This window comes from Xiphophorus hellerii, chromosome 6, assembly GCF_003331165.1.
Source record: "Xiphophorus hellerii strain 12219 chromosome 6, Xiphophorus_hellerii-4.1, whole genome shotgun sequence".
Lineage (NCBI taxonomy): Eukaryota > Metazoa > Chordata > Actinopteri > Cyprinodontiformes > Poeciliidae > Xiphophorus > Xiphophorus hellerii.
This window is the reverse complement of record NC_045677.1, coordinates 1270192-1342280: the sequence shown is the minus strand read 5'-3', so window position 1 is coordinate 1342280 and position 72089 is coordinate 1270192. Positions and strand designations below refer to the sequence as shown.

The window sequence follows — 72089 nt, the reverse complement described above, 5'->3', positions numbered from 1 at the left end:
TAAAAAAAATTATCTTTAACATTTTTAGGACAATGTGCATTTTGACATTCCCAGCTCACAAATCGCCATGGAGATGAACAATTAAATGTGTCCAAATCCCTACAATTTGGACACAGTGAAAAAACTACCAGTTAAACACCTCCCCCACACTCACAATTTAGCACTGTATCACTATCACATAGCAAAATAAATACCACATGACCAACTCCTTCCTTCCCCCTCACAAAAATATGTTTGTTTCTTATCTGACCAATACCAATATAGAACAAAACAACTTTCGTTGGCCAATTCTGATATGAATGCAGATAAAAAAATATGCACCCTAAAGGAAACCACAAAAAAATTAACTTTATAGAATTTTCTGCACATCAACCATTCTTTCTATATGACGTAGTTAATGATGATGAAAGAGAAAAAGGTTTAAGAGTGAATAAAATGGATCCCTGGGGTGCTTGACAGCATAACTCATGGACAGTTTACCTCATAGTCGAGGTCCAGGTGCTCAAACTCTCCATTAGTCCTGAACTGTTGAGTTCGGTGGTCCAATGTAAAATTTATATTTCTACGGTAACGCTCAATGACAACAGAGTGCCAGTGACCATCATCTAATAAGCTTCCACTGGTTACAGAGGTGTGACCCTTAATCAGATTGTACTGACTGCTACCTGGAGAAAAGCAACACAAACAACAGAGGTGATAAACAGCCCACAAGTCATTTCTGAAAGATAATATATACAGTCCTTTCACCTTTTAATGTTCCTACCTAAGTTGATGCTCAGCTCCATTGTTGCCCTGTGAAGCTGCAGCAGGATGTAGTCTCCTTGCTGTCCCTCCCCATAAAGCAGCACACCGTCTCTGGCTGTGGTTTTAAACTTTAGAGAAATAACATCCTTCACAGTTTTCATCTTTTTACTCCTGAAGCGATAAGAGATGATGCTATGGCCATCAAAACTGATTACATCAGCCCCTTAGAGACATAGGAAAAAGAGTCTAATTCAATATTTTGCATAAAGAATTAATCTGGAATCACAAACCAGAAAATGTCTAAGAGTGCTAACCTAAGAGTGTTGGCAGTTATTCATAAATCAGTTCTGTTTTATATGAAAAAATCTCCAGGTACTTTAAGGATTAAAGGGCCTTGTTAATTTTCAGCAATACACAATAACTGTATTATATTCAGTCTATCACATTTCACAATTTTTACATTGTTTGTTCCTTTGTGTATTTCTACTTACAATATGAGCAGCCATAGAGTTCCAAGCGGACTCCAATCCGCCCCTTTTGGCTCCAGTACAGTGGGATGAAGCGGATGTAGCGGGCCACTATGGCATGTTGTAATTCTTCACGTACAACATCGTCACTGTTATTATTCCCCTTAAATGTCTGAAACATGTGATTAATATTAGGCTGTTTTATTTTCTCTCATTTTTCTGCTGCAATAAAATACATTTCCATTGTTGTGTTTTGTTCCTTTTGGATGAAGGATTTCAAGGTCTTAGAAATTTTTACTTAGATGACCTGGAAATACTGTTCTGTTACATGACATCAAGGTCATTAATATCAAGAATCTTGATGTTAAAGGTTCTTCGTAACTATCCACCAGCCTTTTGATGACTTAGAAAAATTTAATTTTTGGGTTGCGACTGCTGAACTAAGTGATAAAAGTCCCTCGTCAGGTCCTTGTAAGTCAGTACAGTAATGTATCAGACTGACAATTATGACCTGCAGTCACATAGAAGATATGTGAGAAAATACTGCTATCAGAGTAAACGGAGAGCTCAAATTTTTGCAATCTCTGGCTGAGGCAAGCTGTCCTCAGCACATTAGACAGTAAAAGGAATTAATTTATTGAGACTAGTTTTAAATCCTCCACAATTAAAGAACTACTGAATATTTTCTTAAGTTTCTGAAATTTGATAGGACCACAGCAAATAAAAGTTGGAATATAGTGAAAAAGCCCAACGCTTTGTCACTAATTTCAAAAATTTAAACTTATGTTTTATATAGATTAATTCCACATAGAGTAAAATATTTTATTCCTGTAGTTTCTGTTGCAATAAATTATATTGTATTTCTATTTCTTGTAATTAGGTGATTGGCGTCTTTTTTGTTTTATTGCAACAGTAGTGCTGACTGGAACTATAAATGAGACCATCTATTTCAAAGTTCTTTATTATTAGATTCTTAAAAAGTAATTTTTTTATGAAAGACTTACCAGTTACCAGTTAGAGTTCTGTTACACATTATCACTTAGTAGTCATTACACGGTGTTCCAAATTATTATGCAAGTGACATTTTCTCAGATTTTCTTAAATGGTCAATGCAAATGATGGCCAGTATAATTGTCAAGTCTTGAACTATTACAGTATACAGTGAACCCTCGCTATAACGCAGTTCACCTTTCACGGTCTCGCTGCTTCGCGGACTTTTTTCTGCAGTTTTTTTTTTTCACAGTGCATTGTGTTCTGCGTCCTGATTGGCTAAACAGTCTCCGCGCTTCTTCTCTACCTGTGTGCCAATAACGTTACGGTATTTAAATATACAGCTTGGCATATTTTGGCAAATATTTTTGCCCAGAAGAAAAAAGAGCGACTACAACTACCGATAACTATGTTCTTCTCTCGAAAAAACACACCTGCACCACAGGCTTCAGAAGAAAAAGACACTAGAGAGCGGAGTCAGGCCGCAGCATCACAGTCAGAGGAACAGTGAAATACGAGAGTCACAATTTGTCCTACTGAATTTCGTATTGATGATTGAAATTATTATTTTACTGTAGTTATTTGTAAGAAAGCGTTCTATTTGTTAAAAAAATGCTTGGTCCTGAAAACAGGTTTTGTTTTTTGGTTTCAATGTAGAGTATTTAATTATGCTGTATAATAATTGTAAAAAATAAAGGTAACTACTTCACGAATTTCGCCTATCACGGGTTCTTTTTGGAACGCAACCCCCGCGAAAAACGAGGGTTCACTGTAAATCAAATTTTACTGAACAAAGCTCCCCATGAGAACAGTATTTTTTTCAAAAATAAAAAACTCAAAATGCAGTTCCAAATTATTATGCACAGCAGATTTTCTAAACATTTTATGGTTTACAAAGAACTGCAAACGGTCATTCTTTGAATGTGCAGCATTAAAATCAAAAGCTATTTCAATAAAAAAACAACTTAAAAGACCAAGTTCCATGTTAACATTGGACCTTCTTTGATATCACAGCACAATTCTTGATCCATTGAACTTGTGAGTTTGTGGAAAGTTTCTGCTTGAATTTCTTTGCAGGATGTCAGAAAACCTTCCCAGAGCTGCTGGTTTGATATGAACTGCATTCCACCCTCAGATCTTCTGCTTGAGGAAACTCCAAAGGTTCTCAATAGGGTTGAGGTCAGAGGTCAGAGGAGGATGGTGACCACACCATGAGTTTCTCCCCTTTTATGCCCATAGCAGCCAATGACACAGTGGTATTCCTTGCAGGATGAGATGGTGCATTGTCATGCATGAGGATGATTTTGCTACGGAAAGTACGGCTCTTCTTTTTGAATCATGACAGAAAGTGATCAGTCAGAAAGTCCATATACTTTGCTGAGGTCATTTTCACACCTTCAGGGACTCTGAAGGGGCCAAATAGCTCTCTCTCTCTCTCCCCATGATTTCTGCCCAAAGTTTGATTCCATCACCTCCTTACTGACGTCACAGCTGTGCTGGGACGTGGTGGCCATCCACCACCAATCCACTACTGCGTCCATCTGGACCATCCAGAGTTGCACAGCAGTCATCAGTGAACAAGTCTGGCCCACTGCCACCATTTCTGCTTGTGAGCTCTGGTTAGGGCTGGCCAAATAGTAATTTCATGCACCGCAAGCCTCTGGAGCAGGGGTCTCAAACTCCAGTCCTCGAGGGCCGCAGTCCTGCAACTTTTAGATGTGCCTCTGCTGCACCACACCTGAATAGAATAATTAGGTCATTAGCAAGGCTGGGAGAACTGATCTACACAAGCAGGAGGTAATTAAGTCATTTCATTCCAGTGTTCTGTACCTGTGGCACATCTAAAAACTGCAGGACTGCGGCCCTCGAGGACTGGAGTTTGAGACCCTGGCTATGGAGGATCCTCCACCTTGAGGTTCCAGAGGCACCAGCAGCTTCAAATAACTGTTTGCTGCTTTGTAAGGGATTTTTAACAGCTGCTCTCTTAATCCGATGAATTTGTCTAACAAAAACCTTCCTGCTTCAGTTTTGGTTAAATATCTAATGTTTTCATACCTTGTCATACGGCACTACACTATCTGATGATTTTCATCAGCATAGAGATCCTTTCTCTTTCCCATATTGCTTGAAACCTGTGGCCTGCTTAATAATGTGGAACATCCTACTTAAGTAGATTTTCTTTAATTGAGCTTCTCAATCAACCAAACTAATCAACCAGCTCTCTGAAAATAATTATAGTGATTCAAAGAGCCCTGACACACAATACCATCTATACATTTAATAGCGCCACAAAAAATTTAATCTTTATGACACTTAAATCCAATTTGCATAATAATTTTGAACACAATGTATTTCAGAACAAAAGACATTGTTTAACAGATCATGCAGCATAATGATTGTGTGGGGTTTAGAGACAGAATGTTAACTCTGCTAGAGGGTTACAGTTACTAAAGTAGCTACGCTTTATTTTGTTTGTTATTATGATTGAACCATATTTCTGATGGCTTTTGATATTTGTTTGTAATGAATTGGAGATATTTTAGGATAATTGGAATTAATATGGATTTTAATTGGGTGCACTTAAATTAAACCTGTTTTTGCTTAAAGAATGAGATGACATTTGCTGTAAATTTGATGTTATATCAATAAAATGAGCTAACTTAATTTAAAATAAAACTGTTCAAACTACATGTGTCTCTGTGCGACAAGACTGTGCTTTTTTCTGCAAATAAAATTTTCATTTTAATCTTACCCAAATGTTTCCATCCTTTAAATATGGCCTCCAGTTGTTGGCTATGTCACTGTAGAGCAGCTGGTACTGACTTGTCCAATCGGAGCTTCTGTAGCGCCCCTGAGTTGCTATGGAAACTACTTGCTTCCTAGAGCCCAAGTCTACCTGCAGCCACTGGTAACGATTTGTATCCAAAGGTGACCAGCCTCCAGCACCTGGTGTTGGGTTGTTCAGAGTGAGAAATGTTAAAAACAGGGGAGGAAGAATTTTTTTTAATAATTTATCCACTTCTACAGTGGACTCAGGTATGACTCAGTTTCCACAAAGATTTTTGGTGTTTTTATCAAATCTATTTGTCTTCCCTTAACTAATGGCTCTAGTCTCATTGCTATGGAGCTCATGAACATTTTATCTCTGCTTTCAACAAATTCACTGTTGCTACAATCAAGGCCAAAAACACAAACTCCTGACAATAGTCTTGGCTGAATCAATCTAACCATTGACCAGTGAGTGGGCTACAATAAACTGAATTGGTAATAGGCAAGCTCCAGATCCATGTGTTTATACATAGCTAAAAAAACCATAATGTCTAGGAAAAAAAATATTTCTAACCATATTTACACTTTCTTTTAGTGGTTTTTCTGACACGAGTGGTCTTTATTTACAGTTTCCATGCAGCAAAGGTCCAAGGGTTGGGAACTGAACTCCAGACAGGGGCGTCCGCTTTACCTATATATCACTTACCACTCTAAGCTCCAGGTCTAGAGATTGGAGGGCTTCTTTATCATCTCTCAGATTTAAGTTGAGACTCTGGTTTATCCTCTCCAAAACAATAATACTTTGAATCAGGAAAAGCTTGTTTGAGAATTTAAAACCAGCCACTGGCAAGCAAAGAACATAAAAAAACAATCTCAATTTGAGTACTTCACTAACATCTCGTTTTGAGATGTGCGTCTTCTTTTAAGCCAAGTCAGAGAAACATGACAATCTCCTGTCAATAGGGAGAAACAGATAATTAAAACTTATTTTGTTGAACTCACTTTACTGTGGATATATACTTCTAATCAACAGTCTACATCTGAGAGAGAAGTCATGGTGGTATGATAAATTATTTAGTAACTGGATCCTGAAATGAATTGTCATCTGTGGTAGATTCTGGCTTTTTTTGTCTTAAGTGAGGCAGACTACTGTCCTGGCCCTAGACCAGTGTTTCTCAATTCCGGTCCTCAGGGACCATTGCCTTGCATATTTTAGGTGTGTTCCTTTTCCAGATTACCTGATTCAAATGATTGCATGCAATCAAGTACTGCAGAAGAATGACTTATTAAAGTTAGGTGTGTGGCAGTAGGGAAATATCTGAAACATGCCGTTCAGTAGTCCCTGAAGACCGGAACTGAGAAACATTGCCCTGGACCGATCAAAGTCATAAACATAGGAAGCAGTTTCAACATCTTCTGAGGTTTTCTCAATAGAAATTTCAAACACAACATTTACTGACATTTATCACAGACTCAACTTCCAGTAGTACAGAAGTACTAAAGATCTAATGCTGCAAGTAGTCAGGTCAAACCTTAGTGGAAAACATTAAAAGCGCAAGGGGGCAGAGAATACAACATCCATTCATGTTTTAGACAGAACATAAGCTCTATCCTGTCCTATGTCCAGTTACATAAGCCTTTATACAGGATTGTCACTTTGGATTATTTCATACCATCCTGTGTTTGGAATGTTTCACAAAACACTGAGGAGTTAAAATTGATCTATCAATGTTGTACCTCCAATTCACCACCAGGGGTAATAATAAATCCACAACCACTATGAACTATAAGGCGTAATGCCATTGCAAAAAAGGTGAGATGTAGAGCAAAGCAGACAACAATAACTGTTCAGTCTGTGAGTGAACTCAGTGCAGAGACATGCAGTATATGTCTGACTTCAGCAATGTGCAAACAATTGATTGTTAAATATTACAGTGAAGATACTAATTATAATGAGCCCCCATTTTACTCAGGTTTCTCTAATGTCCCTGCCACCCGCTTTGAGTATTAGTTGCTGCAGCAGCTGAGGTGCGGGGTATTGCTCCAAGAGGATGCGAGTTCAAACCCTTTGTAAGACAAAATCATTGACATTAGGCATACATGATTGTAAAAATTGTGAACTTCCATTTAACTAGTTAACTAAATGACTTGAGAACAGAATTGAAATGTATAGAGACTACATATTGCAGCCTCCCTTTCCAAGCAGTCCCTCCTGTTGCTGTACTCACATTGAAATCACAATGGTATTTAGAATAATTATGCAGTTTTACATTAAACTGGACTAAATATAGAAGATGTAGGCTAGTGGCATCTGCTCCCTGCGCTACTGTTTTTAATTGTCTCTGCTCTCGGATCCATTAAGAATATTAAAATATCACCCCTACAAACTTAAAGAAAGACACCCTCATCTTAAACCAATTACGTAACAAAAACTTCAATAAAACAGTAGATATAAAGAATGAACATTCTTAGAAAGGGAATCAATGTTCGCACAGCATCAGGAATTGCAAAGTGCTTGACATTACACTGCCATACCTTGTATTCTGTTGAGTTTAGCAAAAGCGGCTGCATATCCTCTGCCATATTCTGATGAGCTGCTGAAGGATTTGATGGGAAGGGGTGTCACCAAGCTGCCATCACACTTCCCTAAACCAGCAAGATAAAAAATAAAGGCAAAGATCACCTTAAACAGTAAGTTATCTATTCTGTAATAGCAGTTGCAAGGTGAAACAGAAATCATCTACACACTAAATAAAGAAAGTAAACAATGACATTTTACCACAAAGACTGGAATTTCAGGTTACTAGAATCAGAATATAAAAGAACTTTCTCACCAACAAAATTACACTTACATTTTTGCTAATAAAAACAGTCTAACTTCTGACATGTTTTCAAAATAGTTTTGAGCAATTAACTTTTTTCAAGCTTGTCTTTTGCTGTTGAAACGGAGGGTTGAAGTTATATCTGAGCTGCTAAGGAGGCTGGTTACAGAGCAAAGGAAAGTTTACTCCACACTACAGGCTCTGGAGCAAATAGAGTGGCTGAACTCTGGAAGGTTATCATTGTTGTTACAGAACAAGGTGAAAAACCTTTCCTATTCACTTTATAAGAATCTAGAAGTGTAAAGGTGATAACAAAAGGCAAAACTGATTGCATTTTTTGTTTCCTGATTTATCCTATTCACACATCAACTAAATAAGTTCAACTCAGTCCATATCCAGGTAGTCTTTCTTCTTTCATAAAATTCAGGAAACCGCAAATAAATATTGTTATGGATTCTGTCTTTTCCTCTGTCTCTTTTAGCCTCTTATCTGCTTACAGGCACACGCTGCAGCTTATATAACCATGTTTATGTGTGACTGCTGGCAGTCATATGTAAACAGACTGAAACTGAGTAGACTACCCTTTAGGGAGGGTACAGATTGCAGAGAAGAATAAATAGCTAACTCACGCTACAATCTTTGCCTCACTTGGTTACATCCATAAGGTGAGCTAACTGTGGCCCCTCGCTGGACGGTGAATGTAACTCTCTATCGGATCCATTTGTATGACATGTATGGCTGGTAACATTTGATCATTTCCTGGCATTAAAGCCTGTTTTTATATATAACTAAAACTCATTATTTCTCAAGGTAATTACACTGAGGGCTTCTGGTCTGGTTCTGAAACTGGTTAATGAACCTTGGTGGTGCACAGAGACAAAAATGAATTAAATCCAACAATATCATGAATAAATTGACTAACCGATAAATGAAGCCTATATGATACATACATATAGGATATAATGTAAACAGCACTGTCGGAGATGTTTATAGCAGGTATGCCAATGATCTAATCTAAGCAGAAATAGAGGGCCCAAAACCAAATTTCGTTAGGGCGCCATGGAGGATTGAGCAGGTGTTCTAACTATCTGTGCTACCCATCAAAATCTGACGAGGTACACCGATATACCGGCCCTGCCTCTGTGTTTTCTACGGGAAGCAGCTTCTGCTTCTCTCGTCCTTGATGAATGAAAGTATCGCGCGGTTGGTGATGCTGGGCCGCTGATCTCGTTCAACGGACCACCCTGCATAGTCCGCTGCTCTGTTCTCAACACACACAAAAAACTGTCTTCATATGTCGCAGGGAAAAGCTCTGTGTGTGTGCGTGTGTGAGAGAGACACACACAGAAGGAGAGAGAGAGAGAGAAATGATCATATACTTACGGGATGTTGACCATGCGCCATTAGATGTGATGATGAGAGACGTAACTAGCAGCATTAACATCCCAGTCAAAGCGGACATCTTCACAGAAAAGGAAACAAAGACGAAAACTGAGTGGTTCCAGGTGTCTCTCCCCGCCCCCCGCTGTGTGTTGATAACACAACAGACTTCGTTTTCTCTCTGCGATGAAACAGAATGGATGTCTGCCTCGCTTAGCTTGGTGCCTATTGCCTTGTTTTTCCACCTAACAAACACCAAAAACCCACGAAAGATTGGTCCACACCGTCCAATCTCCGTCCAGACCGCTGACGGGCTGCGGCTCCATTGTCAGGCAGACAGGCAAAGAGACAGAAGGTGTCCAACGTAAGTAAAGGACACCATCCACCCCTACCTCCTTACGGTATGGTACAGCCCATGATGTATAACAATACTAAAGCTCCTGAAGGGCTCAGATGCAGGACGCGCCGAGATGTTCTCACAATACATAAAAAGAGGGGGTTTAAAGCTCTGCAAGATGTAAGACAAAGAACTGTTAAGATTTAACACATCAAGAACACGAGTCAGAAAAGAACAACTAGACCTGGCTGCAAAGGGTTTCTATAAACATAAGAACGTGAGAACATTAAACTACATAGAGTTGACAGCTACACTTTGAGAGGTCGAACTTGACTTGAGGCTATTTTATACTAACATAAAAAAGAAAGTTGTGATATGTGAAACCGTTATTTTATTTGTAAAAACGTTCCCTGGCATAAGTCGATATAATGGCTTCATGTTGACTACATCACCTATATTCAAAATCAAAATCAAAAATACTTTATTCTAGGGTGACCATATTTTAATTTGGGAAAACCAGGACAACCTGGAGCGGGGGGGCGGAGGGGGGGTGGTCGGAAGACCAGAACACTATGGAGCGCGGGGGGGTGCTCTAAAAGCGGGGAAACTCCATACATTTGCGCTTTGGCATGTTGTTTGCGTAACCGCAGTGAAGTTAGTTTCAAGTTGGATATTCGATATTCGAGCTCCGCGGAGTAAGCGGCGTTTAGCTGAAAGTTGATCCGATTTCGGAACGCTACTCTCGGCCAGCGGTTCTCCACCGCTCCCGGCCGCAGCGCCCGAAGGTTCACTTAGGGACTATCAACAAATTACTGAACCTAACATTCCTGTCAAAGAAATATAATGTTTTCTTCAATAGCTTCCAGGTCATGTGACCTATTGACTCAAAATCACTTTGGAATAATTATACTAGTCTCTTTAGATGAGGCACAGTCATTTGTTTTCCATTTTAAATCATTTTCCATTTTTTAGGAATTTTTTTCTTCAAAATTGAGGGTTTTTCTTCAATAGCTTCCAGGTCATTTGACCTATTGACTCAAAATCACTTTGAAATAATTCTAATAGTCTCTTTAGATGAGGCACAGTCATTTGTTTTCCATTTTAAATCATTTTCAATTTTTAATTAATTTATTTCTTCAAAATTGAGGGTTTTTCTTCAATAGCTTCCAGGTCATGTGACCTATTGAGTCAAAATCACTTTGAAATTGTTCTACCAGTCTGTATAGATGAGGCACAGTCATTTGTTTTCCATTTTAAATCATTTTCAATTTTTAATTAATTTATTTCATCAAAATTGAGTGTTTTTCTTCAATAGCTTCCAGGTCATGTGACCTATTGACTCAAAATCACTTTGAAATAATTCTAATAGTCTCTTTAGATGAGGCACAGTCATTTGTTTTCCATTTTAAATCATTTTCAATTTTTAATTAATTTATTTCATCAAAATTGAGGGTTTTTCTTCAATAGCTTCCAGGTCATGTGACTTATTGACTCAAAATCACTTTGAAATTGTTCTACCAGTCTGTATAGATGAGGCACAGTCATTTGTTTTCCATTTTTAGCCATTTTCCATTTTTTAGGAATTTTTTTCTTCAAAATTGAGGGTTTTTATTCAATAGCTTCCAGGTCATGTGACCTATTGAGTCAAAATCACTTTGAACTTGTTCTAATAGTCTCTTTAGATGAGGCACAGTCATTTGTTTTCCATTTTAAATCATTTTCAATTTTTAATTAATTTATTTCTTCAAAATTGAGGGTTTTTCTTCAATAGCTTCCAGGTCATGTGACCTATTGACTCAAAATCACTTTGGAATAATTCTAATAGTCTCTTTAGATGAGGCACAGTCATTTGTTTTCCATTTTTAGCCATTTTCCATTTTTTAGGAATTTTTTTCTTCAAAATTGAGGGTTTTTATTCAATAGCTTCCAGGTCATGTGACCTATTGACTCAAAATCACTTTGGAATAATTATACTAGTCCCTATAGATGAGGCACAGACATTTATTTATGTTTTATGTTTTTATTTTATAATTTTTAGGAATCTTTTCCTTAAAGTTTAAGATTGTTGCTCAATAGCTTTCAGATAACGTCATAAAATTACTTATCAATTTGAAATGATTCCAGTACACTTTATACATCACACATAGCATCAATGCCACACAAACATATTACATTTTCATTTTCCACAGATATTTTCAAAACGTATTTCGAACAATAATGAACACAGTTTCTAGTTTTCAGATTAACTACACAATACACATTTCCAACTGCCTGTTTTTTTCTTTTGAAATTCTGTGCTCTTCATATTTATGCACAGGGCATGGTACCATCGGTCACAGTTGTCACACTGGATCTGTTCACAAATACAAGAAAATATACATGTTTAGCAGTATTGAACTTACTCATCTCCTGTCACACAGTTTGGTGTTTAATTGCTTGTCATTTATTATATAAAACATTTCATTGCTCCCAAGAGTCATTTCCTGTGTCTAATTCTGAATTTTACATTGACAACTCTTGATTTCTCACCCAGTCTGTCATTCCAGGGCCAGACCCCGGGGCTTTGTATGCAGCGCACATCGCACACCAACAGTGGTCATCAAATACTGTAATCAAGAAGAATATACAGCATATTCAAACAAGATAGATTGATAGATCGATATATATATATATAACAAAATAGCTAATTATTTCAGAAAATTAATTTAAAATTATTAATACTTGGAGATTATATAAAATACATTTGTAAACTAAAGTAAATTTTCTAAATTATCAATGTTGCATATCGTTTAGATATCTTTGTCTGTTTGGATTGGCACTGTTGGTGGTTTATATTTTGTGAAATGGAATTTGCATTTTGTAATTTTTTTTTTTATTGACCTCACGGGCTGCAGGAGCTAATGAGGGCAGACTCTATATAAGTTGAAAGAGTCATTGAAACAGTGAATTAATTGAACTGTCAAGATGTGCTTGTCACAAAGAAATCAAAACTTAGTGTTCCCCAGCGAAAGCAGCGAGGTCTGTTTAGTTTTGTTATCTTTATTGGTTAAGTTCATGTTTTGTATTACAATGTTTGTATATGTTTTAGTTTTCACATTTATTGAGGTTATTGTGGTGACTTTGATGATGGTGGTTGATCTTAATCAAATAAAATAAAAAACCTTAAATTCACCAGTCAAGACTGGTTCAGTAATGTAAGAGCTGGGGAGATTCTGCAATATATATGTGTGTATGTTTATGTATTGTAAGTCGAAATGCACATGGTATACCTGATGCATCAAGGATTTGAAGAGCGAGAGTTCTTCTTTCACTTTTCATTGCCTTTTTTGTTGTGTCAAAATCTACATCTGGCATCAGAGGGAAGGCTTCCATCAGTGCTTTTGCCATCTAAAGAAAAAAAAAGTTTTTAAAGACTTTTTTTATGGCATTATAATGCTTCAGACTTAAAACATTCATGTGGACATATATAGTGTACCCACATATACTAAAACAGGTATGTTTGTTAGTACAGATACCTGTAGTGAAACATCTAAATGTTTCAACATTTAGAAGATGATGAAAGAACTGTAATTACAAATACTGTGTGGCATGTTGCACTGACCCCAGTTATGGGCTACTGTTGGGGGAGTCTGTATTCCTCCAAGTGAATACACACTCTTTCCACAATTCCGAAAGCCCATTTTAACTAACTTCACTGCGGTGTTGGACCGCAGATAGCCACGCCATCTATCTTCTGATTAAGAACAGGGCTGCCCGCACTGACGCGGCTCAGGGAGTACGTCACACGCAGCGCAGTGCCCTAGTGCCTGTAAATTTAATGGTCCAATGAAGGAAATTTAAAAAAACAGGACATTTCCTCACTTTCTAAAAAAAACCCGGGACGCCCGGGACAGGACGTGAAATACGGACATGTCCCGGGAAATACGGACGTTTGGTCACCCTACTTTATTGATTCCAAAGAGAACATAATATTATTTATCCTGTTGCATGTCAGTTTGTTGATCTTCACAGCATTCTGGTTCCATCAATAAAGTGTTCGGTTGGTGCTATCTAGTGGCGGAATTTAGGTATTATATTTAAGCGTCTGCCATTGTTTGATGAAGTCATAAAAATAATTCTTTTAATGACTTCTTAGGACAAGGTAGAAAATACAAAGCATGGTTGTCTCTCAGTAACACTGCAACTTCTTAAAGACTAAGTTGGTCTTTGAAAACACTGTTGCTTTCAAAGACTAGTGATGGCCAAATTTAGCCTCCGTAAGCAATGAATAGTTATGGTGAGATGAAGCCTCATGAGGCATTGAACCACTTGAGCCAACTGGTTCGAGAAAGGGTTCATTTCTTGAGGCTTCATGTGCACACGAAACCACCTACTGGCCAGGTGTATAATCACAGCCAGCTGTATCTTAACACGTGTGATGCATTGAATTTTTGTCTATTATGGCTCTTGGGAATGACTTCACAAAAGGTGTAGGACGAAATCATTTGTCTACATAAATTATGTATACACATATGTGTATAATAAAATATTGTTTGAATGTATTCTCTGTGTGTAATTATTCCCAAAATAGTAGTGTCATGTGATATGGCATGTTGTGTAATAAAGTTTTTCTGTGACTCTAGAAAAATGGCCTGGGCTTAATCAGGCAGAGGACAGTGAAAGTGCTTGTGGAACTAGGGTGGGGGTAGTGAATAGGCTAATGCTTGTGTAACTTGGATGATTTCATGCATTTTTATTAAGAAACAACAATTTCTCCACAGTTTTTGGTTTCAAACGATTTCTCTTTTTTGACACTACATGGATGAGGTGTTATTATTGTACCCCAACTCCTTGGAGCACAATAAACACCTCACCTTTACAGAAAATAAGAAACAGTGAAAAATACAGTTCCTCATAAGCAAACCTAATGCATCTGCAAATGTTCAGTTCACCTTACCTTGTTAGGGCTTATCAAATCAAAATGTTCCCACATAGGGGAAATCCTCCTCTTTCTCGCCGGCTCCATCCTACTCCTATCCTGTCCTCGCGCTCCTAAATCTCCTATCTATCCATCTATCTATCTTTCTCCTAAACTCTCCAAACACCAAACTAACTGTCTCAAACTAAATAACCACTATCCAAACTCTGCTATCCAAACTATCAAAACTCTATCCACTCTCTCAACTGACCGCAACTCGCCTACAACAACCCACATTTTGAATGCAGCCTGTGGGGTTTCTAAAGCTGTCAAACCCCTGAGAGGTCTGGAAGGTTGATACAACAACAGCAGATCTTTAATGTATTGTGGTGCTAAGCCGTTCAGTGATTTATAAACTAACAACAGTATTTTAAAATCTGTTCTTTGAGCTACAGGGAGCCAGTGGAGGGACTTTAAAACTGGTGTTATGTGCTCTATCTTCCTGGTTTTAGTGAGAACGCCAGCAGCAGCGTTCTGGATCAGCTGCAGCTGTTTAATTGATTTGTAGGACAGACCTGTGAAGACGCTGTTGCAGTAATCAATATGACTGAAGATGAACGCATGGATGAGTTTCTCTAGATCTGGCTGAGACATTAGTCCTTTAATCCTGGAAATGTTCTTCAGGTGATAGAAGGTCGACTTTGTAACTGTCTTTATGTGGCTCTGGAGGTTCAGGTCAGAGTCCATCACTACTCCTAGGTTTCGGGCCTGATCGCTGGTTTTTAGTTGTAATAACTGAAGCTGTGCATTGATTCTAGAGCTATAACTCTAGAGCTATAACTCTAGATCGTTCCTCTTTAGGTCCAAAAATAATAACTTCACTTTTGTTTCTGTTCAGCTGGAGAAAGTTTTGGCCCATCCACACATTTATCTGTTCTAAGCATCTGTTCAGTGATTGGATGGGCTCTGAGTCACCTGGTGACTATATAGCACATTTTCAGCAACAAGGCAGTTCAAAGTGCAGTAGTCGAGTTATGTTTTTTTTTTAATGTCATAGACTGATTTGACAATAAAGACATTTGATGTTTTAATGTCTTGTGGTGCTTGTTGGGGCAGACAGTATTGTTTGTGTTTTGACTTGTCTCTTGAAAAACAAAAAATGTTCTAAGTTCTTTTTTTTCATGGATTTTTAATTGGCTCTGATCACTTACATTATATTAAACACACATAATTTTAATCTTGCAACAGCTTTCATTCTATTTCTACTGTGCAAGACTGCTATATCTTTGCTGATCAGACTACAAATAATGGAAATTTCCAGAAGGTGAGAAATTGGAAGGTAGAAGGGTTATTTTTATTTAAGAATTTTATTGAGAGCGATCATCTCAAAGTATTCCCAGATGTCAGAGTCCTCTTGCTTACTCCATTTCAGTCAATCAATCAAGTTTATTTGTGCTGCACATTTCAGCAAAAATGCAGTTCAAAGTGCTTTACATCATAAGAACACAAAAACATAAAGTCATAAAAACAACATCAGCAATTGAGAACAACCAGTAACAAATATTACATTTTGAAGAGTGCCATCATCAAAATCATCAATACACATCAAATATGTTGGTCAATGTTCCTTTTATTTCAGCAACTGCTGATGACTATACTCTCCTAAGATGCTCTACCAAATTACCTACAACCCATGAAGCAGCATGGCTCATAGCGCTTTGTTTTGAAAACCGTCAAGCAAAATTAAGCAGTCACGTGTCCCACTTAGTGCGAGGCATTGTTTTTTGACAGTCACGTGGTTTTCAGCAAACCGACACAAGCGTCGAAGCGAGGCTTCATCTGATAGGCTCCCTTTTTACTCGGTACATGCCTCGAAGCCTGGCTTCAGATCCACCCAGGTGAAAAATAAATATACTAAGCATGTTAAATTTTAGCAAACTTGAAGCCAGACTAATCATCAGTATACTTGAAGTGTGTTATTTTGGAACAACAAATTTTGTACTTTGTGTATTTTAATAGTAATTAAATTGTAGAAAATCACAATTTAAAGTGTTCTATAACGTGCTTTTTTGGAACAACTAAAGTTTGTATACTTCAAGTCTGACTTTTTATGCAATATAACATGCTTGATTAGTATATCTTAAGTGTACTATTTTTATGATTGACTTACATTTAAAATATATTTAGAATGTCTCCTAAAGTATTACATATTTTATGTTAGTAGTGTGATTACAGTATGCCCCAATTACATCTTTGGTTTATTATAATTGCTAACAAAGTACATTTTTTAATTACTTAATGTCTTATTATTCTTCTTTGCCACTTTGTACATTACATGCTTCATCCAAACTACAGTACTGCAAAAAATATCAGGCTACCAGTACACAAAAGGACTTTCCGCACACTTTCCAATTGAAAAAAAATTCCATTGTGTATTCAACATATTCACATTTTTCAAGAGCACATTGCCATTATACTATTACAGAATTGTACAAATTGTCAATATATTAAAAGTTTACAGACAACATGCTTATGAAAATTAGCACAATAAAAGAATTGGTACACTTTAGAGGAAATGTGAAAAATATTTCACCACGGATAGAGGGTGACTTCTTTGCCTGTATATGTTAGAAGCAGAAAGAAATAGTCAACAATATGTCATGACATTGGTTGTTGAAGGTGGACCCAAATGCAGAGAAGCGGCAGCAGCTACTGAGTTCTTAGATGATTTAATGATGAATGTAGAAACGATGATGGGCACTTACAAAAATACAAAATCCGAGGTTGCAACAAAAATAAATCCAAAAGAACATCAAACCAGGAGACACAAGAAGAAAACAGGGAGGCACAGAGGACTGAGGTAAGTGAACATGAGGCTCTGACAAGGAATGGAAGCGAATGAGAGGCTTAAATACTGGGAGGTAGAGAGCTAGACAAAACCAGGGCTGATGAGCTTAATTGACTGCAGGGGAGAGTGGTTGGCACAGTAGCTGGCTGAGGGGCGGGGAGAAGGTGGCACAGGGAAGCTAAGAAGACCTGCTGGGGAAGGCAAAAGGGAGGACGCTATGTTTAGAGCACAGGTGTCAAACTCCAGTCCTGGAGGGCCACTGCCCTGCAACTTTTAGATGTGCCCCTTCTGCACCACACCTGAATAGAATAATTCAAGTCATTAGCAAGGCTCTGGAGAACTGATCTACACAAAGAGGAGGTAATTAAGCCATTTCATTCCAGTGTTTTCTGTGGCACATCTAAAAACTGCAGGACACCGGCCCTTGAGGACTGGAGTTTGACACCTGTGGTTTAGAGCATGAAATCCGAAGAGCACAAGTAAATAAAGAGCGTAGCGGCAGTATTTTTTGATATAGAAAAAGCATATGATATGATGTGGGTTGAGGGATTAATAATTAAATTATACACGTTGGGCATTAAAGGGAAAATATTTAAATGGATTAAAGACTTTTTAACAAATAGGAAAATACAAGTTAGAATTGGTGAGGTGATCTCAGGAAAATATAAAGTAGAAAATGGAACTCCGCAGGGAAGTATTATAAGTAATATAATATTGTTCTCAATTATGATAAATGATGTATTTAAAGATATTGGAAAAGAAATGGGATGTTCACTTTTTGCAGATGATGGAGCTGTTTGGAAAAGAGGGAAAAATGTAGATTTCATTGTAAAAAAATTACAAGAGGTTATTATTGAAATAGAGGAATGGGCGTTGCAATGGGGATTTAAGTTTTCAGTTGAAAAAACAGAAGTAATAATATTTAATCAGAAAAAAAATAAACAAGGAAATAAAATTAAAACTATATAATCAAGAATTAGAGCAAGTAAAGTGTATAAAATTTTTAGGACTATGGTTTGATGAAAAACTAAAATGGAATATACATATTCAAAAAGTTGTTGATAAATGTAAGAAAATATTAAATATTTTGAGATGCTTGGCTGGCAGTGACTGGAGAGCAGATAGGCAATCACTAAAACAGATTAAAACAGGTATGATAAGATCTAACATAGACTTTGGTTGTATAGTTTACGGTTCAGCAGCTAATACACATCTGGTTAAATTAGACATTATCCAACATCAGGCATTAAGATTATGTACCGGAGCATTTAAAACTACATCTACAGCAGCAATAGAAATAGAAATGGGAGAAATGCCGTTAGATTTAAGAAGAACAAAACTAGAAAAAAAATATTGGTTAAATTTACGAGGCAATAATTTTGATCATCCAACTTGGGAAATTTTAAATCCATGTTGGGAAAAAGAAAAGAAAGAAATGAGGAGTTTTGGATGGACAATTGAAAAGAAAAGAAAATAATTTAAAATGACTGATTTAGAAATCAGTCAAACAACACCAATATCAATTATACCACCATGGATTCTACCAGAAGCAACAGTAGATACTGTATGTCAATAATGGAAAAGAAACTAGATAAATCTTACATTGTAGATAGTTATTCAGTACAGTTACCTTTAAACAATTATTATCAATATATTCAAATTTATACAGATGCATCAAAAATAACTGGAAAAATAGGAATAGCTTTTGTAGTACCAGAATTCAATATAAAACTAGGAAACCGAATTACAGACGGATTATCAGTATACACAGGAGAAATGTTGGCAGTATTATTAGCTTTACAATGGGTAGAAGACATAAAACCATTAAAAACAGTAATTTGTTCAGATTCAAGCTTTATTAGAAATATTTAATACATTATTCAGAATACAAAATATGGGTTTGATAGTTATATTTGTGTGGGTTCCAGCACATATTGGAGTAGAAGGAAACAAGAGGGCAGATAAAATGGTCAAGAGGGCAATTCAAAATCCTATTAGTTTTACAGTTAAAACAAGTAAATATGGGGGAAAGAGTATTGTTAAAGTAAAACTGATGGAAAAATGGCAAGAAAAAGATGGGATGAAGAAAAAACAGGAAGATGGTTTTATAAAATTCAGAAGATGGTAGGAGAAAGAAGAAATGAAAGATGAAATAGAAAGGAGGAAAGAGTGATAACAAGGTTAAGATTTGGGCATACAGGACTTAATTATACACTTTTTAAAATTCAAAAGCATACTGGGAAATGTGATTACTGTGGAAAATATGAAACAATAGAACATGTTATATTAGAATGTCATAAATATGAAAGAGAGAGGAGAGAGTTTGAATGTATTAAGGAAAAGGTTAATTTATTAGATATTTTGAGGAAGAATTTGGGGAGTAAACATATACAAATAGTTATTCGATTTTTAAAGAAAACTAAATTATTTCATAGAATTTGATTATAGTAGGTGTGTTTGTGAATGTGTGTATGATATAGATGGGTAGAATATAAATATATATATATAAGTATGTATGCGTGTGTGCATGAGTATAGATATGTATAAATATTTATATGTATAGGTAGGATTTATTTATTTATTATTATTATTATTATTATTATTATTATTATTATTATTATTATTTGTAGGAGTTTATATATAAATGGATAGACCATCACGAACCACACTCCATACCAGTAAGTGGCGGTAATGCTACTAAAAGTTTGTTGCCAACCGCCAATAAATCCAAGAAGAAGAAGACAAAAGGGAGGAAACGGGGAGCTGAAAAATACTTTTGATACAGACACTACGAGTAAAGAAAATCTGATGAAGTAGGAGAGAAAGACGTGAGGGAAACCATAACCGAACCTAAATAGAAACAAGGCTGATCTAACAACAATAAGAACTACGGAATATAGAGCTAGGTAACTAGAATTAATAACCTAACTAGAATCACTAAAGAAAGATAAACATAGATTCAGACAAAAAGACCAACTAAATCTAAATTGACAAAATAAGAAAACTAGAAACACTACGGGGGGAGCAAGGACTTAAGAAATAGCCTAACTAGAATTACTAAAGGAAGATAAGTTATGTCTGTGGATGCAGACATAACAGAACTAAACTTAAGGTAGCTAGATAAGAAAACCAGACACACAATGAGGGAGCTGAAATAAAGAACAACTAGAAGGACTAAAGAAATAACCTAACAAGGACCACTAAAGGAAGGTATACTTACACTCGGACATATAAGAATAACTGAGAAGAGGTGAGTTAGTGTTAGCTGACCATGTCAGAACCAATTCACCACATCAGTTAAGGACAAGATGCGTGTTTCCTGAGTACAATGTAGCCATGTCTGCCGAGTTAGTTCTTCCTCTACTAATAAACCATTATTAGTAGGATTCAGGATGACCGGATTCAGTCTCAGTAATATGGACTATGCAACACTAAAATGTAACAAAAACACATTTATTTAGCAAAAAGAAAAGTAGCATTTTAGACTTAGACCTATTTTATTGTCATTGCACAAAGACACATAAGTGAAATTGGCAATGAAATGCCATCACTTGTCCACCAGAGCATTCACAAAAACACAAATATACAAATAATAAGATATTGCTAACTATGCCTTTTCAAGAAGTCTAAGACAGTCTTAGTGAAGGTGATTGTTGAGCAAAATGATGGCCAGTGGGAGACAACTATTTCTGAGTCTGGCTGTTTTACAGCAGATGCTACTGAATCTTCTGCCAAATGCCAACCGGATGAACAGACCATGGAGAGGATGGGTGGAATCAGAGAGGATCTGGTTTGCTCTGGCTAAGCAGTGTCTGTGTGCAATGTTCTGGATAGGGGGGAATGAAGTCCGAATGATCTTCTCCGCTGTCTTCACCACTCTTCGCAGAGACCTTGCAGCTCCTTGACCAGATGGAGATACTGCTGGTCAGCAGGCTCTCAATGGTTCCTCTGTAGAAGGTGGAGAGGATCATTCATCTCAAAAAGTGAGATGAATGATCACTTCCCTTTTTCACTAGGGAAGTGAAAAAGGGAACCCCCCAGCCAAGGTTGACTGTAATGTGAACCCTCAGGAACTTAGCGCTGCTGACAATCTCCACTGCTCTGTCAATGATGAGGAGTGGTGTGTTTTGGGTCGAGACCTTCTTAAGTCAATAACGATCTCTTTTGTCTTGTCGACGTTCAGGAACAGGTTGGTCTTTTTACACCAGTCCACAAGATGTTGTACCTCTTTTCTGTAATTCACTTCATTGTTATCCTGAATGAGGCCTACAATTGTCATGTCATTTTAAAGCATGCTAACACATCCTGTATTTGTGCTGCTTTACATGATTTGTATACAGATTTTTCACCGGATAAAAACCTCTTGCTTTGGATTAAAATTAATTTTGTTTTTTAAAATTCAACATTTGATTGAACTATTAAAATAATTTCCAGTGTACCACACGACTTAAAGGAATCTAGAGGAAAGTGTTTTTAAATTAATTTTGTCACAGCACTGCAGTGTGACATATGTGTTTTATGTTGACGTGTATTAAACACATGTCCATGGTCCATTACAGAAGAGAAGCTTTATAATTCATATCCACAAAAATAACATTCAATAAGACAAGGTACAGAATATTTTTTCCGTTAAGTTTACATGAAAGAAATTAAATGCAGAAAATAAGCGTTTGACATTTGGAAGATAATTTATATCGTAGTTTTAAATGCTGTTATCTTAATACATGTTCAGAAGCTATTTTTACTGACTATTCTACCTTTTACACAGAGTAATCACAATTAAAAAAGAGAAGATGACAATTTAAAAAGTAAGCTAATGCTATCAATGACTAGTTAGGTAATACTGTAACGATTAAGACAAAAAAAAAAAATCAGATTTCATATACTCTATTAGGGCAATAAAAAATATACTGCTGTATAAGTAATAATGTCAAGAAGGATGCAGCCAGATAAACAAGTGACATGACGATGCTGCAAAGGTATTTCAGCTTGACAAACTGAGAGTGGACCTTCACATATCTCAGCTGTTGTGTTCCTTTTTCTCTGCTACTTCTTGTTCTGATGTGTCATTGCAATATTTCCTCTCTGAACAGTTCAGACCGCTCTCAGTGTGATGTGTTGGCAACAGTTGTCAAATCTTTCATTCACCCAACGGTGTGAGAAAATCATTCATATGAGTTTGTTCCCAGATGACCACAGTTTGAAAACACGTTACATCAAAATTATCATTGTAAACATATCAGTATATTTAAAACCCATTATAAGAAGAAATTCAAAATCATTCAATGTATTTTTTTCACAACAGTAATAATTAAACTGACCAGATTTCAAACATAACTGCTCCTTGTTCACAAAGTTTTAAATCTGGCAGGTCATGGCTGTGGGGCTGAATATAACAAAATATTCCCTTCAAAATGGAAACTAAAGGCTTACAGTCTGGAATGACCTGCAGAGAAAAAGGGAAGTTAAATGTGTAACATATCATAATGGCCAAGCCTTTAGAGAAGACTATTTATTATTGTATCATGTCAGGAGCGTGCATTATGACATTCTGTATCGGTTAAAAGATCAGGACTTCTATGTTTGCTCAGTATTCGTAAACAGAATGAGGTGTTCTCTGTGATGTGCTTCTAGTGCTCTGGCTGTTGAAGCTAATGTGTCTGGACAGGCAGGGAATTTTTTTAATCACCAGTTTGTTGAAGTGACTCTGGAACTTTTTCCCTAGAAATGTGTAAAACATTGGACTAATACAACAATACAAGTATGCAATGTTTCGGGTCAAGTAATATGCATAATCTAGGTTTTGTTTGGTGGAACATGATTCTTCCTCGTCTGTTTCGCCAGCTGAAATATTAATTGCTCGAAGAAGGCATACAATATTGTAGGGTGTCCAGCAGACAAAAAATGTGAAGATGATTACAAATATTAGCTTTATGGCTCGACACTTCTCCTTCATCCGGGTGGAGAGAATCCGCAGCGTGATCCTAAAGTAGCAGTACATGACCATTATCAGAGGTAAGAGGAAGAAAATCATGAACTGTTGATAGGAACTGACCAAACGCCAGACTCTCATACTGCTTGCTGATAACCCTGATTCTTCACACATTTTGCCTTGCATTGAGTTCATAAACACATTTCGAAGGACCAACTCTTTAACACTTGCTGAAATACTGATACACCAAACAATGACAGACGATATTATGGCATACTTTTTCTTCCTGCGCTTGCAAGCTGCAAGTGCATGCACCACAGCTAGATATCGGTCAAATGTCATGAGAGTGAGGAAGAGGATGGAGCTGTAGAAACCGATGAAATAAGCACTGCTGACCATTTTACATAGAGCTTCTCCAAAGATCCATTCAGACAAATGGTAGGTAGCCCAGAAAGGCAAACTGGAGGCAAAAAGGAGATTGGAAAGCACCAAATTCAGCAGAAAGATGTTTGTGACTGTGGTGAGCTTCTCATACTTGAAGATAATGAGGAGGACAAGGCCGTTTCCAAGGTAACTCAGGAAGAAGTTAACAAAGTAGAACACTGGGATCAATTTTGCACCAAACATGTTAACAGTCTTTTTGGCACACAGCTGGACAAGTTCACTGACCACGTGGCTCGGGTCCTCTGTTGTATTCATATTCTGCAGGTAGAGCATGTAATTATAGTCTTCATTATCATCCATGTCTGATGTTTCTCCTGTGGCACATTAAAGAAATATAGAAGTCAGACTAGAGCTAGGATAAAATCAATTTTCCTATAAGTTACACACAGAGGTCTGGGTTGAAACTCTTACACAACTAATACAAGTCTGAACAAAACAGACAAAATGTTGAAAAACTACACTATGCAATTATTTCCCCAAAATTTATAGACAGACATTAGTTATTTTTATCATCTGTACTACCTTATTAAGGTTAGTTGTATGATAACTTGTGCTTCACCATGTCCAAAAGGTTATTGCAGATATGTAACATAACTAAAAAGGCTAACTTACATATATTCATACATTCACTTGCATACATCCAACATAACTGAAAAGGTTTTGGCCAAAATCTGCTTGCACATGCAGCTCAACACATTAAGGGACCTTGGTCAATATATTAACCATCACAATATGTTTCTAACAGAACAAGGCCTTGTACTTAATTTGTACTTAATATTAACATATGAATATAGACTAAAATCTGTATTGAGGAATTTTTCTGACATTTATTTGATTCTATGTGCTAAAAGTTCTTAAGTAAAAAGTGGATTCAACCAGATGCTACAGATAAACAGGCCACTTAAATCCCAATTGGGGTTTTTCTGCATGAAATTTCCATGTTCTCCTCATTCTCTCTTTACTTGCATGAAAAAAATTAAATGCAAAATTCACAAATACGTACATGCACAAGGCTATGTGAATATTTCTGTGTCGTCTAACAAAACTCATTGAACACTGAGTATTGAGAGAAAAATTAATTTTAGTACATCTTTATCAGATAATGTTGTAACAACATTTAAAGAATCAGTCCCCTTTTTAATTTCCTTAATATCCCCAGACAAGAAATAATTATAATAAGTTGCAGTAAGTAAAGACTTTAGTAGAAATACTGTATGTCTTAATCAGAGACATTTAGACCTAAACTTATATCTTTTAAAACTCCCACATTTATTCCATTAGAATTGTTACCTCTTAAATGTTTGAGATTTGTCATCTCCTATCTTCATATTTCTATAATTTTACTCTGATACTTACTCTGATATATTTACATATATCTTATAGAGAAGTATATTTAGAGAAGTATAGTTTTGAAATAGCAAACTTTACCCAGTGATTCATAAACATTTTGTCACACTGATGTTTTTCTTCCCAAAATCAGGAATTGAAACTGCTGATCAGCAAGATTAAAAAGTCATGTCTCCTACGCCTTCGCAACACTGGTATTTGTATATGTTTGTATAAAAAAAAAAGGTGTTGCTTCTTACCAGAAATGATTCATTGCCAGCTTTATTTTTGAAGAACATTGTGTTTTAACTCCTGGCTATATCCGGATGTTGAGATTGCACTGCAGATTTCTCACAAAAAGCTGTGCTAGGGACTGAAATTAACACCGCCATCAGAACAGATGCTTCTCTTGGATCATTGCTTATGTTTCTCCATCTTAGTATTATTTCAGAACAAAGCTTTATGTTCAAACCACCAAACTGTCCAAACATCTGGTCACATTTCCTGATGAGCGGTTGCCACATTCGGTGCTACATCTAAGCAGTTCATGGCTGCTACTTCCTTCCTACAATTCTAAGGAAAAAGCAAGGCTGTAAGAAGTAATCTTTTTTTAAATTTTATTTAAGAAATATTGAAAGTCTTGAATTTGGTGGGTGTTTTGCACAGTTATTAGACTTAAAAATGTTAGAACCTGCTGAAAATCACACCATTGTTATGTCCTGATATATAAAAGCCTACAGTTATAAGTACAGTTCCTATTTGTACAATGACTGTATATGAATAACAGCTTGAAACAGTTTGAGTGGGCAACTTTCATTAAATTAAGTCTATTTTTTTTAATGAACATTAAAGCTTTCTTCATCAGTAGTAAAACTTTAAGTTCCCAAAAAGCTGATTTAGCTAGAAACGTCACTTTTAAAGGAAGTCATTATGGTAAACCTAAAGAATCAGGCCTTCTTGTGAGTTTAAAAAAAAAATCACAACATAAAATAAGTATATAAATAAATAATAAAAAAAGAGCTAGCCCTTAAATAATCTGTGAAACTATATCCTGGTTATAGTTTAGGTTTAGAAAAGTGATGAAAGTAACATCTATATATGTGATTCTCACAATACGACTTTAGCTAAAGTTTTATAAAATAACAACAGCATCGAAAATCAAGCCAACTTGACCTTACCAGTGCAGCTTTGTAGATATCAGCCTGTGGTCAAGACCCAAAATGGAGTCACAGAAAATTTGTTTGCGACTTTGACTTTTGAGAGTAACAAAATCAGAGGGGGCTGTACCTTGGCAAACGGATGTTCTTAAAAGCCTGTGGGTGTGGGTGGGTGTGTTTGTGTCTTTCTGTAGACTATTCAGGAAAGATATGACATATGAAATCGAATAACTTTTTGCCAAAAATGTACTTCTATGAGAAGCTGTTATGCACTGTAGCTTCTCAGGAAGGCAGTGCAATATTACTTGGGTAATATTATTTTGAAGCATCACTACTCGAGTAAAATTCTGTGCTCACTGTGAACATGCAGTTAACAGTGGATATTGTCTCTGCAAGTACTTCGTATTGTTCTAACATGTAAACATTACCTTCTATAAGTAGTGGTTTCAAAAGTCATGTCATGTTATAGAATACTGCAATAATTATAATTTTATATTTTGTCTATATGATTACATCATTTTCACAACTTAAGTCAGACTGCAAAAAAGAAAACTACTCAAGTACTCAATACATAAGGCCTTTTTACTGAATATTTTTTGCTCTTCAGTAGTTTTTCCCAGATGACTATTTTTTACTTCTACTAATGCATCTCAAAAAATAATAATTACAATGTAATAATATAATATTGCGTAAATGTGTAATCTCAAAAAGTAAAGGGGTTATTTTTTAGAAATGTATTACGGAGTCAAATTCTGAAAAATTTGTCCATTTCTACGCACTCAATGCAGTTTGGTGCCTCTTGCACAGGCACGTGCAGAGGGGGGGCGAAGGCTTGACCCCCTGCCCCTTTTATCTTTGATGCCCCTAGTGCCCTTTTCTAGTTTGTTTGTGTTTTTTGTTCAAAAATTTATATTTTTTATTATTATTTTTTTATCTGTATGTCAGGAGGCCTGCTTGTGCCCCTCTGCAATAATATTTAGCTAAATATAATAATTTAGCAAAATAAACTAGTCTGCTGCCCTCAGTCTAATAATAACTCTCAGTTTCTGCCTCCATGTTGTTCAGACACCGGGTCCATGGTAAAGAGGAGGGGGGAGGATCTGGACCCTCTAACTATCAAATTATGGGCATGAATATTTGTTCATACACTGGTTTGTGAATAAAAACGTAGGTCTGATGTTGACATTGGAAAAACTGTTTCTATTTATATTTTCATAATTGTCCTCGCAATAGCGGGACAAAACCCGCCTCGCCTCTAAACACAGAAATGTTTCGGCTGCAGAGAAAAATTCTGACTTTAACTTAATCAGGCTGCTAAATGCCCCTGTTCACTACAAGCAGTCTGAGTCGGTCCCACCGACAGATATAAAGAATGTCTGTTGTGGAGCGAGAAAAATTAACAAAGTCCAAACCTTGTTAAAGAGGAAGAACAAAACACAGCTTTATTTTACATCTGCACAGATGGAGAACTCAGAAGAGATCTAACTAGACAAAGGAATCACCTCTCTACATATACTGTATACTGTCCTTCTCCCGCAGACAGAGTGTCGCCACCAACATTCCCAAGGAGCTAATCAGATTAATACACACACAGAGAAAAATGCAACTTTCAGTTAAAAATGGGTTTCAGACAGAATATTCTGTGTCTAATAATAATCGCTCCGCCGTCGGTCTGGTCTTGTCCCTCCTCAAGGTATGAAAACTATTTACTTATCGCCTGTTGCTAAGCTTCTGACACACTGAGGCAAACTGTGAAGGCTAAAAAGAGAAACAATGACTCTGTAAGACTGGGTGAGACATAATAAACTAATTAAACATTGTAAGATTAATATTAAATAAACTTCTAATAAAAGTAAACACACTGTAAATAATTATTTTATTCCACAATTCCTCCCTTTTGTTTCTCTTGAAACAACTTAAAAATAATTATTTCTATAGTAAGATGAATAAAAATAAAGATGAAAACACATACAATAAAAAGTTTCAAAAGAGTTAGAAACTTCAAATTCCTTCATATTATGATAATACAATATACTTAGAGCAATAAAAACTTGGATTAAGTAATAACTCCTCATTGTCGCTGTCTTTTCTGTCTTCCACCAAAATTACTACATCTGTGATCCAGTGTCGCTGATGATGTCGTCTGGTTCCCTCCATGTTCTTAATGCTGCCTCAGCATCCTCTGATGGATGGCCCCGGTGGGATCACCAGTTTTTCCTCCTAAAATTCCTAATAAACACAAAATCTCCTGGTTGTATATCATGCAGTGGTTTAGTAGCTGGTGCTGGTTGGCCTCCTTGGGCCTGTTGTCTAAAGGTTTTCAGCTGATCTGCTAGAGAAATGCAATAATTAATCATGTTATCATCACATGTGGTTAGATCTTTCCCAGAACTATCTGGGGGTCCCATCCCCATGTTTGGAGGACCTGCAAAGAGAATTTCAAAAGGACTGAGGTTATTTTTCTGACGACGTCTCATTCGCATATACATTAGGGCAATTGGAAGAGTCTGTACCCAGTTCAAACCTGTTTCTTCACATATTTTAGTTAGTTTTAACTTTATTAGATCCAGATTCAATATTTTAGACAGTTCAGTAAGTATTTGATTTGCAAAGTGTCTTCCATTATCACTAGAAATTCTTCTAGGCACTCCCCAGTGGCAAATTACCTCCCTTAAGAGGATCTTTGCTACTGCGGAGGCATCTGCTGTTTGAACTGGGAACGCTTCAACCCATTTTGAAAACATGTCAACCATCACTAAACAATATTTTTTCTTTTCACATGGGGTGAGCTCAATAAAATCAATCATTACATGTTGAAAAGGTGTGTGTGTCTGGGGGTGTGCTCCTGTTCCTTGCATTTTGTGACCTTTTGCAATGTTGTTTTGAGCACAGATAATGCAGTTTTCACAAAAAATGTGAGCTGATTTTGAAAAATTTACTGTAAACCATAATTTGTCCATTTCCCTCAACATTCCTCCCTTCGACACATGGTCAACACCATGTGACGTCACGCAGAAGGGTCTGAAAAATTTTTCAGGGAGGCAGGGATTGTCATTTGGACCAATCCAGACACCATCTTTAAGCTCAGCCCCGTGAGACTTCCAGACAGACTTTTCTTTGGGATTTGCATGGGATTGAAAATCATGTAAAGTAAGAGGCAAAGGTGTCAGTGCTCTTACTTTTAGTAGTGAATGGTTGTTGGGTAGAGACCTTCTGGCTGCAGATTTTGCAGCAGCATCAGCTGCCTCGTCTCCTAAAGAAATGGGGTCTTTTGAAGTGGTGAAAGATGGCGCCAGAGTGCGGATCTCTGGATGCACTTCCATCAACAAACAATGTGAGTTCTGAATCTGAGAGCGGTTCTTGCTTCAGATCAGGTCGGGGAAAACACAGGACGTCCCATTCAGCAACACAGTCATGTGGTTGGCCTTCCACAGGTGCTGGCAAAAGAGTAGCTGGATTAAAAACTGTACAGCGTTTAATGGTTATGTTTGACATATCTAAAAGAACACAGTGGTAGCGCAGCTATCTGGCAGTTGACAGATGCGCCGTCCTCTGCTCATTTAGAATGAGTGTGACAGAGTGGGGAACGAGTAGGGTCAGATCAGAATAACCCACAATGTCTCTGGATGCTAAAACAGCTTCTTATACGACTGCCACTCGCGCAAACAGTGTGGGAGCCCAGCTGCGATAACATCCAATTTGGAGGAGAAGTAGGCGACTGGTTTCAATCGGTCACCATGTTTTTGGAGCAAAACTGACGTCATACAGCCACCCCGCTCATCCACCGTCTGTGTAAACGGACGAGTTGGATCAGGAATGCCTAGAGTGGGTGCTTTTTGCAATTGTTTTTTCAGCGCTTCAAATGATGTTAATGCTTCAGATGTCCATGTAACCTTCGAGCTCATCAATAACCCTTTTTCATGACATATGTCTCTTAATGGTTTCTCAACCTCAGCGTAATTTGGGATAAAATGCCTACAGTAACCACACAGTCCTAGAAAGGACATTAACTGCTTCTTTGTTTGTGGGAGGGGCAGCTGAACTATTGCTGAAATGCGTTTTTCAGAAATAGTTCTGCCTTGTTCTGAAATCACGTGTCCCAGGAATGTCACACAAGGTTGCACAAACTGCAATTTGGTTTTGCTAACTTTGTGTCCATTATCAGCAAGAAAATGGAGTAATTTCAAACTCTCATTTTTACAGAGTTCAGCATCAGGTGCTGCCAATAGGAGATCGTCAACATACTGCAACAGAGCACATTTCGGATGTAATGTTAGAGCTGCTAAGTTGTCATTCAGAGCTTGATGGAAAATGGTTGGTGATTCACAATAACCTTGACACAATCTAGTGAATGTGTAGGAACGCCCACTAAACAGTGAACAGCCCAAAGATGATCAGGTAATGTGTCAAGTGCTGGATGAGGGCTGCAGAACTGAGCAAGTGTCAGTCATGAGCTGTCATCAATCACTTCCTTTGAGGGGCGGACAGACAAATCAGCAATTAACTGCTCTCTGTACATTTGTAGAGAGGGGGAGTATTTTATTCCAGGAGAATGGAACATCCAATCAGTTGCTTCATGAGTAGATTTAGCCAGAGGTCCTAGTGACTTCCACTTATCAGCTGGATCTTTAGCCAGAGAGATATGTGGAAATGACTCAGGGACTTGGAAAAAATGTTGTTGGGCAGGGCTTAGACAAACCAGTAAGAACGTTGTGTTGTGCTGCCAACACATGTGTGTCACATGCAATGATGTGGGTGGAGAGCAGATGAACTCATCGCCGAGCTCATCAGCTGGGTCTGTGGTTGCCAGTGTCGTGCAATGCAAACGTTGTTGGGGCATCACATCAGCTGTTGGAGGCACACGGTTACGTGCTAACCTCAGAATGGTTTCAGTTTGTTGATCAGCAATAGACCATTCAAAAATGTAGAGAAGTTTTGGTAATTTAGAGAATGTGGTTGTTTCCGTTTGTTTAACCACTTGGATGCCCTCTGGTGTACATTTTAGACACAGAGACATTTTTAACATTAAATCTCGAGCCAATAGATTAATTGGGCAGACAGGTGACAACAAAAATTGATGTGTCAGTTCCTGTCCCGTGAAAGGATCAATGAGATTCAATGGTTTTGTGACTGGTTCAGGTGTTACTTGACCAGAAGCTCCCGTGGAATGAACTGTTTTTCCAGATAATGGAGCTCTAGGGAGACATTCATGTTTTATTAGAGACTGGGTGGCCCCAGAATCTACTAAAAAATGTATGTCAACACCTTTAACTTGCACTGTCAACATTGGCAACTTCTGATATGCATTTTGATGATATATCATATATGTGTGTGTGCTGGTACTTGCAGTTTGCTGAACCATGGGTTGATCCAACGGCACCGGGCTAGCTGCTGGCTCTAGTCAGGTGGAATAATGTCCTCTTTGATTGTTGAAACCACCCCGAGTTAGGAACCCTCGGCCGCGTGGGCCAAAGCCGCCACGTGGGTTTGGACGTCCTTGATGGTGGTGGAAACCTCTGCCTCTGCTTCTGTCTCGCTTTTTCTGAGGGCATTCTCGAGCCCAATGTCCAATCTGGCCACAATTGAAACATGGATCTTGTGAGGGACCTCCATATTGATCAACTGCAGGTGGGCGGTGGTTGGAGTTCTGAGCAGTGATGTGTTGAATCAGGGTGAGCTGAGCATCTTCCATGCACTTTTCTTTGCGGTCTTTGTTCTTCTTCTGGCGATCGTTGCAGAGTTTCTCATTGTGTTGGGCATGAAGCAGAAGTTCTTTAATTCTTGGTGTGATGTCCCATCCAATGTAGGACATTTTGATTCCATCTCTGATGTCAAGCCTCAGTCCTTCCAGGAACTTTTGACAGAGAAGCAGTTCAAAGGGACCAGCCGGATCATTTCCCATCCAGTCATTTTTGGGGACTTCTAGACCAGAGTGAGCTGAGAAAATGTCAAACAGGCGTCTGTAAAAGTCATTTGAACCTTCAATTGGACCTTGGATGCAGGCTGAGATGACATTGTAGCTGGGGCGGACTGGAAACTGCTCTATGAAGGCTTCGCCGATTTTTCGTAGAGCCTTGTTGTAGTCAGCATTGAGTGGATTGTCGGTTCCGTCAGGGTTATCCATTCCTCTTAGACGGAGATCTTGTGAGAAGACTGGACCAAGTTTGGAGACCACAGTTGGACCATAAACATGGAGCAAAACAGTCTTAAGTTCATAGGTCGTTGGTCTCATGGTTTTGCTGAGATACTCTAGGGCTTCAGCGATGGCTCTGCCTCCTTTCTCAATAGGGGGAAGGTGCTGTTTAGCTACAGCAATGAGGTCATCTGGTCCCCAAGCTCTGTAGAGAAGGTCAGGGCCTTTGAGGCCAGGGACTTCAACCATGGGATAGGTTTCAACCTTCTGTCCTCTGTACCGGTTTCCAGAGATGCCAGGTGATGGTGGGGTCAGGGGTTGGTCTTTAGAGCGAAGGTGACGACCATGTTCAGTTGTAGGGGGTCGTGGAGGCGGGCCTTTCATGCCTCGTGAGGGAACTCTGTCCTGGTCCTGTTGTTGCTCAAGGTCAACAGGATGGGGTTTCTGCTCAGTCTTTGATTGGTGGAGGATAGCCAGAGGCAGGGAGTCGTCTGAGGGGTCCCAGAATGGATTCTTCGGTCCTGGACCATCAGTCTTTGGACGGTACGGTGGTGGAGTTCCAAGGACTTGGAGCGCTGGGTAGAGTGGAGCCACAGATGGGTTTGCTGAAGGGTCAGTTGGTGCCGTTGGACTCAAGCCAGGTACAGCCAGTGATGTACATGCGTGAGAAGAAACACATTTTGTTTTATTAGATTTTTCCTGTTCTTTTTTAGTCTTATATTTTTCATTCCCCTTGTGTGCAAATTTCTGAACCATCTGTAGTTTACTCTGGTGTTTTTGATCCCTGCAAAAGGCTTCTCTTTTCCAGAGATTGAATGCTTCTTCGTGTGATTGTAGTGCTTGCAGGTGTGTCTTTGAAATCTTTGTGTGTTGCATCAGTTTGGCACGTTGTGCTAAGAGTTTCTGCTCTAAGTCTCTGATGTGGTCTACCTCTAAGCTGCCATTCTTAGGAAAACCAAACTCTGTGTGCCACTGTGGAACATGTTGACAACAAACTCTGCCATGAATTCTAACCATATGATCTATTTCTGGGCCACATGGAACGTATTCTTCAGTATTTTGACCTTTATTAAAAGTTCCTCCCATTTTCCCTTTTTTTTTTTTTTTTTTTTTTATTTATTTATTTTTTTTTTATTTAATTTATTTTTCCTCTGATTTTTCTAAATCAGCAAAACCTTTTTAATTACCCTCTGATTTTTCTAAACCAGTAAAACCTTTGGGATCACCCTCTGATTTTTCTAAACCAGTAAAACCTTTATAAATACCCTCTGATTTTTCTAAACCAGTAAAACCTTTATAAATACCCTCTGATTTTTCTAAACCAGAAAAACCTTTTTAAATACCCTCTGATTTTTCTAAATCAGGAAAACCTTTTTATAGATTGTCTAAGCCTAGAACAATCTACAAAAATCCTCAGTTATTTTAAGCCTAAAATAACCTACTAAAATTCCTTCAGAGCTAAGCCTAGACTCTGAATACTGTTTTGGATTTCCTACGCCCAGGAGAATCCTTCAAAAAACCTTTTACTTTAGACTTTAGATTTCCTACGCCCAGGAAAATCTAACTCTGAGGTGTTTTAAGCCTAAAACCCTCTAAATTTCTTACATATATTTGGAAACAGCCTTTTTACCTTAAACATGCTGGTTTGTTCTCCCCCAGACCAGGTTGTCGGATTCTGTCTCGATCGATCCATCCGGTGGAGTTCCAGAAAAGCCCTCGCTCTCTGACAGGCCTGCTATGGAGATGAGGGTCTTGGTGATCAGCCCTCTCCTGGCTGTCCACCGGAAGGACGAACCGGGAAGAATCCTGTTCGTGACGCCAAATTGTGGAGCGAGAAAAATTAACAAAGTCCAAACCTTGTTAAAGAGGAAGAACAAAACACAGCTTTATTTTACATCTGCACAGATGGAGAACTCAGAAGAGATCTAACTAGACAAAGGAATCACCTCTCTACATATACTGTATACTGTCCTTCTCCCGCAGACAGAGTGTCGCCACCAACATTCCCAAGGAGCTAATCAGATTAATACACACACAGAGAAAAATGCAACTTTCAGTTAAAAATGGGTTTCAGACAGAATATTCTGTGTCTAATAATAATCGCTCCGCCGTCGGTCTGGTCTTGTCCCTCCTCAAGGTATGAAAACTATTTACTTATCGCCTGTTGCTAAGCTTCTGACACACTGAGGCAAACTGTGAAGGCTAAAAAGAGAAACAATGACTCTGTAAGACTGGGTGAGACATAATAAACTAATTAAACATTGTAAGATTAATATTAAATAAACTTCTAATAAAAGTAAACACACTGTAAATAATTATTTTATTCCACACTGTCTTTATATCAGACATCCTGATATAAAACACGGTACTGCGACTGTCACCATGAGTTGTGACGCACCTCAAAGCCCTGGTACCACTTGGTACCACCTGGTACCACCTGCTGACTGTTCTCTGCTTCTCCTTAACGTTTCTACCAGCCGGGTTAAAGCCACTGATGACGGGATCTTTACGGTGGCCCTGAGGTGCAAACCACTTCAGCAAATTGAAAGCACAATTACAAATTACAAAAGCACTACAATATTAAGGAAAGCACTACCTAAGAAATCGCTGATTGGACAATAGGCATGAATACGTATACGCAGAGTCCTATTACGTCACCGCCATCATGACAGCAGCAGAGGAGAAAACGTGCTGCATGGACTAGTTTCAACGGTTTTACTGTACAAAGAGGACCCACTGCCTTTATGTTACGTTTTTTAATTCATATCTTGAAATATCAAATGCACATTGAATTATGGAATTGTGTTAATATGTTCATGAATACATCACTGTAAAGGTATGTGTGTGTGTTCATCAATAAAACCGATTTATCAGAATCAGCTGTATCAAACCGGTAAATCGAAAGTGAAGCTCTCGATTTACCGGTCGATCTACGTTCCCACCCTCATCTATGGTCATGAGCTTTGGGTCATGACCGAAAGAACGAGATCGCGGATACAAGCGGCCGAAATGGGTTTTCTCCGTAGGGTGGCTGGGCTCTCCCTTAGAGATAGGGTGAGAAGCTCAGTCATCCGGGAGGGACTCAGAGTAGAGCCGCTGCTTCTTCACATCGAGAGGAGCCAGTTGAGGTGACTCGGGCATCTGGTCAGGATGCCTCCTGGACGCCTCCCTGGTGAGGTGTTCCGGGCACGTCCCACCGGGAGGAGGCCCCGGGGAAGACCCAGGACACGCTGGAGGGACTATGTCTCTCGGCTGGCCTGGGAATGCCTCGGGATTCCTCCGGAAGAGCTAGAAGAAGTGGCCGGGGAGAGGGAAGTCTGGGCCTCCCTTCTGAAGCTGCTACCCCCGCGACCCGACCTCGGATAAGCGGAAGAAGATGGATGGATGGATGGATGGATGGATGGATGGATGGATGGATGGATGGAGCTGTATCAAATGTAATTGTTGTGCCCCAAAACAATTAAATAATCACATCAAAAAGTTCGAAACGCTGTCCTTAGTTTTTTTCATTCCTACATATAATAATGTGTGAGAGATTATGTTAGCGGTTGAAATTTCAAAGTTGAAATACTTTGCAGAACGGCACTTTATGAAGTTCGGTCCATTTACTTGTATTAGCTTGCTGGTAGATAAGCCACTTTCAATATGGCGGACGCCATAACGTATCGCAACAACGGGCCGACCCGCTCAAGCGATAACTTTCGGTTCAAAAGCACTGTCGTCCAATCAGCGATTTCTCAGGTCTCCAACTGGGACATACCCTTTCCGTTTTGTTAATGTTGTGTTTTTGCAATTTGCTTTCAATTTGCTGAAGTGGTTTTCACCTCAGAGCCACCGTAGATCTTGACTGGAGGTGAGCAGCTGTAAATAGAAGTTATTGCAGAACCTCAAGTGTTAAAGGAAGATTTGGCCCATAGCAACTGGAGTTCACAAAATAAACATCAGCGAAAATACTGTAGCAATAATTAGAACCGCAGCATAAAGCCAAACATGCCAAAACGGAATGAATCAAAATGTCCCCAAAGCATCAGCGGACTGGCATAGGGTTCACCGGGGGATACCAGGTAGATTCCAGAGATGCGGATCGCAGCGGCTCTTCGTGCAGGGCCGGCCCAAGGTAATATGGGGCCTTAGACAGATGTTCCTCGACCCCCGAAACCCTTCCTACTAAAATCAATCACTAATTATTCTTTATTTGCTGTGATGTATTTGTGAACAAACCCAACTCAAACACAAAGATTACTTCATATTGTAGCCATGGTAACACAACAATCAAACTATCAAGATAATTCTTTAAACTTTTACAAAGTAAACTTTCTAAATAAATCCTAAATGTAATTTTTTTTTCTCAGCTGAATGCATTAAATAAAATTTAATAACATTATCATTCTCTAACAATGAATGCTACAGGTTTAGCTCTATGGTCTGTGTTACAATTAAACCATTTTTAGGGGCCCCTGAATGTCTGGAGGCCCCTGCCAGCAGCTACTGAGTTTTCTTTGTCTTGATATCCCAGGCTTATAATTCTAAATCTCAGAGGTGCTCTATATGGTCAAACAATTATATAGAGTTAACCCCTTTGAGCTTTTTTGATCTATAAAGCAGTCTGCAGCCAAGTTGTTGTAGAGGTTAAGTAGATATTATTAGGGCTTATTTCATAACCAGAGACCTTCTCTTCGATGGTCTGTTTAACAGCTACAATCTCAGATCAGCTCAGATCTCCAGGACTGTCAGCAGCAGAAACAGCAACTTTATACCTGTTGGGGAAAATATATTACATTTGCTTTGCGTTGTCCCTGCATGATGGCAATGATACAGTAGGATCCAATTAAATTTTTGATTAATATGGGTTGTTGCTATGTTGTTGTACGGTGTTTAAAGATCTTGTTCAATGTGCCCTTTTTTAACTTTGGGCCCCTGCCCCTCCAAAGGTTTCTGCACGGCCCTGTTCCTGCATGAATTACTGCAGCAGTGCACCATGGGATGGAGGAGATCAGCCTGTACTGTTGTGTAGGTGCAATGCAGGGTTGAGAGGTCTCAAACTCCAGTCTTCAAAGGACAGTCTTCTTCAGCACACCTGGCTCTGATATTAGCTCATTAGCAGAACTCTGTGGAGTTTAATGGCATGATATTGAAGCAGTTTAGACATTTAATTCTAGTGTACAGGAAAAGGGACACGCTTAAGGGTAGCAGGACTCTGGTTTTCAACAACTGGAGTTTGAGACAACTGCTGGAATGGAAGCCCATCTCCATTCTGCTTTCCCTCAGGCTTCCCTCAGCTGAAGGAAGCATGAATTGCTCTAGAATTCCCTGGTAGATGCTGAATTGACTGTGGACTTCAAAAAACACAGTGGACCAGAACAAGCACATGACATGTTGACCCAAACCCTCCCTGACTGGGAACTCTGGAATGTGGATTCTATTCCTCTCCACTCTTCCAGATCCTGGGATCTTGATTTCCAAATTAAATGTAGAATTTACTTTATTCTGAAAACAGAACTCTGGATCATTGCATAAGAGTCTGGTTTCTTTTCTCCTTTTTGCCTCTGATATTGTCTTTGGTTCAGCATCGCTTGGCTTCGAGGAATGCAACATTTGTCACCCATGTCTAGTATTTGTCTGTGTGTGGTGTGTCTTAAAAACCTCCAGTGTCTTCAGTCAGCGGGTTCTTCAAAATAACTGTAGTACAGACCGCTATAGGAGATCTTTCCTGCCCACAGCCATCACTATCTGCAATAACTCTGAAGAATGTTGAACTAAAACATTTAATTTCCCTTTGGGATCAATAAAGCATCTATTAATTGAATTCCATTGAACTGAGTAGATTTTGCTTGACAATCCTTTGCAGGTACGTTGACTTAATTATCTGATTAGGGTAATTAATCAGATAATTACCAATATAATTATCCAATTTACCAATAATTAACTTTTTCACAGCATTCTAATTTTCAAAGACATTTGAGATTTTCATGTTCCGTAAGCCATGATCTTCAAAATAATAATAAAAAAGGCTTGGATTGTCTGTTATAGGTGTTTTGCTTGTCAGTTATTGTAGGATGAAATGACTGGCAAGAAATATTGCATACATTATTCTAATTTTTTTGAGTTGTGCTAGTAAAACTAGTCATCCAAAAAACTTCTGAAGAGGAAAAATATTCATTGAAAACATGCTATGTATTGAGATAAAGACATAGAAGTATAACAGTAGTGCTACTCTTGATTACTATTTTTCTGCTCTACCTATGGAGGAATTTTTCTGCCATAATCCAATAGCACACATTTTCAATGTGAAAGCAGGATTTCATATATTTTGTTCTCAAAACTTTTAATACTTTTACTTACATTTTTATTTTGAAAGCAGGACTTCAGGTCTTTCTTCTCCAAACTTGTAATGATTGTTCTTAAAACTTCTCCTCGTGCTCAGACTCGTGCTAGTGCCAATCTTCACTTGCAAAACTCTCTGCTTGCTTGGTGGAATTTTCCTGCCATAATCCAAGAGCACATGAAGATGTGGTGAACAAGAAGGATTGCTGCTGCTGCCAGGAGTTGATGAGCAGTAACTGGGTTCACCTGTGTGGCAGAGGATAAAAGGGAACAGGAGTGGAGACAAGAGAAACTCATTTCTTGTTGTTATGCTGTTTGGCTGACCACCAGGTGGGAGAGTGCCGTTCACAGTAACTAGCACTAGTGAAAGGTCGATGAGGCCTAACTGGGTGTGTGGCACATTTCCCAAACTGTGTCGACTCTTTGCTGAGACTGCGTTGCTTTGTCACTTACAGTGACATCTTCTGGATTTTTCCTGCAAAAGTAATTGCAGGAAAATTCAATAAAGACGGGAGTGTGAACCCGTTCATCCCCCTCATGCCGGGCATGTTGATGCCTCAGCATTGTGGAAGTGCTCTGGTTACAGTAAGACAAAACTTGTGAGCAAATCCTACATTTTTCATATAATAAAAGTAAATCCATGCAAACTAACTCAAATATCACATGGAAAGAAATTTGAATAATCCGAAAGAAAAATGATCAAAAGTGGAAATGAGAACGGAATAATTATTTTTCGTTATAAGATCAAAATGATCCCGCACGGAAGAAAACGTCCTGTTCCTTGGTTGATCCATGCCGGTTTTCAAATACGAGTCAAAAACCACCGGAAAGCAAAGAACACAAAGTATCTCCATCTAACAAAACCCACAAACGTGTGGACACAGTTTCTCCCTCATCGGGACAATTTGGCGCGGTCACATCCAAAAGTCTGGCCCATCACTAGCTCCAACTCTGTCATCTTCCTCTGTTGGGTCCTCCTCATTCTCATATATTGTGTTTTCTGCATTCTCATCGATTTCTTGTTTCGACTTCTCGTTTCTTTGTCACTCCTCTTTCTCTCACACACAAACAAATTTAACAAAAAACTTTAGTGATATGAATTTATTATGATTTGTCACATGTTCATGGAAATCGATCACAAAAATATTAAAGCAGACCTCTTAAATTTCTTATTTCAAGAAACTCACATATCAAAATTTTGACTGAATGCACTAAAGTACGCTACATTCTTTTCATTATCATTTAGCTAACTGGAATTGAAAACAGAGAGGGGTTGTTATTTGAATTCTCCAGAAGGGAGCAATACATAATTAATTTACCCATAAATTAATTGTGTGTATCTGGTGTAAGCCACCTGACAAACATGCACGCCGATCGCTTGCGGAGGAGAACGGTCTGACTGCTGACACTATATGAGTGAACGAGCGGTGGAGCTCCGTGGAGAACAAGTTTCATCGCGTGATTCCGGCATTTAGAAGAGCGCTGGCGGAACTCCGCTAGTCTGCAGGCGGCGGGCTGAGATGGTGCGCACCCAAAAAGATAGTTCCGACAGGGTATGTAACAAACCACGCCCCCATTATCTAACGCCAACCGGTATTTTCAGCACGCCTAAATTCGACTAGCTACTTTAGTGTGGCTGAAGACAACAAAGAGGCGAAATCTTTATATTTTTTATTTGACGACCTCTATAAACATAAGCAGGTAAGAAAACTACTATAAGTTATTTATGTACTGGCAGGGAGTGCAGCCACAAAGGGTGGTGTTTTGTGTCTTTTTGTGCAGGTCTTGTGCGAAATTCTGTTCCCCTGTGAAAATCTGTTCCCCCTGTGTAGGGAGCGCGCACTGCAGCCAGGGAGGCGGATCCGTTTCATTTTCACGGCGCTTCTGATCGACGTCACGGTAAAAACAACTCATATAATCGTGTTAAGGTCGTAACCTTAACACGTTTAACAGTTTAATCGGCTGCTAACAAAATTGTAATATAAATAAATAAACGAGGTCTCACATGGAGGTCTTCTTACACCGTTTTGTGTTGTTTTTTAATCGCCAAGAGAATCGGTCTTTCTCCAACTTTTGTCACTTAAGCCTGACAAATAAAAGTAAGTCACCAAACATGGATATCCATCACATTGTGTGTGTTTGTAATTTTTCATTGCTGATATAAGAGGATGAACGCTGGCTGATAGCAGGGCACAAAGATTAGACTTCCTGAAAAGATCAGAGTGTAGTCTTTCTGGTAATTTTTTAGCTGCCTGAAGTACTCGGTCTCCCCTCCCTAACATGGGAATAAATTAATTTACCAGTAAGTCTTTAACCGTGTTTATTCATCATCATCAACAATAAATCCTATGATTTTAGTAACATTTGCTCATTATTTGCCAGTTACTTGGGGTCAACCAATTATTTCAGAAGCCTGAAATAGTCTGTGTTCCCCTCCGTAACATGAGAACAAATTGATTTACCAGCATGTCTTTAACTGTGTTTATTCCTCTCATCATCAACAATAAATCCTGTGATGTTGGTAACATTTGCTCTCTATTTGCCAAAGTTATGAGGGGGGAAACCAAATATTTCAGCTGCCTGAAATAACCTGTTCCCCTGTTCAACACTCTTTGGAAGGGGAACAGATTCCCCCCTCATAACTTTTGCAAATAGAGAGCAAATGTTTTCAAAATGTATGATTGAGGCACCAACTAGAAACAACTACAAATTTCTTTTATCCAGAAAACTGTCATATTTTACATTAGAACGGTACTTTTCAGAAAGCCTACACTCATTTTTTAAAGAAAATCTTAATTTTTCGTGCCCTGCTACCAGCTTCCATCCTCTTATGTCCGCAATGAAAAATTATAAATGCACACAATGTGTTGGAACGTGTCTGGTAACTAACTTTTAATTGTCAGGCTTAAGTGACAAAAGTTGGAGAAAGACCGATTCTCTTAGTGATTAAAAAAACAACACAAAACGATAACAAGACCTCCACACAAGACCTTGTATATTTATTTATATTACAATTTTGTTAGCTGCCGATTGAACTGAAAGTTACAAGCTTGACATGATTATATGAGTTGTTTTACCGAGACCAACAAAAGACTGGGAAAGATGAGAAATGCTAAAAAAAAACACTTATTTGGAACATTCTATTGATGAACAGGTTAATTGGAAACTGGTTAGTGTCATGATTAGGTATAAAGAGAACGTCCCCAAAAGGCTCAGTCGTTCACAAGAAAGGATGGGTGAGGTTCACCACTTTGTGAACAAGTGCATGAGCAGATAGTTCCACAGTTTAGGAACAGTGTTTTTCAACATACATTGAAAAATGTATGTTCCTAAATAGGAATGTAAATTCCTAAATTTAATTCCTAAATAATTAAATTTAGGAATTTAATTATCTACAGTCTACAATGTCAAGAGATTCAGAGAACCTCTGCAAGTAAGCAGCGAGACAAAAAACAACATTGAATGCCCATGTCGTTTGAAGTGTTTTTTTGATGGACTCATCTGAGATGGACTGACAGAAAGTGCCCTATGGTCTGTTGAGTCCACATTTCAAATTGTTTTGATGGATGTTTGACCTCCAGGCCAAAGAGGAAAAGGATCTTCTGGATTGTTATCAGTATAAATTGTAGCTTTATGGAAGAACCGGAAAATAAATTTAGCACCATCCTAATCATAACAAATGGGTGGCAGAGCGCATTGTGGCGGTACAGCTGTCATTCGTGTTCTTATGTATGACGAAGGAGCCAAATCCTGTCACTAACATGGACAAAAAAAGCTGTTAATGGCAGGGCAAAGTAAGAATTTATTTATTAAATTGACTGAAGATGAATACATAAACTATAAACTGGTTTTTATACATTTTTTATAAGTGTCTTTGTAAGACCGCTGCTTTACAAATAAATTTAATATGATTTCATATTTTTATATCATTTTTGTCCAGGTTAACTTAAAAATGTACCCATTGTTGTATGGAACTATTAAGTTAATTTTCTATGCAGAATAGTAATTGTTAGAGATGCTCAAATATGAAAAATTGGGCTGGACCTGTCTGCCATTGAAAATGTGTGGTGCATTATGAAGCACAAAATATGACAATGAGATCTAGACTGCTGAACAACTTAAGTTCTACATGAAGCAAGACTGGAAAAGAATTCCACTTACAAAACTTCAGCAATGAGTGTCTTAAGTTCCAAACTCAGTGTTGTTAAAAGAAAGGTGATTTAACACAACTGTAAACATGCCCCTGTCCCAACTTATTTGGAATGTGTCGTAGGCATCAAAATCCAACTGAGTGAATGTTTTTAAAAAATTAAGTTCAGCCATTTGAACATTAAATATGTTGTCTTTCTAGTGAAATCAATTGAATATAAGTTGAAAAGGATTTGCAAATTTTCATATTCTGTTTTTATGTTTCACACAACGTTCCAACTTCACTGGAATGGGAGTAAAGGACTGGATAAAAATGCTTCCGTGCTCACCTACACATCTTCACAAAGTGACGATGCTTTTATAGCGGTACATGTGCAGATGATTGCTTTGTTACATCAGAATAATGTTTTTTGACCCTAAGCCTGACTTCTCATACAGTCATCAGCCTGTCAATTCGCACTCAATGCCCCTTTATTTGGGACCCCGAGTGGGGTCTTCAGCTGAGTAGATACAGGAAGCTCACAGCTCCTCTTGCTGTGCTCCAGGATGGCTAATGTGGCTGATGAGCTTGACTTAATCTGGGAACAGAAAATCCTCTTAAGTTTGACTTTGCATTCCCTCTAATAATAAATTATTAATAATATGTAACAATAATAGTTGTGGATGACACTTCCCTCCATGGGCCATATTTTCTATGGGATAGACATGCTTGAATCCTACAGCTGATCATTTCCACCACCTCACTTCCCATTGATCTTTATCAAAGCAGGTATAAGAACTCTGTCTCATTGCATATTTACAACATGTGGTAATTAAAGTCGAGTTCAGATGGTTCTTGGTTTAAATTTTTCTCATCAGTTAAAATCAAAAAATGTCCTTTTAAATAAGATCAAGAACAGTCTATTAGAAGTAGTGGTGTGACGTGAGCTGTAAACAGCTATACACAGTGTAACAACAAAGTTTTTAAATTAAATAGAATTAAACTACAAGAAGTTGTGCCCCCCTAAACTCCCATCCAGGTTCATCATCAGAGTGTCTCTCTGACAGAATGCTAGGGGCCGTGGTGGTTGGTGTCGGTACAGCTGGTGCGGTACGGATCAGAGACATGTTGACCCCGCTAGCTGGCAATGCTGCAGAGAAGCTGACTGTCCAAGGGTTCATATCCAGGTAAGACATATATGATGTGAGCTTACATAAACCAGGCATAAAATTATGATGATGACAGGCGATGTCTCGTCATCATGCCACCTAATATTGAGTGTAATATTCTAGTAGGTCAAGGCTGGATCATCTAGTCAGCATTCTGGGCATGGGGCCGGAGACCCACATGGGGCCAACGGGGCCCAGGCCTTACCTATTCTACAGCATCCTGGACAAAGAAAAAAACTGATAGAATGAGAAAAACACAAAGTAATAAGAACTCAATATGCACATTCAGTTATTAAGTGCAAGTAATTGATATTCATTTTAATTGTATTTTTTTAGTTTGTTGTTTTTATGATAAGTTGTGGATTTAAATGGCATTTCACTGGAGATGTAACATACAATTACCCGGTAGTATTTTTACATTTCCTGTCAATTTAAAATCTTTTAATACAAAAACACAGTGGACCGCCTCGGCACCCCAACCACCGGCCTTAGCAAGTTTTCTGGGGGAAACTGACATGTGTACTGAATTTCATGATTGTTGGTCAAAGCACGGCTTGGGGCTGATTTATTAAATATTCTAGGGGGCGCTGTGGAGGAATTAGGCCACGTCCACCAAATATTAGGCTGCATTCCTGCCATAGGGTGGACTAGAATCGATCACAGTGAGTTTGGTGCATCTTGGCTGAAACATAGAATTTAGTACGGCAACGGCGTGACCAGTGACTTTGCCACACTGCCATGGCCATGCCCTCCACCGAAAACTCCTTGTGCTTTAAAGTAAATGAGACCAACTATTTATCTGTCATCTGTCACAAGATCATTTTGATTAGCTCTAGGGGGTCAGAGACGGAGCTTTCCAAGTAAAAAAATAGCTTCCTGTTCTGAGGAGACTGGCTTAGATGATGTGAGATTAGGACGACATAGGATCGTCAGGCATCCAACCGGGATCACTCATGCCATGTTTGGTGGCAGTTTACCTTTTTATATCACAGTTACAGCTCTTCGTTTGCTTTGGCGAGTACGCCAAGTTCGCCGCTTGGTCATGCCCCCTAAACATATATGAAAACTAAGTTTTTATATAACATTTAAAGCATCATCCCTTAACTCCATCCTGACCGAAAATGAAGCTGATTGGTTGACAGCTGATAGGAGTTTGTTAAAGTTCAAGGTGTGTAAAAGTAAACAATAGCCAAAATTTGCCCTTTGACCCAAAAAGGCCTTCTTGTACATTTTAGGGGGTACCTCCAAGAGACTTTTTTTTTTTTATTATTATTGGGGAGGTGCCAAACTCCAGTCCTCTAGGGCCGCAGTCCTACAGTTTTTAGATGTGCCACAGGTACAAAACGCTGGAATGAAATGGCTTAATTACCTCCTTCTTGTGTAGATCAGTTCTCCAGAGTCTTGCTAATGACCTAATTATTGTATTCAGCTGTAGTGCAGCAGAGGCACATCTAAAAGGTGCAGGACACCGGCCCTTGAGGACTGGAGTTTGACACCCCTGAAGGGGGAGCACTGAATTTCAAAATATGCAGCATTCGAACAACTATGAGAAGATTTTGTATCACTGTCAATGGGGAAAAACAATGGAAAGAACTGAATATGGAACTAAATCGTTGTCCAAGCATCAACTTGGACAAGTTGAAAAATAAACTTTAAAAATAAATGCAAAGTTATGTTACTCATATTGTACGGGGAAGAAGGGAATTAACACAAATATTTCTTTCCTTTCTTCTGTGTTACTATAACCACTATTGGTAACTTATTATTGTTTTCTTGGTATCATTATTATCATTAGTATTTTTTATTTATTTTTTTACATTTTGTTTATTGTTATGTAATGCAGATTAAAAATAATTTATAGGTGTACATTTGCAAGGAGTTAATTATTCTGAGGCTGGATGTCCGATTTGTTATTTATTGCAATTGTCATTATTACTTATTATTAATAATGTCCTGTTGACTGCTTGCTTTCTTGTTTTGGTCAGAAGTGGTGCTCCCGACATCAGACAGCAATAAAAGCTCATGGAGGAGGTGGAGGAGCTTGATCTTTTCACAGATAATCCGTCTCATATTACACTGTCATGACATGTCATTAACAAATATGTAAAAACATTTTTGATGAAAGTTACATATTGTCAGTTAAGCTGTAACTGACCTCTGCAAAGCATGACTAATTAAAGAAGCATATTCAACTTCGGAAGAGCTGTTGACATTAGAGTTTTATTATGAGTTCTTTGACGATAGTAAAATAGCAATGGTGCATATTAGCGACTGTCCAACAAAGTTGCCCAGCGGGAATCCTTGTTGATGCGCCAGCTAATCAAAAACGCCAATCCAGGATGCAGTTTAAGATGCTTTTATTTTGTCTATGTTGTCAATATCCAAAACAGAACAGTGTCCAAAGAAGCATTAAAACCGGATCCGCAGGTTTAAACAGTGATCAAAGACAAAAACATACGCGCTTACGGCGGTCAGCAAAAAGTAAACCTCCCCCATCACCCACTCACTAAAGTCAAAAGGTGAGCAACAGCTGATCTACAATCACTAATAACACCACGTGATCCCACGATACACCTATCCACAACAGTGCATGTTAATTTTTTTTAAAGGGTTTGTAGGTTGCTTTGAGCCCAACTGTTACAAAAACAGTGGCCCTGGACTCGCACAAGTCACAAAATCTTACCTGGTTCAGAGTCAAGTTCACGTTGCAAAATAGAGGATGGCTGCTGGGCTACTCAGTCTGACTAATTCATGGAGGGAAGTGGGGTGAGTCACTCAGATGTGAGTCGTTAGAACTCACATTGGCATTCACAGCGACTGAAGGGAGAAAAAAAGTTTGTATAAACATTTATATTATATGTGCAGGGGCACATTGAGCTGACGTAGGAAATAAAATGCATGTTTTAGCTCATATTGTCTGTTTAACCAACAGGAGAAAACTCGATGCTCACCAGGACGTGAAACAGATCTCAGCAGAGGAGGCTGTGAGCAGAGAGGACATCCATGCTGCATTCATCTGTACTGAGAATGACTCTCATGAAGACTTTGTCAGGTAACCTAAAATCTGGTATTTACACGTGCAAAACTGTCCTTAACTAATTCTTTTGCCATCAATGTCACATCCTGGCTCAGAGATTCTGGCAGAAAAGAGGAAGAACACACAAGACAATAATTTATAGATATTTTATAGAAAATAACAAAAACTAACCATTTAATTTGATGAACTAGTAAAATCAGTCATGTAAAGCAGTCGTCCCCAACCCCGGACTGGTACCGGGCTGCACAAGAAATAAGGGTTAGGGTCAGGATTATGGTTAGGGTTATTTCTGTTTTATGCATTGTCTGAGTCCGAAGAATCTTTCATTTTGAAAATCTTTTAACAGGATTCTCTCGGTTACGTCTTGCTCGCCAACATTGAGGCCACAAGCAGCAAAATGAGTAAGAAACAGATCAGATGTCTTTGGAAAGTTTCTTTGCTAAGGGGAAAAGGCCCAGAGAAGAGACAGGAGAATGGATTTATCCCGGACCGATAGGTGGTTCCCACATTCCAAGCCCTTTATGCATGATATATGACTATCAACTTGCTAATGAGGCAATGAAGCCTTCAAACTGCTTTGCCACGTAGAGACCAAGCACCCTGTGCATAAGCAACACTTTGGGTGTCATTGTCTCTCATCACTCCCGGATGAGACCATTTTGTTGCAGAGAAACAAGCTCAGGGCTTCCATTGATTTGTTATTATCGTGAGTTAAAATTTTCATGAAAATAAAATGTTCGTTTTTGTGGTGCTTCTGTATCTTATTTTGAAGGTGTAAACGTTACCATAGCAACCAGAGTCAGAGTGCTTTGGGGCATTGGTTGAGACGAGAGGAGAGGAGTAGAGCTTGTGAGTCTTAAGTCTGGTTCACATGGCACAATTTAAGAATTGTCCCAAACCTCTGTGAGCGCATACAAGCCGATAAAAGTACAACAGGTTTGATCGGTTCTTGTGTCCAACCACACGGCTGGAGCAACACACCACACACAAACTGATGCCACTCATGAACATCCTGATTCCATAAGAAAATCCCGTAAAGACCCAACATACCATACGTGAATTTAGAATAAACAAACACGGATGACGATGTAGAAACAACAATGATAGTTTGTGGACTAATTTTAAGCGATAAAAGACAACAAAAAAAAGGCGTTGGATAAAAGTGAATTATGTTTCTTCATAGTTAACATTTTTTCTTATTCTGTGTTTAGATTGTTTTCTGTTCTGTCATTTCATCTAGTGCTGCTTAAGTATATGATTATGTGTTTACTGTTTTGATATTTACATAAAAAACAATGGCCACTAAATGATGGATAATCCAGTAGGTTAACTAATTTTAAAATCTTGCTGTGTGAACCAGGCTGTAGTACAAAATAATGTTGTGTTTTACTAATCAAAAATACAATCTACAGTACCTACAATGCATGTGGCCAGTGTCAGCATCAAGCCTTCTTCGTTTTATTTCCGATTCTGGTCTCCATTCCCAGTATCTGTTAAGCCAGCGTTGACAATGTCAGTTAAATTTTTGATAGCAATTGTTGGATATAATCTGTCTTCATATGCCCAGTAAGCTCTTTTTTGATTCACTTATAGCCTTCATCAGGGATTTCAGTGTTGATTTAACTTAATCAGCCACCACCTCCCCACATGTGAGGACTCTCCCTTGAGCAGACGAAAAACTTCCAAAAACGGATAGATTTCAGCACCAATTAGTCAGGTTCTAGTAGTAAGTATTTGTCCACTGTTGTTTCAGGAATAAATTCTATATCTGGAGCAATGTAGTCATTAGTATAAATTTATCACAGTGGAGGCCAACCTGGAGCTCACAGACACACGTCTGTCCGCAGTGGCTCCATCACGTGACTCCACAGATTGACATTTTTATTAATACTGTTAACATTCGCTGTTTAACACTTGTGTGATCCTAACATTCTGTTTACTCCCCTTGTCCTACGGGTCAAAGGTTTGGGTTTGGGTAACAAAAGCCCCCAAATCAAGCAGATTAATTGAATTTTAAATCCAAAATCTATTTTGCATGATGAAGCAGTCTGATATTTATCAGTTCAACTAAATTTAATTAATTTCTTTTTATCATGTATTTTTGTTATTCTTGTTGTGAAAACTGGTGTAAGGAGGTGAGATCATTCCAGGCTAATGCAGACAAAAAATCATGAAGGCCTGAGAGAAATAAGTGAATCTTGTATTTTGATTTATTGATGATTATAAGACAAGTTATTTTGAATTTACTCATGTACTCATGTGAATTAATAATGATTATGAAACTGGTGATTTTGTATTTTTGATTCATTGATAATTAAAGATGAAAGCTGATTGTGTAACGGGATGAAATAAAAAAGATAAAATCAAAATCAAACGATTATTAAGAAGAAATAATGAAGGAAGGAATGCTTTAAAAGATGTTGTGTTTACTGGTTTAATGTTTATGATGATCCTACACTGTATAAGACTGTAATTGAAATAATCAAACAATGTGTTAAGCAAAGAGACAAGGGAAAGGCAAGTCTGAACATGATTATTCATGTTCAGACTAGGCCAGGGGTCGGCAACCCTCCAGAGCCGCATGCGGCTCTTTAGCGCTGCCCTACTGGCTCTCTGGACCTTTTTCAAAAATGTTTGAAAATGGAAAAAGATGGGGGTGGGAAATATATATTTTTGTTTTAATATGGTTTCTGTAGGAGGACAAACATGACACAATCATTCTTAACTTTTTCCAATGCTATAAAAATGTGTAGAATAAATATTAAATTTCAACATTTCTGTCAACGAAGATTTGCGTTATAGCCTGTGACACGTTTCTTTCAGATGGGCGAGGTGCGAGGCAGGTGGCTGTTGTAAACAAACCTACGGGTGTGTGGTGGGCCATGGATAGCAAAGGGGAAAAGAGAGAAATAGCTGAGGAGAGATTCTACAATTCTTGGACCGAATCATTTGCATTCATTGCCAATGTGGAAGGATTACCTGAATGTTTGCTCTGTAGCGAGAAGTTGTCAAATAACAAAAAGAGTACCGTACTTTGCGGACTATAGAGCGCACCTTACTATAAGCCTCACCTACAATTTTTTTTAAAATAACTGGAAACGTACATTCATAAATCTCACCGGGCTATAAGTTGCATGGTTCAATGTGTGGGGACAAAGTAGCGGCTTATAGTCTGAAAAATACGGTAATGTGGAAAGACATTTTCAGGGAAGGCGCTACATTAGCTGCCGCGTCAAGATTAAAGTTGCATCTTACAAGGCCGATGTTGAGAAGCTGTCCAGTGATGTAAACAGAAGTCACATTAAACACGTAAGAACACAATCCTGCCATGGGCAAATATATTTAGTAACAAAGTTGTTGTTTTTATAAATTGATTAATGATTTTTGTCAGTATTTAAAATGACACTTAGCGATATTATTGTGTTTTGTTGCTCAAGTCCGAGGATGGTTGAGTGTCAAAAGAGAAGAGGATGCTGCTATGTCTTACCATTGCACTGACTTGCTTGGCATTTGCACAGAAATCAAACTTAAACTGTATTAATTTAATTTTATATACTTTACCTTTTCAAAAGGCTGCTGTTTAATTTTATAACTGCAGGTTGCGTTTTATTGCACGCCGTTTGTTGCCCAGATAAGGGGCACATTATGCACGTTCCGTTTAGTTGTTTTTTTGGTCACACACTTTACAGTGATTATTTACAAAGAGTGATCGTCGTTATGCAAACTGCATTTTGGAGCAGATTTTCCGAGTTCCAAAAGGAAAAAAATGACCCTTTCCCTGTCGATCTTCATAATAAAAATGACATCAAAAGTCAGATTTCTTTATTGCATTTCTTTAATTTTATCAATGCAACGAAACACAATACATTAATATTGTAACAGAAGGTAAACTTAAAGCACCATTGTACAACAGAGTAGTCACGTGATGCATCATTCTGTCCAGGACGCACAGCAGGGAAAATAAACATTTAATCATGAATGCTAATTCTGTATACACTTCGTCATTTTGATTGTTCTTTTACATAGTAAAGGTTTATTATTACTTCTGAATTAATTAAAATGGAAAAAAAGTCAACAATTTGGAACTTTTTTGTCAACGGTTCATTCCTTTATATTTTTTTAGGAAGTGAATTATAAAAATGCCTCTCGTAACACAACAAAACAAAATGTAACTTGATTTTGTGAACAATTTAACATCGGCTCTTACTTGTTAGTTGTTTGACATCAACATATGAAATCAACATATATGAAATGTTCAACACAATATGAAGAACCTCTTGTGCTGAACATAAGGTGTTGAACACAAGATGAAGAACATCTTCAGGAGATTATGTTCATCTCCTAAAAATGTTCTTATGCTGAGCATCCTCAACACAACATGAAGAACATCTTCTGTTCAACGTAATGTGTTGAACTTATAAGATGTTCTTATGTTGAACATAAGAACATCATCCTATCTTTCCCATCCCACGTTGAACTTAAGATGAAGAACATCCCACGTTGAACACAAAATGTTCAACACAAGATGTTCAAGAAAATCTTCATAGAATGAACGTTTTTTTCACCTTATGAAGACGCTCCTATGTTGAACATCTTCAGCACAAGAATTTGTTCAACATAAGATGTTCAACTTCTTATGCTGAAGATCACATGTAGGACAGTATGCGTGAATGAACAACGTAGGACCTGTGAAACGTCTACTATTGGCGTCAGCAAGAAACCACCTAGCAGTACTCAGATTCAGCGTACCTTCATATCCTCTATACCTGTTTTGTTTTTATTATGTCTGAGATTGTTTTTTGTTGTGTTTGGGAACTGATGTGAGGGGTTAGTTGCAGATTGAGAGTGCAGGTACAGGTCAAATGTAAGTTCAATTTGTTCATCTTTTATAGAAGGGTTAGGGTTAGAAACTGGATTGACTTGCCTACTGATCTGCGTATTAGCGTATAAATGTAAATGGTATATAGCGCTTTTCCAGTGATTTTGACCACTCAAAGAGCTTTACACTAGAGTCACATTCACCCAGTCGCGCTCACAAACACACACATTTATTCACTGATACGCAGATCGATAGGCAATTTGGGGTTAAGTGCCTTGCCCAGAGGCACATCGACATGTGGCAGGAGGAATCGAACCTACAACCTTCCGATCGCAAGACGACTACTCTACCAAAGAGCCACAGTCGCCCTATGTGTGCGCGGGTTTGTGAGTGTGAATGGGTGAATGTGACTCTAGTGTAAAGCGCTTTGAGTGGTCAAAATGACTGGAAAAGCGCTATATAAGTTCAGTCCATTTACCATTTTACCATATGGGGGTGTGCTTGTGAGTGTGGGGGTTGGGGGAGATGGTGGGAGGTTCAAGTTTGTGTGGGGTGTGTGTGTATGTATTAAGAGAGAGTTTGTATGGCCTTTGAACTCTTTTTCTGGTGTTTAAATGCTTTTATAATTCACAGGTCAAAAATGAGCCATAAGACAATCTTTGTACCCTAGTGGTGTACAGCCCACATGGAAATATAAACAAAAAAATGTATCACTTTTTCTAATGATGGGATCAATTTAGGAAAAGTCATAAAATTTCAAGTCAGAAAAAGATAGTTCAGGGTATTTTTTCTACAGCCAAACATGGTTGGCTTGTGTTGTCTTGCGGGTCGCTTTGGACCCGCAAGACAACACTAGGGTTAACTCACTCTTCTGTCCAGGATGTTTCTGCAAGCAGGGAAGCACGTCTGTGTGGAGTATCCCATGGCCCTGTCTTACCAGGCTGCTGTTCAACTGTGGGACTTGGCCCAGAAAAAAGGTGAACTCCATTACTTTTATAATTAACCTGTTTGTTCAAGGTTTTAAAATGTATCACCTCTACCCAAAGTGCAGTAGATAATCTGCAAACATTGTTTTTGAAATATTATTAACACCATTTGTTTTTGGCCTACATAAGAAAACTGTAATAGCAACTTCTGATATTTGTAAATGACAAAAATATTTCCAGAACAGTACAGACTACTGTTCACCTCCTGTTCACTTCTGGACTGGAGGTGAACAGGAAGTGAACCTGTTCACCTCTCGCCCGGGGAAGTGAACGGGTTGAGAAGTTTTTCTGTTTGTCTACAGGTGTAGTTCTACATGAGGAGCACATTGAGCTGCTGACAGAAGATTACAAACAGCTGAAGAAAGAAGTAGAAGGGAAAACCCTGCTAGAAGGTTCTCTTCATTTTGCTGGTAAGAAGCAAGAGCTTTATCTGCACTTCAGACTTGACAGAATCATTATAAAGCACAAGTATACTTGTCTTTTTTTCTCAGTGATTGACATTCGCAGTATAATATTGTGACTATATACACTGTATATGTCTTTTAAAATTTGCTTCCTTGAGAATCAATGAAGATAAAATAAAAATGAATAAACTAGAAAAATACTGCTATATTTTGAGGAATAGAAGAAATGAAGGGTGCCACAGATATTTTTGAACTTTACATAAAGGAACTGCCCCTGTTTGCATGCTCACCATGTATGTACAGGTGGTTAAAGATCATGTTTAAAATGAAACCTTTACAACTATAAAATTCAAATTGGAAAGGCAAAAGAAAAAAAGAGCCTTTGGGAGCTTTTAGAATTGATATGTTTTTTTTTTTTGTTTTTTTTATAAAAGTACCATTAATTGATTTTTGAAGTAGGTCTTACTCTTTCTCAGGTGGAGCACTGAAGCCTGGATTTGGTTTTCTTGCATTCAGTGGAATTGCTCGCCTTTCCTGGCTGGTTGATTTGTTTGGGGAGCTTTCAGTAAGCGCAGCAACTTTTGAAGAAGACGCTGAACAAGGCTACAGCAAGATGACAGCACAGCTGCTAACGTCTGACAGCAAGTTAGATATGATCTTTTTTCTTACTGCATTTTTGACAACAGATCCTTTAACGTAAAAATTATAAAGTTTCCTGGCTAATTTGGACATCAGAAGACAGTTTTGAGTAAACTGGGTTGGCAGAATCCCCGTGTTCTACTGCTTCTGTGGTTCCACTTCATTTCCTTGCAACATCAACTGTATATTAAAATTGCACTATAAATGTTCACTCCATGATTTCAAAATGCAAAGCTAAAATAAGTTGCTTTTGGTAGGTTTTAGCTTACTAGCTAAAATTCGCCTGGACAAAGAATGTCCAGTGTGTTTAAAAGCAACAGAAAAGGTCATTTTCTATGTTGGTGAATCAGTTATGCAGACCATGTGCTGACCTCAGCATCTACAGCATTAGTGGTGAGGTATGCAGTAGTTCCACAGAACCCAACAGGAAATATGTTTTTAACAGAATTAATCAACTAGTGAGAAGTTTTATAACAACCTGGTTAAACATTTTTGCTTTAAGTGTTTAATTATTACCATTTAGGACTGCCTTTTCTATAGGCCTGTGATTTTATCTGAAATTTTAACATTACTGAGAATTTCAAGTAATGTAACGATGTAAATGAAGAAAAAACTTGCAAATTTTCTGTAAATGTAATAAAATAGAAATTTGTGTGAGGAGTAAGTAGGGACATTCCTACATTTATGAAAACTATAAATGGCTAAAATCCTAAAGGTTTATTACGTCAGGTCAATGAGCTGGGCTTGCTTTGACAGAAACTGGCCTGATTAGTTGCAGTGTTATCATTAGAATCATATTAGATTGTACATAATTGATTTTGAATATAGTTGTATAATTAGCTTAATAATGAATAATCTCATCAGATGTTTTTGTCTTGTAAGCGTACCTTGAGATTACGTTTGTTGTGAATCAGCAATACATAAACCCACAAAAATTGCATGGACATTTAGGCAGGTTTGATCCCAACTGTTAAAGTGAGAGTTACAGCCATGTTGATCATGGAGCTGTCTGAGGTCATCAAGATGACCTCGGGCAAGTATGTTTGTAAATGTCTCTGCAGACAATTAACTGAAAAAGTGGACAAAACTTTGGTTTGAACAGCTTCAAAGACTTCAAATTACTGGAAGTTCATGGAGAAGAAGGACAGTGAGAAATGTCCAAGCAGACACAAAAGCGATCTTTAAAACAAATGGAGATCAATCACGAGGAAGAAATAAAGGATGCTTCTTCAGTTAAAGCAACAGATATGGCTGAAAGAACAAAGATAATGTTAAACAAAACTACCAACAATAGATAGTTTTGGATCTTTAAAGGCAGAGTCGCATGTTCTTTGTGCTGATTTCACAAGTGTTAAAAATAGAATGGATGAAGCTGAAAAGAGAATTGCTGTGTAAAGTTTATGAAATGGAAGCTGCTGACTTAATTTGGATTAAAAAGAAGTGCAAATATTCATTTTAATTGTATTTTTTCATTTCTTGTTTTTAAGACTCTATAGTTGTGGGTTGAAATAGCATTTCACTGGTGATGCCTTCCCGTAACATATAACTACCCAGTAATATATTTACATTTCCTGTCTACATAACATCTTTTAATACAAAAACACGGTGTACCGCCTCGGCGCTCCGATCGCCGGGCTGAGCAGGTCAGGTCGGTCGGGAAACCCTCCATTGAATGTGTTACTGCTGAAACTGAGATGGATAAAACAAGTAACATCTTTGTAGTTTGTATATATAGAACACTAGGCTCTACTGTAGAATATTTTAGAGATATGAATATTTTCTGAATGGATTAAATCAGTGGTTCCCAAAGTGTGGGGGAAAAAGGAATTAGATTAGTCACTCTTTAGCTTTTTTTTTTTTTTTTTTAGAAAATATAGAGTACTCACTAATTAGACCAATATTATACTTCTTAAATTAATTTTTATATTATTATGCAACGAGACTCCTTTTACTGCAACCCAGAATTAGAATAAACTTAGAATCCATAAAAAAATATTCCAGAACAAGAACATTTAGTTTTTGTTATTACTTAGAAACTGTGGAGTACTCATACTCTTACAAATTTAGAGCACACTTAGAAAGTCCATAGAATACTTATACTTATCTACTGTAGCAACCCAGAAGTCCAGAGGATAAGTACTTACTTACTTACACTTATTTAGCAACCCAGAATAGGGATTAGAACAAACTTAGAATCCAGAAAAACTACCTTAGCAACTACTTTTTAGACTCCTATGCTTCCAAACCAGAAATGGAATTAGACCAGAGGATACTTATCTAGCAACCCTGAACAGGAGCACCTAGTTTACATACGCAGCATATTTTTAGCATATTTTTCTTCTTTTGCCCTATCCTTTGGTTTGTCATTTTTGTTTCCATTTCGTTTTAATTCCTATAAAGGACTTTGTATTGCCTTGCTACTGAAAATGTGCTATATAAATAAAATTGCCTTTACCTTTACAGCAATAATTTATATTGAATTTTCTGAGACAGACACAAACATGAAACTATCAACAGAACCTAAAGTAAAGTTTCTATTTTTTCAGACCTTTGACATGGATTGAGGAACGGCAAGCAGGTCTCCCAAGGACTAAGAAGATCAACTTTGTGTTTGATGGCTTCACTTTGACCCAGATTCCTCCAGCACCTAGAGGTACTGTTGGTCTTTTTATGCAAGACCTGATCCACTTCTCTGCCAAGTTGTCAGGCCAAGTGAGTACTGAAGAACTTGACAGAGAGAGAGTGAGAATCTTACACTGCTTGGGACTGGCCCAGAAGATTCAGGAACTTTGCAAAGTTAAATAAGGATTCTCTGGTTTGTCATCAGCTTGTATTGATCCTGTTTGAATTAAACATTATTTCTCCTTTAATGCTTGTTCTTTAAAGACTTTATGTAGTTCTAACTGCTAAAGAGAAATTTTAGTTTTTTCTTGACACATTATAGCTGAGATGGATTTCTGTTACTAAGGTTCAATCCCATGGTTTTCTATAACTCCATCCCACCATCCTTCATCTGTCGCTTGGTACTTAATTCCAGCAAACATCCTCTTTAAGAAAGGACAATTTAGAATGAGGAATTATAATTATCCTTATACATAAACATAACAAGTTTGTGTCTTGTAAACTTATCAATCCTGTGGCAGACACCAGTATTTATGGTTTTTGGATGGCTGTAGAAACATATATATATCCGATTATGATCGGCCACCGATCATAATCGGATATATATATATCCCTAACCCCGGCCGATTTCCTTGAAAAAGTATGTGATCGGTGCTCACCAAAACCAATCACCTGCATCTTACTTCACAGCTTGCATGTGCAGCTTATCTCCTCTCCGCTGTGCAAGCGTGCGGCAACAAATCCTAAAAAAAGTAGTGAAGAACTTCAACGCTCAAAAAGCGAATGGAGAAATTTGCATGTTGCGATGGAAAAATACCTCAGAGGTGCAGGATGTCAAAATGCATCAACACAGCAAGTCCAATATAACATTTAAAAAACAAGCACTTGACGGAGTATGGCTATATCGAGGCTCACTGCAGAAAAAAAACACATCCAGAGCTGCGGTAAAGCAGCGCACAACTACTAACATTCACTCATATTAGCATAACAGTCAGAAAGCTAAGCAAATAATCTGAAAAATCTTTTAAATCTTCGAGCTAGATAACCAGCGGTATAAGATCCTGGGTTCTGCTCCCGCTGTTGTACCGCCGCTACGGGTAGTAATATTTCACATACTGAATGCCATATCTGCTCCACCAGACAGTGAACTCTTACACTGAACAGCTGTTTGAAGCTGCAGCATGTAACTTAAACAAAAAAGAGATTTTTTTTTTTACTTTAAAACTTTCTAAATAAGACATGAACATAAGACTATGTTCTAAATAAGACAAATAATCTCTAAAAATAATTGATCTCCTCTGCCTCCTTACCGTGTTCCAAGTACTCCTCGCTGCAGCAAACAGGAAGGGGCGGGGGCGGACCACTGTCAGTCTCATTCATTTATATGTCAATAAAATCTTTTAATCACTGTTTTGTTTCTGTGAGTCTCTCCAAGTTGAAATAGAGATGCTCAAATCTCTAATATTAGAGAAAAGCTGTGAAATAAAAATGTTTACAAGTTTGAAGTTTGGCATTTTGTAACATTGTTGACTTGTTTAGTGAGTATGAAAGAATAATCTCACCCCCAGCCGCAGTGTATAGGTCTGGTACTTTACTGGTACTACCAGACCTAACCCTAACCCAACTGCTGCCATTGCCAGCAGTTGTAGTGTGATCTAAATTATAAGTGTGAATCCTTGATTGTTATTTACTAAGGATTCTGTGAAGCCCAACACAGATGATCTTACCATTTGTCTATTGTTAAGGAAAGGGGATTGTTCTTTGGTGCTACAGAGGGCAGATAAGGTCTGGGTTGGGGAAGTAACACTTTGTCTCCAGGATTAAGGACCTGGAGACAAAGAAGCAGACAGGTGAGAAGCACATTATAAAATTTTCCATTACAGTTTGAAGAGTCTATATATTGTAGTTTTTTTTAACTAGAGTTGATAAAAAATGCTGAAGATGTTGAAAAATTAGGTGGAATCGTCCTTTATTCAAGCTTTAAAAATCAGTTAAAAGTTTCACACATTAGAATTTAAATATTCTGATGTTAGAGGAAAATAATCTAGTCCAGGTTTCATCTACTAGAGTATATGAAATGTGCTGAAGGTCGTGGAAAATTAGGTGGAATTGCCCTCAAGCCATTTCCCAAACCAGAAGTTGCAATTTGAAGCTAACTTCAGCTTCATCTACTGACATGAGAATCTGGCCTTGTGAGTGAGTCATGTGCGAACGCAGTAGTTAGATCAGCAGGAGTTTTCTTTAATAAGTTTGAGCAGTTTGCTTTTATTGATATAATTTTTAGATATTTGGGTAGATATTGGTGGTAGGTTGTGGTTAACTGCCGCTGACATAGATGCTAGCTACCAGTACGGTAACTTGCATGCTGTTGGGATGAATGTTAACTGTCTTAAAAGTTTAGGCTGTAACTACAACTAATAATTAGTCACCTTTAACATGCCATTGCTAGTTAACAAGTTTGGGCAGTTTTCAGTTTCTTTTCCCTTTTTTTAGTTTAACAAGCAGTTGGGCATTATATATCATAATTATTCAATCATTGGTCCATTGTACATATGAGTTAAGATATAGTTGTATTAGTAATATTGGTAGGGTCATAATTGTTTATTTTCTCTATAAGATGTAACAGACTGTTTCTACAATTACCAGATGTTTAGTCATCTGGTAAGGGCAGATGACTAAACATCTGAAAGTAAGTTGGGCCTAACTTTCTTTGTTAGACCCAACAAAGAAGTTGGGTCTAAATAGAATCGGATGCTATCCGACCAGCTGTATCGTTATTGGCTGTAGGTCAATAATGTAGGTCAGGTAGTGCCACAGCAAAGTCACGACATCAGAATTTCTATCTTTGCAGAATTAAAGATTTATAAAATTGACAAGCATCGTCATCAAGTGTGTAACACATACAAAATGATTACTTTTTTAAAAAAGATAAGATAAAGTTAAGATTATGATGGCATGGCTTTGGGAACTCCTGATAGATTAACTGGCACATTTGCAATAATTGGAGGCTCATCTGTGAATGTATTCCTCAATGTTTGCCTACAGTTGAAAACAATTCCAAAATTCAGCTCATTCTCCCGACACAAGATGCCGCCCTGGGCAGTTGCCCATGTTGCTCATCTCAGAAACTGCCTCTGTAAGTCTCTGCTTGTCAAGATTTTCAGTGGGACATTTTTGTGGCTAGTTGGGGCAGTTGGGTTGTAGAGTGACCATCAATATATATTACTGGAGAGGACAAAGCCTATTACACGCTACAGCAAGTGACACGCACCTGCGGATGCCATTACATTTTAGTCATGTCCACAAAACCATGTTTGGTTCCAATGATACAAAAGCACTTCCTGCTTTTGGAGTGGTCTCTAGTCGGGTTGAATTCACATATTATTTCAACTGTGCAAGAATTAACTTTGACTGAACTGAGACCTAGGTTTTTAGGCAAATCAGAGTTTGCTTTTGTAGTCTGCGTTAGAGTTTGCATTTTAGTTTACACCTCCCCAAACGAACCGGACTTTCTAGACAAATGAACTAGAGTTCAATTAAAGCAAACTAAATAGGGGTGGTGTGAATGCACCCTCAGTGGAGTTTGTGCAAGTTTTCTGGTGGTTTCTTCAGATTCTAATCGTAAGCAGGCTCTTCTCCTGTGAAAGCTTCCTGTTATAGTCCAGGAGGCAGACATTCTGTCGACGTTCAAAGTTGTTTTTGCCACCCAAATACTGACCACTTTCCCTCACTCTGCGACATTCTCTTCAGGATTGAGGTGTTCATGTAGATTCTTGCAGATGATGTTCCCATAGTCCAACACATTCAGGAAAGTTGTATCTTTTTCCTTACATCAGGCTTCCTGATTGGTGTTGTTATAGGAAGCCAATGACAGCTTTAAGCCTTTTTAAGAAATCTTCCACACTTTATTGTGATTTATAGATGTATAATAAATAATCCTACACTTAGTCTTTTATGGTTTTTAGAGCAATTTGAGGTGCTGATGTAACCCTTCTCGCTTTTCACAGCGCCAATATAGCCTTGGTTGGTTGTTGTCACCTAGTGTGATATAAAATGAAACTCTCACAATGTGATTGACTGCATGCAAGTGGTCCAACAGCTCCACCAGTGCTCCTCAGAATTCTTTATTTTTCTTTTTTTTAGATGTGATCGTATAGTTTAAACAATTCCTCAAAAACAAAACAAAACATTCTTATTCCATAAATCAAACAGTAAAATAACAAACAGACACAGCAGTTAACAGTTACATTGACAAAACAATTTTTTTTTCCTCTAAATATATATACATTCATAAATTTACACTTTGAAACCACCTAGTGCGATATAAAATGAAACTCTCACAATGTGATTGACTGCATGCAAGTGGTCCAACAGCTGAAAAACAAAAGACACAGTTAGCGTCGTGACTGAGCGGTCAGCCACAAACACCAACTGGCGCAGCTCCCACTCATAGGGTCATATTTTTGTAGCCCAACCACAAGAAAACTTTATAAATTATATTTGTAATTGTTAAATGATCTTACAGTATTTCGTTAATCGTTGAACTAGAAAAATATAGCGAAGAGCTGCCTCTCTCGCACCTACCTCCACCAGCGCTCCTCAGAATTCTGGTGGGGGAAGCCACGAGAGCGCCTGAAGGACCCGTTGCATGCAGTCACTCATCACACCACTAGGTGGCTCTAAACACATGGATACAAAAATCTCATTACAAACACACACTATTATTATTATTTTGGGCAAAATTCACATTCATACGCACCTTTCTCTCTGTTACACTTACAGAATGGAGTCTGAAGCTTAACCAGAGCAGGTTTTTTTTTTTTTTTCACTTGTACTGTTTCAGTATATCAGGGAATGTTGATAGGGCAGTTGAATCCTAATTGATCTATCATCAAAGTATAAAGACCATACTGCTTTGGTAGTCTCCCATGTGTTTATTACCTTAACCAATTGGATTATGTGTGTGTTTGTGTAGATGAGTGTATGTCTAGAGATAAGAGGGGTTTGTGTTCAGTTATGTGAATGAGCTTGTCACCTGGAGGTGGACAGCTGTTAGAGTGGCAAGGACAACAGATAATAAACCCGGTGGACATGGCTCCACAAGACTGCAGTGGCCCCAGGCAGACAGACACAGGGCATCACCCAAGGGCAGCTACACACCCCGCACCAAAGCATGTCATCAGGAAAGAACAGGATAAGTAACACCTAGGTCAAAGAGAGTTGAGCCCCCCTAAAAATCTGCTCTGTAAATAAATTCATTAATAATGTGCTCATACCCATACATTTCACTTTTAAAATAAGTAACAGAAGAAAAATAACTAAAAAACAGTTCATAGTTAGTCCTTTTCATGTAGAAAACCTTTCACATTTGTTTGTTTTATTGGAACTAATGGATATAGTAACCAATACCCCTCACCCTATATTCCTGCAAAGCAAGTGAGTATCGATAACGATTGGATGAAAGCTGCCTTATCGTTGAACTACCTCACATTAGTTTTTTATTTTTTAGAATCTCTTACTTTATTTGAAAAAGTTAAACCAATTTGTGTTTGGCTGATATCTTTCTTAATGACATCAATCATGGAACAAACATGTTCTCGGCAGGAAGTTAATTACGCACTGCAGTCAGGGTCTAATAAAAAGGTAGACTGATAAGGTGTTAAACCTGAAGACATTACTCACACACACACACACACACACGCGTGCGCGCACCCCCACAGCAAATTGACACAAGTATATCCTGAAGCACTGGATAAATAAAAACTCATTGTGTTTAGTCACTGTCCAGAAGGTCTCATTAACCTCCACTGTAACACTACTCCATGGGTGTCAACTGACTTAATTAAAAAGTCTATTCACATAAGGTCTTACGTACACACAGAGACACATTTAATTAGACTTACTTATCAACACATTAAAACACACATTTTATACAGGTGGCTTTAATGTTCCAGGCATATAGGGATATTACCATCTCAAACCCAGCAGAGAAAGAATGTGTACAGGTTTGCTTTATGTATTCATGTGGTTTGAACATTAGGATTGTGATAAACTTATTGGAAACTAACGGCTCTTGTCAGTGCTATTCACTGCTAAAAATAAAGCAGTGAATAGCAGATTTTTCAAGCTAACATTGTTCTGCATGCAAATGTATGTATTTTAAATAATTACTTTATCCAGTAGTAGTATAAAGCACTTCTTGTATGATCAATTTGATCCTTAAGAATCCTGATTTTAAACAGGTTAAAATCAGAAGGTGCGAGGTGGTAAATCTCAGTCTACATTCCTAAGAAGGAGTAATAAGAAACAAGATCTACAGTTTCTCATCAAGCACATTGAGAAAAATTACTGAAATGTTTAATAATGTTCCTGAAATTGTGTTAGTAAGAAATTATTTAGCTAATACCTCCACCACTGCTTACTGTGTTAATGTTTCTGATTTTCTAGTTTCATAGACTCTCCCTACAGTTTGTAGAGTGCATAAAGAAATTTCATGTTGACACTTTATAAAGACAAAGTCAACTTTTCTTGAATTAACTACTAATTCAATATCACAAAGAATCACTATAGTGGGGATTTTTGCGCATTGATAATAATGTTCTACTTTAGTAGGAGTGACGTTTTGCCTATGAATAATTATAATAATTGGTTAAGATGATTATTGATAAAACTAATTCCAATAAAACAAGATCAAAATGAACAAATAGTGGCACCTCTCTTAAGAAAATAGCCTATTATTAATAAATACTTGTCTGAGAATGTCTAGGTTTTAAAATAATAGATGAAGGCATCAGTCTACCACTGGTATTACCTGTACAGCAAGATGCTACACGTGTATGGAATCAACACAACTTCTCTCCAATATACAAGTTTTAACAAACGTTAATACATTTTACAACAATAAAACATTCTAATCTACAAACTCACTATGCTGGAAATGTACAACTAAACTAAAACTACTATACATGTACATCTATCTCTATCTAATGCTGAACACAGATCAGGACTGATAAGCTAACGGTTGCAGGTGTGAGAGGAGAAAGCAGAAAGCAAGCTGAGGAGAGAGAGGGAAAAAAATGAAGTGACACAGGGGGTGAGGGAGAGCACACTGCAGACTAGGAAATTAATCTAACAAAATAACTAGACATAAGAACCGTAATAAAAACTAGAACTGCAAGCAGTTGTAATGGGTTCCTCGCCCTACCCAGCAGGTCACCCCCCCGCAGGCCTACCCCGCTCTGTAGCCCTCCCTTGAAATAAATCATCTAAATACAATAGAACTTGATCATTAGTCATTTTAAATGTCAAATAATAAAAACCACTTTAATGTTATTTAATGCAGCTGCACACACACACAAAGCTATCTTGAGCAGCTTTAAGCCACCTGAAACTACTAAAAAGTCTGCTTTACTTGCTCACAGTCCTGCTGCACTTAATTTCTGTCCTATCGTGCTACTCTGGAAAGTCCCAAATTATTGCAACTTTGGTTAGTTGCTGTTGATTATGATTGGCCAGCCAATGATGGTCCAGATTAGCCTTAATGTCATGAACCGGTTTGTAGATGAGGGTAGAGATGGCGATCAGACCCAGGACAATGTGAAGTAATGTGTTTAATAAAGTTCTTCAGCAAACAAAACGCCAAGAACAGCAGGTAACTGAATAGAATAGAATTCAACTTTATTGTCATTGCACTGTCACAAGTACAAGCAACGAGATGTAGTTTGCATCTATCCAGAAGTGCTCTACGAGATATAAATATTTATTTACAGATGTACAAGACTATGTATGTATGGACTATAAGGGGTTATAGCAAGATATATAGATATTGTGTATAAATATAAATATGGGAACTATATGCACAGATTATACAGAATATACAAGAATGTTAGGGAATGGATTATAGATAAATAATGGCAGATAAAATTTACAGGTTGTACAGTCATGGCCAAAAGTATTGAGAATGACACAAATATTATATTTTCACATGATCTGCTGCCCTCTGGTTTTCATGTGGTATAGCAGATGTTGTCATCACATACAGAAATACAATTGCAATCATATTATCAGTAACAAAAGCTTTTAATGACAGTTAGAATGAGTTAATGCAGCAAGTCAATATTTGCAGTGTTGACCCCTCTTCTTCAGGACCTCTGCAATTCTCCCTGGCATGCTCTCAATCAATTTTTGGACCAAATCCTGACTGATAGCAGTCCATTCTTGCACAATCAATGCTTGCATTTTGTCAGAATTCCTAGGTTTTCGTTTGTCCACCCGTCTCTTGATGATTGACCACAAGTTTTCAATGGGATTAAGATCAGGGGAGTTTCCAGGCCATGGACCCAAAATCTCTATGTTTTGTTCCCTGAGCCAGTTAGATATCACCTTTGCTTTATGGCAAGGTGCTCCATCATGCTGTAAAAGGCATTGTTCATCACCAAACTGCTCTTGGACGGTTGGGAGAAGTTGCTCTCGGAGGACATTCTGGTACCATTCTTTATTCATGGCTGTGTTTTTAGGTAAGACTGTGAGAGAGCCGACTCCCTTGGCTGAGAAGCAACCCCACACATTAATGGTTTCAGGATGCTGTACAGTTGGCATGAGACAAGACTGGTGGTAGCGCTCACCTCGTCTTCTCCGAACAAGCTGTTTTCCAGATGTCCCAAACAATCGGAAAGGGGATTCATCAGAGAAAATGACTTTACCCCAGTCCTCAGCAGTCCACTCCCTGTACCTTTTGCAGAATATCAGTCTGTCCCTGATGTTTTTCCTGGAGAGAAGTGGCTTCTTTGCTGCCCTCCTTGAGACCAGGCCTTGCTCCAAAAGTCTCCGCCTCACAGTGCGTGCAGATGCACTCCCACCAGCCTGCTGCCATTCCTGAGCAAGCTCTGCACTGCTGGTAGCCCGATCCCGCAGCTGAAACACTTTTAAGAGACGGTCCTGGTGCTTGCTGGTCTTTCTTGGGCGCCCTGGAGCCTTTTTGGCAACAATGGAACCTCTCTCCTTGAAGTTCTTGATGATGCGATAGATTGTTGACTGAGGTGCAATCTTTCTAGCTGCGATTCTCTTTCCTGTTAGGCCATTTTTGTGCAGTGCAATGATGACTGCACGTGTTTCTTTCGAGATAACCATGGTTCACAGAAGAGAAACAATGATGCCAAACACCAGCCTCTTTTTAAAGTGTCCAGTGGTGTCATTCTTACTTAATCATGACAGATTGATCTCCAGCCCTGTCCTCATCACCACCCACAGCTGTGTTAATGGAGCAATCACTGAAACGATGTTAGCTGGTCCTTTTGAGGCAGGGCTGCAATGAAGTTGAAATGTGTTTTGGGGGATAAAGTTCATTTTCTAGGCAAATATTGACTTTGCAATTAATTGCTGTTACGCTGATCACTCTTTATAACATTCTGGAGTATATGCAAATTGCCGTTATAAAAACTGAAGCAGTAGACTTTGTAAATATTAACATTTGAATCATTCTCAAAACATTTGGCCATGACTGTATGTGTGTGTGAAGAAAACAGTCCGTGATGTGTGTGTGTGAGGATAGTCCATGTGTTATTGTTGTATGAGAGGATAGGGGAGTACAGTCCTTATAGTTTATGTTTTATGTCAGGAGGCGTTCAAAAGCGCGACAGCTGTGGGAAAGAAGCTGTTCCGGTGCCTGGTGGTTCTGGTCCGTAGGCTTCTGTAACGCCTCCCAGAGGGCAGGAGGGAAAAGAGTGTGTGTGCTGGGTGAGTGGAGTCCTTTGTGATTTTCCCGGCCCTTTTCAAACACCGCTTCCTGTAGATGTCCTTGATGGCAGGGAGCGGTGCCCCGGCGATATACTGGGCAGTTTTCACCACCCCCTGCAGCGCCTGCCGGTCGGAGACAGAGCAGTTCCCGTACCAAGCTGTAATACAGTTGGTGAGGATGCTCTCAATGGTGCAGCGGTAGAAGTTCGTGAGGATCTCTGGCCACAGTTCTCATGGTTCTTCCCTGCTGGACAAGAATCCAGCAGGGAAACACAGACACAGGTGAGTATAAATACACATCAGAAATAATCAAGGGAACAAGAGACAGGTGAGACTGATCAGGGACTCGACAAGACAATATAGGGACTACATTAACTAATAATCACACAAAAACCCAGATCCTTAAACCCTTACCTCCCCTGCTTGTAACTGCTTTTCACATAAATATTGAAAATGTCCCTAAAATGTACCAGTTTGAGCTGAAAATTACACCAAACAAAACTTGCTTCTCCTTTATAATGTATTTTTTTCATGCTGTTCTGTTGAAGTGTAAATGGAAAAAAAACATTAAACATTGTGTTTAAACACTTAGTGTGGAATCTTGATTTGTTGTTATTCAAACAAAGAAGCTCTGATTCTCATCAAACTTTGAAGAACGACTGAGGCTGATGTGTGAGCAGTTTAGTTAGGATTGGCAAAGGACTGTGGAGATTTTTGTGTTGAAGTCAAACTTTAGAAAAGACAGAGTGAGGCATATGAAGACAGGTCCATATATAGAGTGGATGAAATGTTCAAAAAAATTCAGAGAAGGCATCCTGAAAATTTGAGCTCATTTGGATGAACATGTGATTTTTTTTTAGAATTTTTTTTAAAGTTTGGAGGTCAGATGAAGCACTTTTCACGTTTTTGTTAATAACCCCTTCCATACTTCAACCAACCATATTCAAAATACAATCTAAGGCCAAGGGCATGGAGGTATGTGTAAAGTTTGGCGAAAATCCAATCAGCGGTTTTTGTGTAGCAAATTTCGCAATTTTACAGCTCCTCTTAGTGACGGGCGTTGACGAAAACTAGTTAGACATGACTGATATTGTGTTTGTAGTTGGTGGTGCAAAGGAAATTGTGAAAGTTTTTACAGTTCCAAAGTTATGGGCAATTGAAATTTGCAGCTACGTATGTAGCAATGTTTAGTTAGCTATTATGTTGTAATTGGGCAAAAAATCAAAAATCTGCCATGATAACTTTTTTTGTTTCTTCTCTAGCTTATATTGTGCCAAGTTTTTATTGGGGTCAGATTAATCTTAGGGGGAAAGGTTGGTTTTGTTTGGCTGGTACATTCTTAATGGCTCTCTGCTGGAAAACAATCCACTACAATTTTTTTGCATAGTGACTGTTCTTTTGGAGAGTTTTTCAAGGAAACATTCCCCATATCAATTTTGTTAATGGGACATGCCATTTTTGAGTTAGAAACATAAAAGTGTATTTTCTACCATAGCGCCACCTACAGGTGCACATGCCTGAATATGTGTACATTGAACCCTCGTTTTTCACGGGGCTTACGTTCCAAAAAGAACCTGTGATAGGCGAAATCTGTGAAGTAGTAACCTTTATTTTTTTTTTACAATTATTATACAATGAAATACTCCATAATACATTGAAACCAAAAGACAAAACCTTTTACAGGCCCAATCATTTGTTTAACAAAACGTATAAACGTTTTTTTTTTTTTACAAATAACTGTAAAATAATAATTTTAATCATCAATACGAACTGAAGGCTTCAAATTGCGGAGATCAGCACCGCCCCACAGCGACCCGAGTCATTGGATTAGAACGGGAGAAAATGAAAAATTTTTATGAAAAAAAATACAAAGTAGCCTACAGTAGGACAAAACTGCTCTTCTGACCGAGTCGCTGCATCCTGACTCCGCTCCGTAGCGATTTTTTCTTCTAAAGCCTGCCTCGCAGGTGTGTTTTTTCGAGGGAAGAACATAGTTATCGGTACTTGTTGTCGCTCTTTTTTCTTCTGAGCAAAAAGATTCTTGAAATTGGCAAGCTGTTTTACGTACGTGTATATATTAAACCGCAACGTTATTGACACACAGGTACAGAAGAAGCGGAGAGACTGTTTAGCCAATCAGAAAGCAGAACACAATGCACGATGCAAATCCGTGAAGCAGCAAGACCGTGAAAGGTGAACCGCGAAATAGCGAGGTTTCACTGTGTCTGAGTAGCGGTGTGGGTCCAGAAGCCGGATACCAAATAAAAGTTGTAATCAGTTCCAGATTGTGAGCTGTAGTATGAGTTTCAGCGGAGAAATAAGCTGAATAATAAGAATTAAAGCTGCAAGCGGCCTCGAATGGCCCTCGCAGCTCAGCGCCGCTCTGGCCTCATGGAGACCTCGAGTGTTCCAGCAATGCCGCCTGTTCGCCACCGTACACGCTCTCACACAGTTCCCACACATGTCCGCTAGGCGATACGCATCAATGTGTTCCACAGCGCTTCCAGATGACACACCAAAAATCTGGTGCAGATTGGCTGCTGTAGTGAGGAGAGATAGCTAATGGAATGTCCTAAGGGGTGCAGTGGAGTCAAATTACAATTGAATGATATTGGGCTCTTTAAAGGTTCACAGAAGTCAATCATAAAAAGTTTGTGCAAATCCGATGACGCATGTATGATTTAGAGACGACTGTATGCATACGGTGAGACATTGAAATTCACCATTCAGCCATGACCACATGGTTTAGCCAGCAGCCAGCATTGGCAGAATTCATCATTGTATCATTTTATGTCACTTGGCACAGGATTAAATCAAAGAGTATAAGTAAGACATCCAGCAGAAAAATAGGGGACTTCCTGTTGAAAGTGGGTGGGGCTAAGGTGATGTCATCAATTAATCATGTGAATGAGATGGGGGCTGGTCTGTAGTGAGACATAGAAAGTCTGATGCAGCTCTAACTGTGTATGTGGAAGTTATTGCACCTTGATATTTCACGGCGAATAGTCAGATTTTGACACTTAGCCATGCCCATATGCTTTGATGTACAAAATTTTGTAGGATAGCTTTTGACCTTCAATGCCTCAAGACTTTGCTGAGTGATTCTGAAGTCTGTATGTCAAACGCTGTCAGATGAGTTCAATCTGATATAACGTCAATAAAAAGGACATGATGGCGGCTTTGATCCAAAATGGCTGACTTCCTGTTAGGTTTGGACCATGGCTCCAGGAGACTTTTTTGTAGTTCCTGACAAGACACACGTGTACCAAGTTTCATAACTCTGGGTTAAAGCATGGCTTGGGGCTGATTTTAAAAAATATTCTAGGGGGCGCTGTAGAGAAATTAGACAATGCCCACAAACAATTGCTGTGCATTTTTGTTGGGGGTTGGACAAGAATCGATCCCAGTCAGTTTTGTGAAGCTCAGCTGAAGAATGTGTTGTTTAGAGCCAAAAGTATGGCAACGGCGTCGACTGTAACTTCGCCACGCCCACCCCCTCCGCCGAAATCTTTTTGCGCTGTAAAGCAATTGAGACCAACTAGCTATCTGACTTCTGACAGAAGACAATGTTGATTATTTCAAGGAGGACAGAGATGGAGGTTTTCAAGAACAAAAAGTCACTTCCTGTTCTGAGGGGGCGGGGCTTAGATGGCGTCAGACTATGATGACATAGGATCATCAGGCATTCAACCAAGATCACTCATGCCAAGTTTGGTGCCAATTCACCTTTTTATGTGAAAGTTATAGTGTTTTGTTTTTTTGGTGAGCACGACAACTTCGGTGCCCTGCCATGCACCCTCAACATACACGAAAACAACTTTTTTTTTGATAAAGCCCCATCCCTTAACTGCGTCCTGACCAAAAATAAAGCCGACAGGTCGAAACCCTATGAGTTTGTTAAATTCGACGTGAGTAAAATTGAAAAATGGACAAAATTTTACCTTTGACCCAAGATGGTGCTTCAGTGTGAATTTAGGGGGTACCTAAAACAAGACTTTTTTTTCTTGATTTTGGGCAATCTACCTACGTAGCGAGTTTCAGATTTGTACAACCTGCGGTTTCTCCTATCTCACATTAAGGGGCGCTGTAGAGCGGTTTGGCCACCGGAATCCAAAAATCTTTCTTGGGGGACAATTTTGGGTGAAGTTTGGAGACTTTTGAATATGATAAAGCCCCCAAAAAGCCAATTCATTTGACAGAAGCATAATAATAATCAACACTGAGATTACAATAGGCCTTTGCAGTGCTTTCACTGATCAGGCCTAATAATAGATAGTTTGGGCTCTGATTCCTATCTAGAGTAATTAAGGAAAGGACTAGACACAAGAAATAAACATAACTAGAATCCTTAAGAAGGAACTGATGTAAAAATAGAAACAAGGCAGAATTAATAGAAAGTAGTAAGAAACACAATAATGGCAAAATCCAAGCGCCTGACACATGTATGTAAATGTATGTAGATGTAAATACATGTGCAATCTTTGGTGTGAGAAATTTTATTGTTAGTCCAGTAATGTTATATTAAGGATTTCAACTAAAATTAAAGAGTCGACCTTAAGTTTTTGACTTTTTAGCCTACTAATGAAATAATATCCCTTTCACTATGACAAACCCCGTGATGTGTGGAAATACCCTGAAGCAGGAGCAAAACCAGATAAATGGCTGCCTCCCTCTGACACAGATGGCAAGACTAATTATTACAGGCCAAGCCTGCAGCACATTTAAACCCTTACCTTTGTGTTTGTTACACAGTATTGAGCACCTTAATCTTTCTTTGAAAACAAATGTTGTTATACTGATGTCACAATGAAGAAAATTTTACCTTGATGTTACACTTGAATTTAATGCTAATAATTTGCAGAAGTACATTGATCACTGAATTGTCATTCTACTGATTAAGACCAAAACAGAAAATCAAAAAAACAAGCTCATATTGAAAATGGTGTTTTATTGAGAGGGACTTAGACATGGAAGAAAATAAAACTCACCCTGACAGGAACAACAAAGCAAACAGACCATCCTGTACTTCCTTTATGTGCAGGATGATCATTTGTTCCACAGCAAATGTGCATACATACCAAGTCAAGTCCCAATTCTCAAACTTGGAATTTCAAGCCTTTCGAGTCTTTTTTTAAACAATGTTGGAACTATATGTTAAATGTAAATACTAGACCATGTGTTCTTTTTAAAATATGTATTTATCTCAAATCTTGATAAAACATGTGCAGCTGAACACAAAGTATAAAAAAACTCAATTTTAAAATTGCAATTTTCCATATTGCACAGTTCAGTTACATTAGGTGCAAGAATAGTTTATAGTTTATACTTTAGACCACCTCATCAAAAGAAAATATTATGAATTAAATATAATCTTTCAAATGATTAATTGCTACATGAGACTTGTCTAAATGATTTAGAGCACAAAAACTGAAGAGGGATTGGAGTGAATTGGTATTTTTTTGCAAGAGGTTTTGCAACTTTATTTATTTGAACCAAAAATTTAGTAATATATAGAGAAAAAGATACATAAGGTAGATAAACATGAGTAATAGGTATGATAGAATGAATAAATATACCACTTTAAATATCTATGTTCCTTATGAAGACGATTCTACCTTTTTCAAAGATGCGGCATCTTAAGAGGGGACTTCAATTGATATGACATCAAGGTAAGATCACTCCATCCAAGTGGAAGTGTAGCTCAGATAGAGCAAACCTCAGACAAACAAATGGTGAAGGTATGCTCACAGCATTAGCTGAGATATTTGGTGAGGTATTTTTTTGCCTTTTTAGCCAACAATAAGGCAAAGAAAATAAGTTAAAAAATAAATGAGTCACATCATTGAGATTATTTATTGGAAACCACAGAAAGACTGAAGATAAACAGTCATCTAAATTTAGATTTAGAAGTGCTAAATCTAAATTACATAAAATGAATGCTTCATGTGAGCCTGTAAAGGATTTGTAGGAAATGAAGGG

General features: G+C 38.1%; 3 protein-coding genes and 1 long non-coding RNA gene across 8 annotated transcripts in view; 1 reads left to right on the top strand and 3 right to left on the bottom strand.

The window, feature by feature from the left end:
- Positions 1-9558, bottom strand: part of cntnap2b (contactin associated protein 2b) — a 74607-nt gene extending 65049 nt beyond the window's left edge. Inside the window, exons 1-6 of the mRNA XM_032565059.1 lie at positions 9176-9558; positions 7506-7616; positions 4954-5147; positions 1236-1383; positions 764-967; positions 481-665 (exon numbers count right to left, since the gene is read on the bottom strand). Of these exons, the coding sequence (XP_032420950.1) occupies positions 481-665; positions 764-967; positions 1236-1383; positions 4954-5147; positions 7506-7616; positions 9176-9254 (921 nt within the window). The 5' untranslated portion in view covers positions 9255-9558. The remainder of the gene's footprint in view (positions 1-480; positions 666-763; positions 968-1235; positions 1384-4953; positions 5148-7505; positions 7617-9175) is intronic.
- Positions 9559-11622: 2064 nt separating this feature from the next.
- On the bottom strand, positions 11623-12932 carry LOC116721394 (uncharacterized). The gene is made up of 3 exons (XR_004339587.1): positions 12779-12932; positions 12039-12115; positions 11623-11862 (listed from the first exon to the last, which is right to left on the bottom strand). It is a non-coding gene; the product is annotated as an uncharacterized LOC116721394 (long non-coding RNA).
- An 8818-nt stretch (positions 12933-21750) lies between these two features.
- Positions 21751-26237, bottom strand: LOC116721389 (C-C chemokine receptor type 4-like). 2 transcript variants are annotated; one of them, XM_032565083.1, is made up of 3 exons: positions 26135-26183; positions 25217-25329; positions 21751-23944 (listed from the first exon to the last, which is right to left on the bottom strand). In XM_032565083.1, exon 3 carries the CDS (start codon positions 23928-23930, stop codon positions 22842-22844), a length of 1089 nt encoding a protein of 362 aa, XP_032420974.1. In that variant the 5' UTR covers positions 23931-23944; positions 25217-25329; positions 26135-26183; the 3' UTR covers positions 21751-22841. The 2 variants fall into 2 exon arrangements, with proteins under 2 accessions (XP_032420974.1, XP_032420973.1); XM_032565082.1 differs by lacking the exon at positions 25217-25329 and having other exon boundaries at positions 26135-26237.
- Positions 26238-40130: 13893 nt separating this feature from the next.
- blvra (biliverdin reductase A) lies at positions 40131-56623 on the top strand. 4 transcript variants are annotated; one of them, XM_032565090.1, is made up of 8 exons: positions 40146-40271; positions 40403-40469; positions 43767-43886; positions 46801-46920; positions 52604-52701; positions 53013-53120; positions 53591-53759; positions 56300-56623. In XM_032565090.1, the coding sequence occupies exons 3-8, from the start codon at positions 43768-43770 to the stop codon at positions 56556-56558; spliced, it is 873 nt and encodes a 290-aa protein (XP_032420981.1). In that variant the 5' UTR covers positions 40146-40271; positions 40403-40469; position 43767; the 3' UTR covers positions 56559-56623. The 4 variants fall into 4 exon arrangements, with proteins under 4 accessions (XP_032420977.1, XP_032420979.1, XP_032420981.1 ...); XM_032565089.1 differs by having other exon boundaries at positions 40147-40271; positions 40353-40469; XM_032565086.1 differs by lacking the exon at positions 40403-40469 and having other exon boundaries at positions 40131-40271.
- The last annotated feature ends 15466 nt before the right edge of the window (positions 56624-72089 follow it).

What these genes read in the sequence shown, in the direction of transcription:
- LOC116721389 (XM_032565082.1), bottom strand. Translation starts at nt 23,930, where the DNA reads ATGGATGATAATGAAGACTATAATTACATGCTCTACCTGCAGAATATG.
- blvra (XM_032565086.1), top strand. Translation starts at nt 43,768, where the DNA reads ATGCTAGGGGCCGTGGTGGTTGGTGTCGGTACAGCTGGTGCGGTACGG. An exon ending in GGACTTGGCCCAGAAAAAAG is followed by an intron (nt 52,702 to 53,012) that starts GTGAACTCCATT and finishes GTTTGTCTACAG; the next exon opens with GTGTAGTTCTACATGAGGAG. An exon ending in AGGTTCTCTTCATTTTGCTG is followed by an intron (nt 53,121 to 53,590) that starts GTAAGAAGCAAG and finishes ACTCTTTCTCAG; the next exon opens with GTGGAGCACTGAAGCCTGGA.